Below are 70,664 nucleotides of genomic sequence, written 5' to 3'. Positions count from 1 at the left end.
CTATCAACGATGTTGTTCGCTTAAGGCTTTTCTTCTTTCTCATTAAAGGATAAAGTAAAGGCATGGTTGACTTCTCAACCACCTAATTTGATTACTACATGGGACGACTTAACTAATAAATTTTTGGCTAAATTCTTTCCTCCTGCAAAGATTGTGAAACTTAGGAATGACATCATGTCCTTTGCTCAAAATGACATGGAGCCTTTTTATGAAGCATGGGACAGATACATAGATATGCTAAGGAAGTGCCCACATCATGCGCTACCTACTTGCATGCAAGTTCAATCATTCTACAATGGTTTGAATAGTACAAGCAAACAATGATTGATGCTGCAGCTGGAGGAGCTTTAATGGGAAAAACAGAAACTGAGGCTCATAACTTGCTTGAAGAGATGGCGTCTAATAACTATCAATGGTCTAGTGAGAGATCAACACCAAAGAAAGCTGGGATTCATGAGATTGACTCCGTATCTGCGTTAACTGAGCAAATTTCTACTCTTTCTAAACAACTTGGTACTTTCCACATGATTGTACAAAGCATGTGGAAGTTGATCAAAATTTCATTAGAGAAAAGTTGGATGCAGAGATTGTTTCCTTTCCGTTCATCCGTTCTGAGTACCAGTTAGCCGATGTTCTTACGAAAGCTGTTTCTACAAGTATCTTTCTCAACTCGCTTGACAAGTTGGGCATGCGTGACGTCTTTGCTCCAACTTGAGGGGGAGTGTTAGCGAGAGATATCCTATTCTATTAGGATATTATTTTATTTATTTCCTTTTATATAGATATTATGTCATTAGGATTCCACTTGTTTTCCCAGTTTGACCCTACTAGGGTTTGTAACCTTGTATTATAAATATTTCCTTTCGGAGAATGAAATATATCTGAAAATATTCTACCCATATTGTTTGACTATATTACGGTACCTCAACACCATCGCCGCCGCACTATCATCCTTCAAACATCTATGGAGCCGATATGGCTTTTCTCTTTTGCTGGGTTACCCACGACCTAGAAATTCCAAGTTGATTTGGGGAAATACTATGATGGAATGGAGAGGATGATATGGCACCACGGATTAATCTCAAATAGTACGTAGTATTCAGTTCCATGGATATGCAAAACCAAGCAACAATATTTTTCCAGATTTAAAGGGAGGGAGGATGTGCCCCCGATTTGGGTCTAAAGACCTTAATTATTCCTTGATTGGAATCTCATAGTTAATGATCTTTTGAGTTTATAGCCATGGAGGATCAGATCTGAAATTTCAGACTCAGTTGTGCATTTTTTTATGTTTATTTCATTTGAATATCTCTTTCTTTAATCGATAGTGTTTTACAGGCCAAAAGAAACACAAATAACTGAACAGAGAAGAAGAAACAGAAACAATTTTATGAGTTGAAACCAACTTCTCAATGAATAGGTGAGAATGAAGGCTGGTGTCGCTGGTGGTTATGTTGAATTAAAATGGTGAGAATGAATTTTGTTTATTTAGAAGATGATAAAATTAAATAAACTTAAAAGAGATGATGTGGCACATGATCTCGTAGTCTAATCTCATATGCCACATCAATTGGTATCTAAAAGTTGGTATACAAGTTGGTGCTTATAATATTATTAATATTTAAAACTTAATAATTCCTACGTTTTTACCTTATACCGTCAATTTATACTCGATTGTTGCTGGCTTGACAGAGTCATACAATCATAATTTTTGTGATATTTGCTACATTCCACAAATATAAAATAAAATATAAAAGATACACACTAGATATTCCACGCCTAACTAGACTCTCTTAACCAACAAAAAAAAGAGAGCATAATTAAATTAAAATATGAAACTAGAAAGACAGACACAATTCTTATTTCTTGGATCTTAAAATACCCTAAGCACAACAAGGAGTCCAAACTTGCATTGTTCCTCCTAATCAATTCAACGTCTCCACCACCGCTGATTTATGTGAACATGTCTTCGATGAATACCAATTCTTTCCTCCAACTGAGGGAATATCTTGAGAAGGATGTTGTACACAGCTCTGTAATACCACTTACTCCATCTCTTGCAGAACACGAGTGACCCAATGGCAACTCCAAAGCCCAATGTAAATCCAATTTCGACACTGATAAGATCCCAATTAACCTCATGATTATGTCCAGAATTTGGAGGCCTTCCATTCACTGTTGGTGGTGGTGACAATCCTGCTTTGTTATCCACTGTCAAAGGAGGCCCCCATAGTCCTTTATTTCCTGTAAATGAGGCTTTTGGAAATGTTGAAAACTGAGTGCTGGTTGGGATCCTGCCGACTAGTTGATTATTTGAGAGATTCAAGAACGAAAGGAAAGTAAGTTTTCCCAACTGTGGTGGAATGTGCCCGCTCAACTTGTTCTGTGACAGGTCCAAGCACTCGAGTGCGCTCATGTTACCAAATGAGGATGGGATTTCGCCTGTGAAAGCATTTCTGGACAAGTTAAGGGCATGTAGTGATTTCAATTCTCCCATTTCCTTAGGTATTGGTCCACTGAAATTGTTGCATGAGAAGTCAATCAAGGTGAAGATAGATAGAATCTTTACCAGATTCATCTCTGAACCTTTGTTAGTAACTGTTATACTTATACCATACTCAAAGACCAAAGAAACCTCCTTAAATCCATTCCTGTTTGTTGCCAAGCTCATTCTGTCCGAATTATATATCCTTCTAAGCTCCTGGCCTTTGATTGTCAATTGGAAACCATCTTCGGTAACCATCATTTTCTGCCATGTTCTCCAAAGTATTCCTTGTATTTCACCGCGAAAGTTATTGTGAGCTAGGTCTATGATTTGAAGCCCTGGCCAGGTGCCATTGGTGTTGAGACATTCAATGCCTCCATAAAAGTTGTTGGACCGCAAAACAAGGACACGCAAGGTGGAAATGCTCTTCAACAAGCATGGGAAGCTATCTGTTATATTATTATTTCCCATGTTTAAAACCTTCAACTCAGTGCATTTAGCTAGAGATTTTGGAACCTGGCCACCTAACCGATTTCTACCGATCTCTAGAACTTCCAGTGAACTATCCTTAGAAACTTCAACATTAGAAATAGTTCCAGTCAGGTTGTTTCTCGCTAAGTTAAGTACACTGATATTGCGTATTGCAGTCAAGCATTGGGGAATCATGCCACTGAGAGAATTATTAGACATATCAAGAATCTGAATATTTGGGGCATTGCATATTGATGCTGGAATGAGCCCATGGAAGTTGTTGCTCGAAAAAGAGAAGAATAGTGTGTTTGTGAGGAAATCACCAATATTTGATGGTATAGAGCTGAAATTATTTTTCGAGTAATCCAGATACTTGGCAGATGGTAGGAAAGTGGGGATTTGTCCCTGAAGTTGATTTGAATGAAGGTCAACAGTTTCCACCGTAGAATTACATAAAGGAGTTTCTAAAGTAACCAAGGAGTTATAAGAAAGATTTAGGGAAACAAGTTTATTGGAAGTCCAAATCCAATGGGGTATCTTGCCCTGGATATGGTTTTCTGAAAGGTCCACACTTGATAATTTGGATTGATTTCTCAAGAAATATGGGCCATTGAACGGAAAGGCATTGAAATTGTTGGAAGAAAGACGAAGTGATTGAAAATTAAATATAGAAACCGGTATTTGTCCTTCCAAATTGTTGAAGCTTAAATCAAGGGAAACTAAGTTGGAAGAGACATTAGAAAATACAAGTTCACCAGAGAATTGATTGTGGGAAAGGTTTAGTGGTGAAAATAAGGGAAGAGAAAAGAGAGATGGCGGAATACTCCCCTCGAATAGGTTATTGTTCAACTCGAGATGTGCCAGATTAATAAGATTTTCCCAATGAATAGAATCTATTGGACCATAGAAATTGCAAAATGAAAGATCTATCGTGTACAACATTTTGAGGTTGCCAATGGAGTCAGGCAGTGATCCTGAAAAGTTTGTCCCAAATAAAATCAAGGACTGAAGAGATCCATTATTCTTGGGAAATTCGGGCAAGGAACCACCAAGTTTAAAATTACCCGAAAGGTCAATAGTTTGTAGAGTAGGTACCTGAAAGATCTCTTTGGGAAATGTTCCATTCAACTGACAATTACTGAGACTCAAGGAAGTCAACTTTGAAAAATTGGCAAAGAATCCTGGAATTGGATCGGAGATGGGGTTCCTACTCAAGTCCAAGTCCCTCAGGTTTGGAAAGTTGGCAAAGGATCCTGGAATTGGACCGGAGATGTTGTTCGACCTCAAGTCCAACACCCTTAGGTTTGAAAAGTTGGCAAAGGAACCTGGAATTAGATTAGAGATGTGGTTGAAACTCAAGTCCAACTCCCTCAGGTTTGGAAAGTTGGCAAAGGAACCTGGAATTGGACCGGAGATGCTGTTAAACATCAAGTAAAACTCCCTCAGGTTTGGAAAGTTGGCAAAGGATCCTGGAATTGGACCGGAGATGCTGTTCAAGCTCAGGTCCAACACCCTCAGGTTTGAAAAGTTGGCAAAGGAACCTGGAATTAGATCAGAGATTTGGTTCTGACTCAAGTCCAACTCCCTCAGGTTTGGAAAGTTGGCAAAGGATCCTGGAAATAAACCGGAGATGTGGTTCGAACTCAAGTCCAACTCCCTCAGGTTTGGAAAGTTGGCAAAGGGTCCTGGAATTAGACTAGAGATGTGGTTCAAGCTCAAGTCCAACACCCTCAAGTTTGAAAAGTTGGCACAGGAACCTGGAATTAGATAAGAGATGTGGTTCCTACTCAAGTACAACTCCCTCAGGTTTGGAAAGTTGGCAAAGGATCCTGGAATTGGACCGGAGATGTTGTTCGAGCTCAAGTCCAACACCCTCAGGTTTGAAAAGTTGGCAAAGGATCCTGGAATTGGACCGGAGATGCTGTTGCTGCTCAAGTGCAACACCCTCAAGTTTGACCAGTTGGCAAAGGAACCTGGAATATAAGAGATGTAGTTCCCACGCAAGTCCAACTCCCTCAGGTTTGGAAAGTTGGCAAAGGATCCTGGAATTGGATCGGAGATAGATTCAGAGCTAAGGTCAAGACCAACAACATGCCCATTGCTAGTGCAATTAACACCACCCCAAGAACAACAGTCGGTGCTTGAATTCCAAGATATGAGCGGGGTTCGCCATGAAGGTTGATCAAATTGAAGGCTTTTCTTCAAATGGAGTAACGATTGTTGCTGGTCTTTAATACATTGGCTATGAACTGCAGGGAGGAGGATAATGAAGCAGAGGAGGAACAAGTAATGCAGCAAAGTTTTCATTTTGGAAAAACCTTTTACTTTGAGAGACGCTAGCTGATGAGGGAAAGTTTTGATGAGAAAGAAAGGTTGTGCTGTCTTTAATATATACATATCATTATATGCATGGTAGAATAGAATTGGAAAAGGACACCACTTGATGAGATTAAATATTTGTCGTCGCTGATGGCTTGACTTTGAAGTCTTCTACCAATAACTAATCTTGTAGTAGTAACCAGGAAAGTGGGATAGAACAAAAATAATGATGTTCATGCAAAAAGGCCTCCACGAGTGGAAGAGTGAGGAATCATATCTTTTATGATTATACATATATATTTGATCTTAAAAAGCAACTTTTAAACCTCAATCTTATCATTATTGTTTAAATTAAATCTTTTGCAATTCAAGAGCACATTATACAGTTAGTCAAATTTTTTTTCAATTCCGTCTAAAATACAGCACTCAAACTGCTGAAACTACAAGAACCAAGGTGGAAAATTCCTTATAAAAGAAACCATTAGTTCCTAACTACCATACTATAGCTAGCACATTAATTTGAATTGTTAACTGATTCTTACTAAACTTATTATGTCTAGTAAAAAGAAAAATTAAAAATAACATATTAATTGTAGGTTTTGTTGCTCCCAAAAAAAAAGAGCGGGTTTAATGTACACTAGTGCAATATCAACTTGAATCATGCATGCAGTACTTTTGCTTACTTCCCAACCACTATATTTTAATCCAGAAATTCTCAATTCATTTTATTCCAAGTTAAACCCAATTAAACTTGAATTTTTAAATATTTAACAACCAAAAGAAGCAAACTCTACACTTTTTTTTTGCAATGGGATATTGATATGTCGGAATGAGAGACTATGAACATTGTGGAAATTGTGATGTGAATGTGATTTTGCTTTATGGATTGACTTGTTGACATTAAAGTATTGCCCTATCTTGTGTAGTGGGCCCGGCTACAGTCTACGCGGTTTCCTACCTATTTGGATTTTTGGATGAGTACTGACTTGGCCAAGATCAATTAGTCATAGCTCATGGACCAGTCGAAGAAAGCAGATGAATTATTGTTCTAGGATTCCCATTATATCATATGCACGTATATGTTCATGTTGATTTCTGGGTTGGAAGAGGAATTCTCCATAATTTTAGATTGGATGTTTGGTCCGACCTTAGACACGAAGATGATGAGGAAATTTCGAACCAAAGAGCTCCATAATCTTGGATTTAAGTTCACATAATGCTCCTTATATTATATATCTATTGAGAGTATTTGTCCCACATTGAAAAGTTAAAGGACCTAACTTGAGTTTATAAGGAATTAGGTTACCCCTTCCATTGCTAGTTATAAGGATGTTTGTCCCACCTTGCATATCGTTTAGTTTTACCTAGCGACCTACTTTCAATTATATGCTTCACCCTAACCAAAAAGGCAAAGTGGTCAATTATATGACATCGGACCTCTTTATTTATTTTTTTATTTTTCTAACTTCCTTCAATTAACTTTTTTTCAATTCGGTAAGGTATCTATAAGGGGCACAGCCTGATTACTATCAAAAGAAAAAAAATAAATTAAAAAACCAAGTTAAAGACTTGTTAATGGTAATCATATTCATTTCATATGACGCGTAATCTATAGATTGAGAATTTCATTTTTCAAAAAATTAACGTGATGATCTCCTTCGTGGTGTGGATAATCCTTTGAAATTTAGTTAGGAAATTTGCATATAGTGATTATATTATACACATATTTACAAATTATTCACATTTAATATATGTATCTTTTTACAATTTTTTTAGATAATACAAGTAAAAACACTATACTTTAAATTTTGAATAATTAATATTGAAATACTCTATATTCCTTCTGTTTTTTTTTTGGTTAGATAATATGTGTAAATAGTTTTTATATCCCGTATTGTACTAACTATGCTTTTAAATATGGAAGTAATTTCACCTATAGATTTATACTAAAATCTTTTATAGAGTTGCATATGTTGCCCAACTCGGTTGTAACCATGATTTTATTGCGGTGCTTTATGCATTGACTTGTTGATTTTGAAGTCTGTCTAGTGGGCCCGACTACAGTCTACATGTTGGTTTCCAACTTGGATTTTGTGGTGAGTATTGACTTGGTCCATTTCATAAAAAAATAAAAAAATAAAAAAAATAAGTTTTGACTTGGTCTCCAGTAGAAGGAATGATTTCTGTGGCCTGTGCTGTTGTATAGTCATGCTGATTTCTGGGTTGGAAGAGGAATCCTCTATAATCTTGGATTGAACGTGAAGAGATATGTTGATGAAATTTCAAACCAAAAAGCTCCATAATCTCGGATTCAAGTTCACATTATATAACAACCTTGCATGTCATTTAGCTTTACGCACCAACTTACTTTCAGTCTTTTATCATCTCTACTTACAATTAATATTGAAATACTATTGCTTCCTTTTTTGTCAGACAATAATATGTGTACGCATTGTTAGCGAGATATCCCTATTTTATTAGGATATTATTTTATTTATTTCCTTTTGTATAGACATTATGTAATTAGGATACCACTTCTTTTCCTAGTTTAACCCTACTATGGTTTACAACCTTATATTATAAATACCTCCTTTCGGAGAATGAAATATATTTGAAAATATTCTACCATATTGTTTGACTTGGTATCAGAGCCAGGTTTCTGGTGACCTGTGTGTGTTGTGCCCACCCGTGTTCTACTGTGTGCCATAATTTCTTTTAGGGTTCTTGTGCCTGTGCCTTTGCTGTGTTCCGCTGTGTACTCTGTCGTATTCGTTCCTTTACTGTATACGTGCTTGTGCCTTTGCTGTGTTCTGCTGTGTACTCTGTTGTGTTCGTGCCTCTACTGTCTTCGTGCCTGTCTTCGTGCATCTGCCGTATTTGTGTCTGTGCTGTGTTCTATTGTATACTCTGCGTGCTTTGTTGAGTTTCTGCTACAATCATGGGTGATAACTCCATTGTTGGTGCTTCTGCAAATTTGCGTGTTTCTGACTCTATTCCAGGTACTGGCTCCAATACTTTGATAATTGACACTGGTGCTTCTGATCATATGACTTATGATGCTAAATTTTTTGATGAGTTATCTAGTAACACCCGTGATCCATACATAACTAGTGCTAATGGCTTGCCCTCTCCAATTACTGGCGAGGGCACAATCTTTCTCACTCTAACTCTGTCCTTGTCTCGTGCGTTATTAGTTCCCAATATCCATTGTAATTTGTTATATGTTGGTCGATTACTTGATACACTTAATGCTTCTGCTACTTTCTATCCTACCCATTGCTCTTTTCAAGATATCAAGACTCACGAGGTGATTGGGCATGGTAAACGGATAGGGGGGTTATATTATTTGACATTGCCTTCTGCACCAGTTCGTGATCGTGTCGTTAATATTGTTCAAAGTTGCGGTGTCAAAGACAAACAGCAAATTTGGTTATGGCATCGTCGCTTGGGACACCCGTCATTTGACTACCTTAAGCATCTGTTTCCATCTTTATTTCGCTCCTGTGATGAGTCTAGCTTCAAATGTGAGACTTGTGTAATGGCTAAGAGCCACCGTACTGTTTTTCCCTTAAGTAATAATAAAACTGCTTTGCCTTTTGAATTAGTACATTCTGATGTGTGGGGTCCTGCTCGTGTGACTTCTAATGGTTTCCGTTGGTTTGTTACTTTTATTGATGACTGCACTCGCTTAACTTGGGTGTATTTGATGAAGAATAAACATGATGTTGCCTCTATTCTCCCTGCTTTTTGTGCCATGGTGTCTACTCAGTTTCATGCTCATGTTAAAATATTTCGGATGGATAATGGCAGTGAATATGTGAATCATACCTTGACCCAGTTCTTTCGTGATCACGGTATCAATCACCAAACTACCACTTCATTCACTCCTTAACAGAATGGCGTGTCTGAGAGGAAGAATCGTCAGTTATTTGAAGTTGCCCGCTCTCTTATGTTGGATATGTCTGTTCCCCATCATCTTTGGGGACATGGTGTCTTGGCCGCAGCTTACTTGATTAACTGTACTCCTAGTCGAGTTCTTGATTTCAAGACTCCGCTTGATGTGTTGTGTGCCCATACTCCTCCGGTTTCGGTCTCTAAGTTACCTCCTAAGGTGTTTGGGTGTGTTGCTTATGTTCATGTCTACTCTCATCAACGGAGTAAACTTGATCCTTGTGCTCTTCGTTGCGTCTTCATTGGCTATTCTACTACTCAGAAGGGTTATAAGTGCTATCACCCACCTACTCAGAAGGTACATGTTACTTTGGATGTCACCTTTCATGAAGAAGTTCCATATTATGTTTCTCCCTCCTCTTCAATTCAGGGGGAGAGGGAGAGTGAATTGAAGAGTTTCGGAGCAGACAATGTGAAAAAAGTTGGATTTGAAGAAGAATTTTTTGAGACACAGGAAGCGACCGGTCGCACGAAAGAAGTGACCGGTCACCAACGAATCTGCCTGGAAGGAATTTCCGAGACACAGGAAGCGACCGGTCGCAGGGAAGTAAGCGACCGGTCGCCTTCCTCGATGAGCGACGATAGTGACGATGCAAGTGAAGCGACCGATCGCCCTGAGTGTGACGACCGGTCGCCGAGTGAAAATCTGGAATTTTTTGAGTCTTCATTAGAGGGACGTAGCAGTGATACTATCAACTCTCATACAGATGAAATTGATACAAGACCCCCCTCTGCCCTGCCACTGCCCCAATCAACTCGTGATAATGAGGTACTTTCTAGTGATGTGTCTACTTATTCTTTACCTCCACGCACTACCCGTGGAAAACCTAAAGTACAATATTCTCCTGATATACATGCCAAGTCCAAATATCCCATTAACCATTATATGTCAACTCATCGTTTATCTAAGTCATATGCATCATATTTGTGTCAATTATCTAGTGTATGTGTGCCAACTAAGTTGCAGGATGCTCTATCTAATCAAAATTGGATAGATGCAATGCATATTGAGATGGAAGCCTTGAATAAGAATGCCACTTGGGAGTTTGTTCCTCTACCAAAAGGAAAAAAAGCAGTTGGATGCAGATGGGTGTTTACTTTGAAGCACAAGGCTGATGGGTCTATTGACCGTTACAAGGCAAGATTGGTAGCAAAAGGGTATACTCAGACCTATGGAGTGAATTACACGGAGACTTTTGCTCCAGTAGCAAAGCTCAACACTGTGCGCGTGCTCTTGTCCTTAGCTGCTAACCATGATTGGCCGCTGTTACAATTTGATGTCAAAAATGCATTTCTCCATGGTGATCTCAAGGAAGAAATATACATGGATCTTCCGCCGGGTATCCCTGTGACTTCTAAGGAGGGTGTGGTGTGCAAGCTACGGAAATCTTTGTATGGATTAAAGCAGTCTCCAAGAGCGTGGTTTGGAAGATTTTCTGCATCCATGAAAAAGTTTGGGTATGTGCAAAGTAACTCTGATCGTACTTTGTTTCTGACGCGTCATAAAGGTAAATTGACAGCTTTAATTATTTATGTTGATGATATGATTGTGACTGGAGATGATCATGTAGAAATACAGAGTCTTCAGAAGTATCTGGCTTCCGAGTTCAAGATGAAATCATTGGGTGATTTAAAGTACTTTCTTGGGATTGAAGTTGCCAGGTCTAAACATGGTATTTTTCTATCCCAAAGAAAGTATGTTTTGGATTTACTTGCAGAAACTTGAATGTTGGATTGTAAACCGATTGATACCCCTAGTGAGCAGAATCATAAGTTAGGGTTATATCCCGATCAAGTTCCGACTGATAAAGAATGTTATCAAAGGCTTGTGGGGAAGTTGATTTATTTATCTCATACCCGTCCGGACATTGCATATGCTGTAAGTATGGTGAGTCAGTTTATGCACTCTCCTAGTGTAGATCATATGGGGGCTGTGACTCGTATTCTGAGGTATCTGAAAGTAACTCCTGGCAAGGGGTTAATTTTCTCCAAGTATGGTCATACAGATGTGGAAGGATACACATATGCTGATTGGGCAGGTTCAGTTACAGATAGGAGTTCGACATCTGGGTATTTTATGTTTGTTGGTGGTAATCTTGTTACGTGGAGGAGCAAGAAACAAAAGGTGGTGTCTCGATCTAGTGCTAAGGCCGAGTATCGGGGAATGGCCCATGGTATATCTGAGTTACTATGGTTGAGAAAATTGTTGAGAGACCTTGGTTTTGGGCCTAATAAACCCATGGATTTATATTGTGACAATACGGCTGCGATTGCAATTGCTCATAACCCTGTACAACATGACCGTACAAAGCATGTGGAGGTTGATCGAAATTTCATTAAAGAAAAGTTGGATGCGGAGATTGTGTCTTTCCCCTTCATCTGTTCTGAGTATCAGTTAGCTGATGTTCTTACGAAAGCTGTTTCTACAAGTATCTTTCTCAACTCGCTTGACAAGTTGGGCATGCGTGACATCTTTGCTCCAACTTGAGGGGGAGTGTTAGCGAGATATCCCTATTCTATTAGGATATTATTTTATTTATTTCCTTTTGTATAGACATTATGTAATTAGGATACCACTTCTTTTCCTAGTTTAACCCTACTAGGGTTTACAACCTTGTATTATAAATACCTCCTTTCGGAGAATGAAATATATCTGAAAATATTCTACCATATTGTTTGACTTGGTATCAGAGCCAGGTTTAGGGTTTAGGGCAACTCAACAGGTAATTTCGGGCAACTCAAAGATTCTGCGTCCAAATGATGAAAATGTCTTTAATTGGATTTGGAAAAAGACACCACTTTGTCGTCGCTGATGGCTTGAAGTCTTTTACCAATAACTAATCTTGTAGTAGTAACCAGGAAAGTGGGATAGAACAAAAATAATAATGATGTTCCTGCAAAAAGGCCTCCACGAGATTCATGGTTGGCTTAAAGGTCTTTCTTTTCTTTTCTTTTTTGAATTGAACAAATCATACAAATCATACAAATGGAAGAGTGAGGAATCATATATTTCATGATTATACATATATATTTGATCTTAAAAAGCAACTTTTAAACATCAATCTTAGGATTATGTCAATTTTATCATTATTGTGTTTAAATTAAATATTTTGCAATTCAAGTCGGTCAAATTTTTTTTTCAATTCTGTCTAAAATACAAGACTCAAACTGCTGAAACTATAAGAACCAAGGTGGAAAACCATTAGTTCCTAACTACCCTACTAGAGCTAGCACATTAGTTTGAAATTTTTGTATTTTTCATTCCGTTGCCGCTTGCTAAAATTATGTTTTTTTTTTTTTGTTCTTTTGTTTTTGTGGAATGAGTGTATGCTAGAAATTGGATTTAGAAGGCTTGATTGGTTCTTATTGTTCAACGAGACTAATTATACTCGACCATATCTCAAGTTCTCAACTAATTCTTACTAAACTTATTATGTGTAATATTAAGCGTTTATCCATAATAAAAAGAAAAATTAAAAATAACATATTAATTGTAGGTTTTGTTGCTCCGAAAAAAAATGAGCGGGTTTAATACACTAGTGCAATATCAACTTGAATCATGCATGCAGTACTTTTGGCTTACTTCCCAACCACCATATTTTAATCCAGAAATTCTCAGTGCATTTTATTCCAAGTTAAACCCAATTAAACTCGAATTTTTAGATATTTAACAACCAAAAAAAGCAAGCTCTACACTTTTCTTTTGCAATGGGATATTGATATGTCGGATTGAGAGACCATGAACATTGTGGAAATTGTGATGTGAATGTGATGTTGATTTATGGATTAACTTGTGTTATTAAAGTTTGCTCTATCTTGTGTAGTGGGCTCGGTTACAATCTACACGGTTTCCTACCTACTTGGATTTTTGGATGAGTACTGACTCGGCCAAGATCAATTAGTCATAGCTCATGGCCCAGTCGAAGAAAGCAGATGACTTCTGTGGTCTAGGATTCCCATTATATCATATGCACGTATATGTTCATGTTGATTTCTAGGTTGGAAGAGGAATTCTCCATAATCTTGGATTGGATGTTTGGTCCGACCTCAGACACGAAGATGCTGAAGAAATTTCGAACCAAAGAGCTCCATAATCTTGGATTTAAGTTCGCACAACGCTTTTGATATTATATAATTGTTGAGAATATTTGTCCCTTATTGAAAAATTAAAAGACTAAGTCTGAATTTATAAGGAGTTGAGCTACTTTCCCATTGCTAATTGCTTTTGAGGTCCCTCAACTTTCTTCAATAACAACTTTGCATATCATTTAGTTTTACCTACCAACCTACTTTCAATTATATGCTTCACCCTATCAAAAAAGCAAAAGTGCAATCAATTATATGACATCGGACCGCTTTAAATTTTTTTTACTTTTTTTTTTCTAACTTCCTTCAATTAACTAATTACTATCAAAAGAAAAAAAAAAGTGAAAAACCAAGTTAAAGATTTATTAATGGTAATCATATTCATTCTCATTTGACGCATAATCTATAGATTGAGAATTTCATTTTCCAAAAAATTAACGTGATGATCTCCTTAGTGGTGTGGATAGTCCTTTGATATTTAGTTAGAAAATTTGCATATAGTGATTGTATTACACTCATATTTACAAGTTATTCAAATTTAATATATGTATTTTTTACAAAAATTTTAAATAATACAAGTAAACTTCATGTATTATACACATATCTTTGTACATATTATTAAGTAAAATACTACACTCTAAAATTTTGAATAATTAATATTGAAATACTCTATATTCCTTTTTTTTTTGTTAGATAATATGTGTAAACATTTTATTCGTATTTTTTATGTCCCGTATTTTATTAACTATGCTTTTTTAATATGGAAGTAATTTCACCTATAGATTATACTAAAATCCACGTCATTGAGAGCTAGTGCTAACAATCTGGATTCTAATGCTTGTCAAAATATTTTACAGAGTTACATCTGTTGCCCACTCGGTTGTTGTAACCATGATTTTATTGCGGTGCTTTATGTATAGACTTGTTGACTTTGAAGTCTTGCCCTGTCAAGTGGATCCGGCTACAATCTACACGTTGGTTTCCGACTTGGATTTTGTGTTGGGTATTGACTTGGTCCATTTCGCGAAAAAAGAAAAAGTATTGACTTGGTCTCCAGTGGAAGAAAGCAGATGATTTCTGCGGCCTGTGATCTTGTATATTCATGTTGATTTCTGGGTTGGAAGAGGAATCCTCTATAATCTTGGATTTGACGTGAAGATATATGCTGAGGAAATTTCAAACAAAGAGCTCCATAATATAACAACCTTGCATGTCTTTTATCATCCCTACTTTCAATTAATATTGAAACACTATTGCTTTTTTTTTTGACCGATAATATTTTTTGATTTCTTGGTTGGAAAGCAGATGATTTCGCGCAAATCAAGGATTCCGCGTCCGAATAATGAAAATGCACTTTAGACTAGGTCCAAATAATCTAAACAACTCCAAATTTGTGACGTTCGATGTCAAATAAGGACCAATGACACCTATTGTTCAAAAAGTCTCTATTTGGGTCTTGTCGACACGTCCAACCAACACTCCAAAAATCTGCCTCGGGCCCACGACCTTAGATTTCCAATCTGATTGCACCAACAGACTCTAAATAGTCCCGACATTACCCCGCATCAATTTGGGCTCAATTTAACGATCGGATCGGATCATTCTTGATCGCACGATCACGCACTATAAAACGGCGATCGCTCGCCTTAACTTCAAAGGGCAATAACTTCATATCGGGATATACTATCTCTTAAATTTGCAAGGCTCTGATAGTCGGTCCAACGACAAAATCTCGCAATTTTGAGCACACCACCGTGCTCAGGACGTCAAGGACATTAACCTAACCTCAAAATATGAAATTGCAACTTAAACCTTCAAAAATTCACTATTTGAGCAATTTCGAAATTTGCAAGAGAGGCGTCGAAATTTACCTTAGATTGTAGAGCTCGTTCTCACGATCACGTTGGCGAAAACGGTTCAACAATCTGAGTGTCTGCCGCGCAAATCTCACGGCCTGGAGTTCCGGGCCGAGGGGATATGCGTTAACACGCGGTTTCCTGCTTTTGGGTGCGGTGCGGTTGTGCGCGGGCGTGCTGGCACGGTCTACCCTGGGTCGATGTGTTGATGAGTGTTGGATGGATAAGTGGTGCGCCTGTTTGAACTCGTCTTCCTAATCAAACGATTGTAGCCGAGAGAGGAACTGGTCTCGGCTGTTAGGTTCACGGCCTGAACTACAAGGCCGTTGAGTGATGGTGTTGGTGGTGGGTTTTGGGCGGTGCTCCGGCGCGCTGCTCAGGGAGCGACGGTCGTGTGATATATGGGGTGAGTGAACGAACAATAATGATGGTGCTCCGGCGCCTTGAAAATCAAGGGTCGTATGATATATTGATGAATGGATTTTCCTTACAATCTAACACTACTCCTAGGAAAGCAAGTAAAGATATTGAAAATGCATTACAAGAAAAAATAAGTTGCTCCGTGGGAGGCTTTGTTTTGGTGTTGAACGTTTTGAATGTAGCTCGAGTCTTGTATTTATAGGAAGAGTCTCTGGAGGAGTAATCGAGGCTAAAAATCTGCATGGTGGAGCCTGATTGGAGCAAGTGGGCAGTCCAATCGACATTTGGGATCGTGAAGTATGGTGGTGTGACCTCAGAAATCCCGGTGAATCTCGGCCGCCGCTCTTGATCGTGAGTTCTGAGCTTCTTGCCGTGGAGACGCATTTATGGCATGGATAGCTAGTGAACCAATATCTCAGGCTATCAGAATTCTTGTGAGAATGTCCACGTCTAATCACTCTGATCCTCATCACCAAATCCTGACTTCAATCACTTCCCACCTTCCCTCATGCATTAAATGCTTATTTGTGGCCAGTGGGTTTGCTGCATTAAACAGGAACTACTTCATTAAATGAAGCATGGGTCCCTGCTATCACTTGATGATCTGACTTTAATATTTCTGGCCGCGATTTTGCTTGGCCTCGGCCTCGGCCTGCGCTTGAGACCGAGATGATCATGCCTTAGCATTTCTTCTTTTGTCTTTAGGAAGGCGAAGTACCCTGGCGAAACGCTGCGTTTCAGTTTTTACGAACAAGTGCCAGGGCCGAGAGAAGGGGCTCCTTCGGCCAGCTTATGGCCGTGATTTATCAGGCACAAACACTGAGCTCAAGAACGAAAGATATGAATTTCCAAATTTTTTAACAGAAACTTCCTTTTTCTTTGTTTGTTCTTCGTTGCAGAAATGAAAGATGAAGAAGATGAAGACGCGCGGAGCAGAAGAAAAGGAGAAAAGTAACCCACGTGTGAACAGTACAACACAGTAACATTTTTATTTTTATTTTATTTTTCCATTCAAGAATCATAATTTTCTCACTTCAATTCCTTATACGTCCATTAAAAAATCATTAAATTAAACGTAAGGGCATTTTAGTCCAAATTGAGTTTAAAAACTCTTAAATCCATTATTTCCACATCAAACCAACTTCATAAAATACCCACACATTTTAATTAACCTTATATGATTTTTTGGAAGAGTAATAACAACAAAATCTCAAATTTGAGGTTATTACATAATCAATCAAATCTCATCGTCGATTGTTCAAATAAAGTCTGTGGTTGATCACAATCAGTACTTAGTAAATTAAATCACTCTTCATGGGAACGATACTTTACTTAATTCTAAACAACTTGTGTGATTTGTACGCTTGCAAAATTACTCAACAAATTTTAGCGTCATTGGCAGGGAGTGTTTTAATTTTTATTAATATAAATATAGATTGATTCGGATTTTAACTTGAATTTTATTTTATTTTTTAATTTAATTTAATTTTTTTGGTTTTCAGGTACTTCGCCTTGTGCATGAGTTTTGGGAGACCTTTGCAGAGTCTTGAGCTTATACTACTAGATCCAGATATCGAATGAACGCTTCACAAGCTTAACAGATTCAACCAGGTGAAGAGGAAGGATGAAATATTGGAAAAGTCATCACCTATGGTTGAGGAACTGAAACCATTGAGGGACTATGTTGTCCCATCTGTGGTAGCATCACCATCGAGCATTCGTCGTCCGACCATTAATGCCAATAATTTTGAAATCATACCAGCCATAAGTTCAATGATTCATCAATCATCCATCTTTTGTGGTTTACCTCAAGAAGATCCTACCAGCCATATATCTACCTTCTTGGAGATATATGATACATTTAAGTGCAATGGAGCTATCAACGATGTTGTTCGCTTAAGGCTTTTTTTCTTTCTCATTAAAGGATAAAGTAAAGGCATGGTTGACTTCTCAACCACCTAATTTGATTACTACATGGGACGACTCAACTAAGAAATTTTTGGCTAAATTTTTTCCTCCTACAAAGACTATGAAACTTAGGAATGACATCATGTCCTTTGCTCAAAATGACATGGAGCCTTTTTATGAAGCATGAGACAGATACATAGATATGCTAAGGAAGTGCCCACATCATGCGCTACCTACTTGCATGCAAGTTCAATCATTCTACAATGATTTGAATAGTACAAGCAAAACAATGATTGATGCTGCAGCTGGAGGAGCTTTAATGGGAAAAACAGAAACTGAGGCTCATAACTTGCTTGAAGAGATGGCGTCTAATAACTACAATGGTCTAGTGAGAGATCAACACCAAAGAAAGCTGGGATTCATGAGATTGACGCCATATCTGGGTTAACTGAGCAAATTTCTACTCTTTCTAAACAACTTGGTACTTTAAATGTTAATGCTATTCGGTCTACTAATTTAAGCTGTGAATTTTGGGCAGGACATCATCATAGCAATTGTGGGAACACATAATTCGGCAACCAATAGATGGGCGATGCGTAGAAAAGGAATATTCCTTAGGTCAACAATCACCGTAATTAAATCTTATTTAATTAGGGCAATTATCTTTGATTTAAGATGAGAATATCTCCCTAAATCAAGGATGAGATTTCCATCAAATTTCCTTGATTAATTCCAAGCTCCTATGTATGGGTAAGAATAATCCTAACCAAAAAAGGATTATTCTTCAAACCCTTGAAGACAAGGAGCCTATAAATACATGGCTACACAAGACATTCAAGGTAACCCTTTCTTACCTGAAATACCCTTTTCTTGCCACCACTCTCTCTCCCCTATCTCCCACACGACTAAGTGACACCACACACGGCTCCGACCACCCAACTCTCCCCGTAAGAGAAAACTCCATCCACTTTAGCTATTATCGTATCTTTATCAAGATCCAATCGAACTAACTTAGCATCGGAGGGCCATTGGCCAACACCCCCCATGGTGTGGTCTATTTACTCCTATTTATTTTGCAGGGCTCGAGTAAGAGAGAGAAGGAAGATTGAAGTCGAGCAATCAACCAGCAAAATTCCGCAAATATTCCCCGTGCGGAATTTTGCTCAAACATGTTTGGTGCTTTCATTGAGAGATTCAAGATATACTTAATGTGATGCTCTCGAATCTTTGTCAAGGGAAATCTGTTTCCTTTCCATCATCGGTTTCATCCGAAACACTCAAATCATCATGGCAGGCTGCATCACCGGCGAAATTCTCTCTAACCACCCATGGCCTATCTCAGCCTATTTTGGCTCGGTGGAACTAATTCCAGCTTCATCTCCCATCATCCAAGGCCTAATCTTTGAGTATGATTTGTTGAGGGGTGAATGCCCAAGATGACTTTCACTGGTTTTTTCCTACTTGGACCAGTAGTCAAGAACAGGAAGATAAAATTGCAAAAAAACAAAAAAACCACGAAGAAGCAGCCTGCTCCGTCACTGGCGCCGATCACCAAGTCATCGCGTGTAGCATGGCCTATCCTACATTGACCAGAGGTCTTCGACCTCCAAACCCTAAACTAGTCTTTCCTTCTCACGAAAACAATGGCGTCCATGCGGGGAAGTCTCTTTCTCTCTCTATCATGTGATGCCCTATAAGATATTTCGGGGAATACCTGTCCCGTCCCTGTCATGAGGCTTTCACCTTAAATTTTCATTTAACTAAGTTACAGTCAATTGAATTATAAAATTCAACTCATTGACTCAAAATCATCTCGAATCAATTTGACAAAACTAAATAAATATTATATCATATTACAATCATGGGTTTTTAACTTAAATGGTCCTCAAACTTATACCCGAGTTGCATTTTGGTTCAAAAGGTCCCCAACTAAATTATTCATTCAAATGGTCTACATACTCTTTATTATTCGACGAATTGGTCCTACCATTACATTTTCTATTAAATTTAGTCATGTGAGCAGCACATGCTATATTGTGGGGGTAAATAAGACTTTTGACAACTAACAATAAAAAATACAGTTATTAATACAAAATTTTCTTATTTTTTAAATTAATTAAAAACTATAAAACAATAAAACAATAACAAAAAGTAACATAAAAACCTAGAGCCTCTCTCTCTCTCAATAAATGTTTGAAGAGATAAATAGAGGGAGAGAGGAAACATGGAGGGAGGGGAAGAAATGGTGGGTTGTGGGGAGATGGTTATTAGGCTGGGGGTTAGGAGGTGGGAGAGGGGGAGAGGTTTTTTATTATAGTTAATTTATTTAGTATTTTGTTTAATTGGACTGCTTTACTCCTATATTTGACGGCAACATTGACAGAATGTAACGATATGACCAATGTGCCGATTAATAAAGTGTTGGCAAACCATTTAAACGAATAATTTAGTTGAGGGACCAAAATGCAACTCGAGTATAAGTTTGAGCCGAGTTCGGGGATGGATATAACAATACCATCTAGCCCTTCCCTTAAATCCAACGGTCAAAATAATATTTTTCATTTATCAAAATCATATCTTAACCCAAAAATTCATCCCAAACTTCACAAAAATCCATTCATTTGTTAAATAATCATGCAAATAGAATTTCAATTTTTTAGGTTAAAATGTTTGAATAATTAAATCACAAAGGTACCAACAAAAACAGGCTCAAGAAAAATTAACCACAAAAATAGGGGTTAAACATTCTTAAACAATTTAATAAAGTTGTTGACCTAAATTTTGAGTTTGTAAGATTTGAGGAAAAAACTGCCTTACAATTTAATAAAGAGTCCATGTTATCAAGGTGCTATCTAGAACCTATAATGAGCTGCACTGCTGGTTCTGCTGACGGTTTCTCTCACACACTACCAAGGTGTGCCGTGGGGGTTCGAACCTGAGTTTACTAGTCTACACAATGCCATTTTCTATTGAGCTAGACCTCATTGGCAACCCAATTATATTTTTGGTCTCTGCAAAAGCCACGAAATTAGCCACTATTAATTCAGGCTCAAACAAAAAAATATCAGCAAAACATGAAATTATGTTTTGAATATATCTAGTCTACTATTATACATTAGAAATTATGCAGAAGAATTGGTTTGACATGTAATATCAGGGCAATAGTTTCATCGTATGTTTCATTTTCAACAGTAATTTTCAAATATTATTGAGTTTTAAAATTTATAAATCGTAAAGAAAAAAAGGGTAACATTGGAAACCACTCGATTCCAGAATAATCAGGATAGGGGGTACAATTCTATTTTCTATTTTAGCATTCCAGCCAAGCAAACGTGCAATAAAGTATAATAACCAGAGCTCATTCATTTACGCATTGTTTTATTTGAAACCAATGTTATTGAATGTTGCAATACTTCGATGATAACAGAACTTAGATGTATAACACAGAATTGTGAAGAATTTTGAAGTGATTGATAGAGCCAAAATTAAACCAAAAGGAAATCCAACTTAGTCATCATTTTGCTCAACAGAAAACTATTACACAATGCAGGCTAAATTATTTTTAGTTTATCTAACGGATCTGTCCATAATGAGAATTATGGAGCAAAATGAGCTTCAAACCCTTTGCACCTTCTCCAGTTGATGACTTCTTCAGAGGGCAGCTGCTGTACCTTTCTCTCAAAACTGCATCGGGTACGTATGACCAAGTGCGCCCACGGGGAGAGCTATCAGGCCACATAAACCTCTCAGATATTGGATTCACCAGACTCTCCCGGAATTCTTCAGCTGTCTCACAAAGCAAACCCTGAAACAAAGCCACAATCGTTTTTAAAGCCTGTATTAATGTGACAAGGGTGGAAGGAGTGACTGGTTATAGTAATTGTAGTGGTACCTCTGCCATGGCTTTGATCTTCAAGGTGACATCATTACTTAGAAGGACAAGTTGTCCATCATTCTTCATCTTTCTATGCAAAAGAGCACAATCAAGGATATGGTCTTCTGCTGTTGGTGATGCAAGGTCCATCAAACTCCATCTTGAAAAAGGCAATGAGCTTGTTGCCCCAGAAGGAAAGCCAAAGCTCTTATCACTAGATAGAGACTGTGGAGAAACGGGAGGGGTTGGAGCTATCAGTCTTCCATCTTCCAATGAGCTCTGGACATGGATCCACCAATTTGTTTTTACCATGCAATCTTCAATCCATTCCAGCACCAGACAAGCCTCTGTTTTCCTTCTGAAAAGGCTGCCACGTTGCTTCAAGCAATCCAGTTCCCGTATGACTGTTTACAATAGAAACATTCACAATTATTAGGATCAACTGTAATGAATGAACAATATGATCAGGCAACGCAAAGGATGTACGTAATTCAAATTTTGTTACCCATTCTTGGAATTATTAACCGAGTCCCCTTAAGACCTTGTAGAAGCTGCAATGACTTCCTCGATTCCTTGTCAAGAAGAGTAGTAGTGTCTGCAACCATAGTCCAGGCCCTCCTCTTTCCTTCTCCAACAGATTTATTCTGAAAAAAAGCTTTGAGTTAGATGTTTGTACTTGATAAGCTACTTAGACCCATGGAAATTAATTCATGAACAAATGTAACAAGGGTTGCCAACTTACAAGGAGTGGATTGGCGACCTTTCCTGTGGTTCTAGTACAACTGGAAGATGCACTGCCTCTTGTGGCTGTGTTTGGGACCGAGGTTTCTGATATGTTCTTGCCTCCAGAATTTTTAAGTAGTGATTGAAATGGCATCCTTTCTCTTCTTTCTTTTGTTTCCGTCAACTTTTTTTCCACCCTAGCTTGCTTTCCAGAAGTAGTTCCTACTGATTTTCTTTCTCGGAGTTCCTTCAATTTCTGGTTTTCTTTTTCTGGGGATACAATCAGATCTTGTTGACGGATACTGGAAATTAAACTTAGTTTCGACGAGGATGATCTACTTGACTTGGAATGCTTAAATTCTATCTCACCATTCTTTTTCAAGGACCTCAGTCGAAGAGTATTTGGGGTCAAATTTTCCTTGTCTGGTGTAAAGATTTCCTCCTCCAGTTCAATGTCATCACCATATCTTGCCTCCACTTTTTTCCCTCTACTCTTATCTGTTTGAAGCTGAACAACACTAGCACGTTTACCTCTTCTTGCCCAAATGCTTCCCCTCATGTCTGATTTATTCTCTGATCTCAGTGGAGGGCTTTCACAGAGGTCTGATTCAGGCTGTCCTACTGCAGTAAAGAGAGATTGTGGGGTCTGGCTCTCTCTGTCATCTATTAACTCTGACAGAATCCCATCTAGCTGATATGAGTTTATAGATTCTTTCATACGAGGTTCAGAATATAGGATTGTAGCATCCCTCTTTTCAGGCTCTTCTGGTGACACATTTTTGTTTTCAGTTTCTCCAATTCTATCATCCACTGGACATTCTACTTCATCAGAATGTTCAAAATTCAGGTTAACCAGCAAGTTTGATTCTGGTTCCAAGGTCAAGCTTTCTTCTTCAACTTGTTGACCTTTGCTCTCGGCAAAGACTTCCCCAAATGGCAAGGATAAATTCTCCATCACAAGAGGAGACGAAAGACACGATACATCAGTCTGTCCATCATTTTTTCTCAATGGACTTTGGCTGTCAATTTTCTCAGATACTTGAGCAGCAGGATAAGTTTCCTCTTCCTTTTCTTCTAAATGTTCAAAATTCAGGTTATCCAGCAAATTCGAAATTGGTTCCAGGCTTTCTTCTTCAATTTGTTCATCTTTGTCCTCTCCTAGGACTTCGCCGATCGGTAAGTATAAGTTCTCCATTACTAGAGGTCCATCATCTTTTCTCAATGGACTTTGGCTGTCAATTTTCTCAGGTACTTGAGCAGCAGGATAAGCTTCCTCTTCCTTTTCTTCTAAATGTTCAAAATTCAGGTTATCCAGCAAGTTTGAAATTGGTTCCAGGATTTCTTCTTCAACTTGTTCATTTTTGTCCTCTCCAAGGACTTCGCCTATCGGCAGGGATAGGTTCTCCATGACTAGAGGAGGTCCACCATTTTTTCTCAATCGACTTTGGCTGTCAATTTTCTCAGGTACTTGAGCAGCAGGATAAGCTTCCTCTTCCTTTTCTTGTAAATGTTCAGAATTCAGGTTAACCAGCAAGTTCAAAATTGGTTCCTGGCTTTCTTCTTCAACTTGTTCATCTTTGTTCTCTCCAAGGACTTCACCGATCGGGAAGGATAGGTTCTCCATCACTAGAGGTCCAGACGGACATGAAAAATCAATCTGTCCATGGTCTTTTCTCAATGGGCTTTGGTTCTCAGTTTCCTCAGGCACTTGAGCAGTAGGATAAGTTTCCCTTTCCGTTTCAATAAAAGAGGAACTCTCTAGGTTTTCCTTTGGATGAGAACTAGATTCTTCCATATTCAAAAATAGGTTCACCGATTCAGTTCCAAATGCCCAGAAGCTTGAGAATTCATTCACTCCATCACCACCTTCTTCAATTTGATCAAAAATTGAGTAAATGGCATTTTCAGGCATTGGAGGTGCTGATGGGATCTCCTTCTTCCCACTTAGTCCAAAATTTTCATCAGACAACAAAGATTCTATACCCACAGAATTTGAATCCGGAGATTCAATTTCTTTGTTTTCAACTGACAGAGAATTCTCACCCTGTACATAACCAAAAAGCAAAGCAAAAGAAAATTCTTATAAAGTTCATTTTCAAATGGAGAAGATTTCTGACCCAATTCAATTCAATTTGAATAAAGAGATGCAGAACAGAGAGAACCGAAAAAATTAAGAAACATCTATTGGGCGTTCCACAACTTCATGTCCAAAAGTACCAAAATGCATAATTTAATTCTACTCAATTCGCATAAGGAAATACAAACCAGAGCAAACAAAGAACAGAATCAAGAACAATTCAACAAACATCTTTTGGGCATTCAACAAATTCATGTCTAAATTAAACAAAATGCACAACAGATTACCTGGACTACTCCTTCTGCATTTTCATCTTCATCGTTATTTGTCAACGGAACAAAAGGCGTTTCGAAATCATAGGCTCGACTCAAAGATATCCAGTGAAGGCTGTAGACCCTGCTGGAACTACCAACCCTCAGTATGTCCCCTTCCCTCAGCTCCACCCTGACCCCTGGCTCAAGCCTCTTCTCCGAAACCCAAGTGCCATGCACTGCAACCAAAAACCCCAATTAACCCAATAAGTCCAAGAAGAGCAAGAAGCACACAAATTTGGGGGTTCTTTAAATTAAAGAAAAATTCACTGAAAGAAACATGAAATGAGAAATAAGAAGCTACCTGATGATAAATCGGTGAGAGAGAGCTGCTGGGAAGAAGGGTTAGAGAGGATTTGGAGGTGGAATCTGCTGATGCTGGGGTGAGTCAAGACGATGTTACAATCGGGGTGGCGACCGACGATCAAGATTTCTTCTTGGGTTTGTTGATGGACGGAGGAGATTGGTTTATTGGTGGGTGGGGGTGGGGGTTTGTTGACGATGAAGATGTTCTTGAGAATCGCTCCGTTTTTAAGGACTGTGAAGACTGGGATTTTGGGCTCGTCGTCTTCTTCGTCATTGAGTTTCTTCTTCTCATTCTCATTGGCCATGGTCACTGGCTGTCTTAGCAGAGAAAGAGAAATGATGCTCAGTTTTTGTTCAAGAATTTGGATTCTGAGTAGAGAAGATGATTTTATTTGAGAGAAAGAGGATTTGACCAAATTATTGTAATTGCTGGACCTGGAGAAAATGTTGTGAAGGTTGTGGTGGGGTTATATTTTGAAAAGGCGACCGTTGGGATTTTTTCAATTTTTATAACGGCTACTTCCGCTCAACTGACGGCGTTAATTTGTGCTCTCTCTTGGATCATTAAAACGAACAATTAAAGGATATTTATTTTATTTTATTTTATTCCTTTAAGAAAATAGAGGTCCATTCCTATTTATTTATTCTAAAACACATTTTTGTGTCAAAAAAAAAAAACCTGAAATCACATTTGATCACAACTTTACTGAATTAATGACAGTTTTGTTTTGTGAAAATTTTTAGTTAAATTTTCAATTAGCACAACCCTTCTCTCTTATTTGGTCTCATTGGTTGTTACATCAAAGTTCATTTCAAAGCTTTACAAAAAAAAAAGTTCATTTCAAAGCTTCAAAAAATGAGGCATTTATGCAGGTTTGGCGAGGCGTAAACCTTCACACCTTAAGGCATAAACTTTTTGAATTTTTTTTCTTATTTTTCATTTTATAGGTATATAAGTAATTATATAAGAAACCATGCATGATTTTCATAAATAAAAGTAGTAAATTGCCTATATTAATCACCCATTACTCTAATAAGCCTAGACTTTAAGAGGCTTTTTTTTTTTTTTTAAACAAACGATAGTCTAAATTACTTTAAATTAATATAATATACAGTGAGGAGGATTCAAACTTGCATACAAGGGGCTGCCACCACACCACTGCCACAACAAATTAGATATGCCAGCCGCACCACCGTTAGCAGCTTAGAGCTTATGATAGTTGCGAGAAGCTTCTAACAGATATTGATCATTGTTAGCAAACCTAAAATACAAGGCCATATCAAGTTGAGGATTTGTTATTGGTCAAGACTGACCCCAAAACAATATTTCACTCAAATAATAATGAAGTTCCTATTGCTTCCGTGAGCAACAATCAGACAGCTTTGCACATTTCTACCATTGGAGATACCAAAAGGCTTTAGGAACAGGAGAGAATTGCTATTATTTTATTGTATAGGATCCAATCCTCATGAGAAACTAAGAACCAAAACTGTAGGAGATCACAAGAGGGCAGTTATCGTACAAAAAGTAATGTTACAAAAAGAATAATGGTATAGGAATCTTGAGCACATTGCTGAGTTGGTCATTTACACCATTCATGACTCAAACGGGGGAAATTATCCCAACTCGCATCTAACTTGTACGGTACCAAAAGCAAAACCTAGACATAAAGATCTGAAATAAAAAGCCAAAAACAGCAAACCCCAAATTCATTTTGGCTGGCAATCCAGCATAGGAGGAGCTCAATCCTGCTTATTTTGAGAAAGTCTTGCACGATGTCTTAGCTCAGCTCTTTTCCACCTAACAATCAGGCGACACAAGGAGAAGAGTGTGTTTATCTGTGAAAAAAAATAGAGTTCATGTTAAAACAACCAATTGCAACGAAATGATCAGATAATCAAATAAGCAAATCCATATACTAACCAAAATTATGATTGCAATGATGAGAAGAGGCCCAGACCAGACTGATGAGAGAAAAACTCCATTTCGATCAAAATAATTCTGAGTGGAAAAGCTCTTCCAGTTCTCACCCAGTAAACTATTGAGCCTCTCTGCAAGATATACTCCAGCCACTGCATAAAATAGTTGCCCATATAAGTATCTGGATAAACAGCAAACATCCATAAATTATATTTTCCATTTTCTTTTTTTCCTGTGCAATAGATGTACATATTCCTACAACCAAAACGAGTTTAACAGTGATGTCAATTCCATAAGCCCATAAATTCTACAGGCCAAAACAATAAAGATAAACAAGTTAAAAAATTCAATAAACCCATATGAGAAGTACTGATGACTGGTTGGTGACTGATGAATTGGCAAAGTTACCAACTCAACTAGTCTACAAATTATTACAATTCTACATTACAAAGCTGCACAAAGGGAATGAGGAGCATGAAATCTTAGTCATACAATTTATACCCAATTTAACTAAAACATCAATCCACTGATAAAGAATGAACAACTGTCCCAAACTCTAAATAGAAGCAGATAGAGTAGTACAACTTTGGAGTGCAAGTCTTGAACTCTGAAATTAGATGTTTCAATGGCATTTCCTGAAGATTCAGAACTTATAACGAACATGATTCCTCCATATTAGAAAGAAATCACATAGCACATGCAATGCAAATATATTATATTAGCAGCTTCAATGAAAGAGCCTAATGTGATCAATAAGTCGCCCAAAATATTGGGTATTGTGCCCTCATTTCTTAAAATAAGTTGTGTCCAGTGCAGGCAAAGGAATTAGGGAACAACTCTTTGGTACCTCATCCTTAGTAGGGTATGAAACTTGGTCAAAGTTCCTATAGCATCTTGCCTAACAACTAGAAAGAGTCAAAGCTTGATTGAATTTGTTCCTCAGTTCTAAGATTCCCTCTTCAATCCAGAGATGGTAATAAAAGTCATCCATACAGCCCAATTAAAATTAAACTAACAGTCAGTGAAAATCTTTTATCATTGGAGTCAATCAATCATTTGATTTCAACTATCCAACTTCCAGTATAATGAGTTAGGTTACATCGACAGGACATAATTCCAAATTGTTTTACTGAAAATGCAAGCAAATAAAAGAGCTCTGCTACCATATCACAGTGAGAGAGAATATTTCCTCAGTATCCCCATTGAAGCATCCTTACTGGGCAACCTGTTTCCAGTGTCCAGTGAATGAACTGTGGGAAAAGATAATGGCCTTGTGCAACCATATAATTATCCACCGATTTATTTGCTCTGGATCAGTAGTGTAGTAGCCACCGAAACCTGATGGTTCATGCTAGAATAATAATTACTTCCATAAAACCATCTCGCAGTAAGACACGCTGCTTATATCTTTGAGGGGCCTTCTGAAATAAGCTTATATTCCCAACATGCTTCTAAAATAAGCTGTCAAATTGCTTCTGGAATCATCAACTATTCTATTCCTGAAAGTCTACGAAAGGACACCAGAAACATGCCGTGAATCTAACCAAATGAATGTAACTTAGCCATCACCCATTATAATGTGAATCATCAAAGGTCAATCCACAGCCCTAAGTTCCTTTCACATCCATTAGCACCATTTTCTATAGCTTCTTATCATAAAAGACTATTATTAAATCTAAAAATTGTTGTCAGCTGGGAAGAACAATCCTTCATGGATCGACACATTATACAGTCCAGAAAATAAAATCAAACACTACTTGTTGTACCAAAATATACAAATTATATGTAATACTAAATTTATTACTATATTGGAAGCTACAAAGAGAATCTAGTTGGAAAGCATATGAAAGCAATAATAAACGGAACTTACATGCCAAAAGGAACAAAAACATTTGGAAGTTAAGATTCTTCCTGGAAGTAATAGCCACTATCAGCAACACAAAATGGCTGCCGATTAAACCCACCAACCAAGGTTCCTGCACATAACCCATTAATTTAAATTAGAATTTCTTTTGCACTTTGTTTGATTTCTAGAGAACCAAAAAGAGAGAGAGAGAGAGAGAGAGAGAGCAAGAGAGAGGGCGTACCTTCCAGTTGATAGCGTGGAAAAAACCCAAGAAATTGTCCAAAGCAGGTTTAAGACCAGAACGTAACTCTGCGGAGAGTTTCTGGACGAGATCTGCCATTTGGTCCATGTGCTCCTCCACGGCTGACCGAAGCTGCTCCATTGTTTGTTGCTCTACGATAAAGAACAGCGCCAAATCTCGCTCTCTCACTGTCTCTTTCTCTCTCTTTCTTCTTTTTCTTCAAGAAAAATGATTGAAGGAACCGTCTCAGATCCAAAGCAAAGACTTTGCTCTTACTTTTGAGTCCAAGGTTGCACAGAGAAGAGGGAGACGAGACGAAGAGATGGAATACAGTTTCACCTCGTTAGAGTGTTCAATCAACTCGAACCAAAAAAATTAAAACGGGCCGGCCCATTTGTTTTCCAGTAACTCTAGCTTTTCCTGTCGACTCACAAAAAAAAAATGCAAATGGGCCGAGAAAGTCTCAGTCCTATTTCTATTTTGGTTTTTTTTTTTTTTTTTGGTCAAGGATTTCTATTTTGGTTAAAAGTCATTTTATGTCATGTAGTTTGTCAGATTTTCCCTTCTGGTTTATGTGGTCGCAAGTCTCACAATTAGATTCCTGTAGATTGATACCTGTCGCAATTTAAGGACAAGTTGAAATTTTCGTCCAATTCGGTGACAGATAAGTATGTGCCTTGTACTTGCAGGAATATTTTTACTTGCCGCAACGAGATAAGCCATTTCTTCAACCTAGGATTCAAAATTTTCTCCATTTACTTACCTTCACTCTAAACCCTCTGAAGATGGAATGAAATCTCAATCCAGTAATTGGTCATGAGGGCCACATGCTTTCTTCGTCACAAAATTGGACAAAAATTTAGATGTGTAGTTGAATTACGATTGGTATCAAAGTTCAGGGATCAAATCCCAAAAATTGAAACAACAAGAAGCAACGTGGAAAAACCAACCAACTACATGGGACCAATGTTAAGGCCAAATTTGAATTCAGGTTGGTCCATGTATATTTTATGCACAATGCATTATCGTGCTATAAAAGAAGCCTAGCCAAGGTACGCGGAGGCCCACTAAATATGGCTACGAGGTGCATGTGCAAGCTTTGGTATCCACTCCATACCAAGGGAGATCATAAATTAGCATGTAGAGAGGTCACAGTAATGGTTTGGCCATTTTCACATGTCCAAGCTCGCCCACCCTATTACTGCATCAAGCATTATCTAATACGACCCCAAATCATTGTGTTACGAGCACTGCTACATAGTCTGAGCATGAGGACTCAATAACGCACTAATGAGCAGTGCATCTACCATGACCAAGCCGCAACACCTGAAAGAATAGCCTCGTAAGATGAGGCATAACCAAAGCCAGCCCAGATATGAGACAATAGATTTGCCATAAGAAGTATAGATCAACATAGGTCCACCAAAAGCTGAAGAGCACTGAAGATTTGACGAGATCTGGGGGGAAGCTTTCTCTTTCTTAGCTGCTAGGGATTTTGGTTATAACTTTTAATGATATATTTAAATAATAAAATATGTGTTTGTTGGTTCTGCTGCTCATGTCAAACTCACTTTCTTCTCTCTAAAAAAACATGTGAAATTCACTTCTATTTGAAAAGACCGCCATTCGAATTTGCTTTGCTTTTGTTCACTATTAATAAGTAAGGATTGTTCAAATTTGCAAAGCATAGTATCGGTGTCAATCACAAGAAAGTTCAACTTTGGTCGTATAATTAATTAAATGTTTTTAAGACCTTTTGCTCCTCAAGGAACAATGAGTTTCGAAAGATCAAAGTAACTAATGAGTATATTCTTGACTAGCTTATTGACTTTTTCAATGGTTTGTTGCATGTTTCACACCATATAAATTTTAATATTTCTCATTAATTTCTTTTGGGTAGAACAGAAAATATATATATTTCCTTTTCTTTTTCTTTAGTTTTTTTAAATATTATAAATAAATAAAAAAAATTTAAAAAAAGGGAGGGGGAGGGCTCATAGAATTAGCTGGTGAGCTTTTTCTTTGAAATAGCCGTTTGAATGAGTCCCATGGAGTGTGACGTTGACATATGGCAAATTCTCCCATGCTCTCTATCAAATACAATCCCCAGGTATTTTCTTTGGTTTCCCAGGTATCCCCGCGCGACTGCGGAGACTAAATCCCTCGAGGTACGGTCAGGCGCAAAGCGGGGACCTCTCCCAATAGAGTCTGCTCTATTCGCAAGTGCCTAGGATCGAACCCAGGACCTCTTGTTTAACGAAAATCCCCAAGTATTTTCGTTCATTTGTTTGTTCCACATATTTTTAGTTTTGTTTTCTAAATTGACATGATCCGTTAAAAGAGGCTATGCGGTCTCATGAAAATCTGGAATTTTTTAGGAAGCCTGCATCGTCAGATGGTAGCAGTCTCCTGACCATTCTCCATGCTGGTTAATTTAAAAATTAATTCATTATTTAACAAATAAATAAATAAAAATATTTTTTTGTAGGTTTTTTTTTTTTTTTTTTAGTTAACATAGAGAATATTTACTCATCAGGATTCAGGATCTGTACGTAGTGTTTTGACAGACATCTTGAATACCTCACGACATCTTTCTCCATCCCCTCATCTCTATATAACAAAAACGAAAATAAGGTTTTAAATTGAAAACCAGAATTAGTAGAAGGAAGAAAACAACTAATAAGGGCCGTTTGATAATCATTTAAATTTTAGTTTTTATTTTTTATTTTTTGTGCTAGAGTATAAAGGAAAATGAGAGTGAGAACGGGAGTAAGGATGAGATTAAGAGAGAGGGATGAGAGGGAGAAGTACTAAAAGTGAAAACAATTTCAAATAAATTTCAGTTTTATTTTTTGTTTTCACTTTTGTTATTCCTCCTTCCCATCTTCCCCTCTCATCTTCCCTCTCAATCTCATCTCCACTCTTATTCACTTTCATTCTCACTCGTTTTCCTCTATACTCTAGCACAAAAATGAAAAATGAAAACTAAAAACTAAAAACTAAAATTGAAATGGTTATCAAACGGGTCCTAAGAAAATCTAAATGGTATACTTTTCAATAAAAGGTTAAATGTACATTGAAGAGAAGCCAAGTCCTAGAAAACAAGAGATGGTCAATTTCTTGTTATGGGATATAATCTGATGTGTATCAGTAAACAATATTTGCTTAATTCCAAAGTTATTGTCTGCAAAAGATTACAAAAATGATGATGACTGTGTTAGAAGAAGATATATAAGAGTATATATATATTTATGGTACACAGTTCCATGCAGAAACTGTAAGCAGATACCTGTCTTGCCACCCTAGAGATATTGTTCTTCCATCACCTCTTTCAAAAACCTTGAACCCAGCAGTACTCCCACCACTGCTCTCTCCTTCAAACTGAAGGGGACAATAATGTGTCCTGATTTTCAAAAGAAGTCTTGCTTGTATCTTGGACTTGGAGCTTAGATTAATTCCTTCAAAACCATGGCTCTCCATCCTAGTCTTCCATGTTTCCATCTTTTCGATTTTCGAACAATTTACATCGTCGTTGTCGTAATTGAGCATGGATTTGATCTCTTTTCCAAGATGGTTCTTCTCAATGCTCAATCTTTCAGCACTTTCCCGAGGTAGGCAATCATCTAAAGAATCAAACATAGCTGCAAAGTAATGCAAAGACTCCATGAATCTTGACAAGAAACTTCTAGGGCTTCTGCTTCCTTCTTGTTCAACCAAGATTACAATGGAAGGGTTAAGCAAATGTACAGATTTTAATGAGTCAGATATCTTCAAACTATTGCTCAAAGTGTTCAAATGAAAAACCAAATTCACTGCAATCGTTTCGTTTCTCTTCTTCCTCAAGTTTATGAGCTTTGAGCCTCTCAACAACCCTTGGAATTCAAAAATAAGATTGCGAAAACCCTTTGAGAAGCTCATCAGTCTGTTCTCCGTCTCGCGTAGTTCATCCAAGCTTTGTCCAAACCCTGTTATTCTGAGTGATATTCGATTGCCACTGGTTGCCTTTTCGGAGAGAGATTGTATAAGAGAAGGCCATTGAAATCCATACGAGACATCGAAATCAATAACATGTAACGCACGATTGTTCTTCTCTTCCTCCTTCTCAAATGCCTCAATGATTGCTTGGTTAGCTGTGAAATGAGCAAACTGGTAGTATGGAGAAACCCGGTAGAGAGATGTAAACGACACGAACTCTTCTGCGCTTGTTGGTTCCTTCATGATCATGTCGAAAAAGGGCGATTTTCGGGTGAGAAGCCTTGCAGCCAAGCCATCTGCAAAATAAGCAACTACTCGTTGAACGGAGTCGCCGCATAAGGAAACACTCTTGTACAACTCACTCAGATTCTCCAAGGCTGAGCTCACATTGTTTTCATTAACCGCAGTGGCTGTTATGAGCAGCATGTGGATCAAATGGAGGCCTTTTCCGTCTTCATCAAGCACATGAGCTCCTTTCTTCTTGTGGTCTTGCTTCAGCATTTGTTCCCTCATTTGAAGCAGCCTGAATATCTTCCCTTCACAACCTTCATATGAATTTAGAGGACTAACCAAAACATTTTTGTGATCTCTTCTCTCCCTCTTCTTCAATCTTTCACCCCCTGAAGTTGTAACAATTGCCAGGCTAAGATTCAAAAGCTCCTCCTCATCTATGCCTTCCATCTCTAGAGAGAGAGAGAGAGAGAGAGAGAGAGAGAGAGAGATGAATGAGTGAGTGAATTTAGTACTAGATTGAGAACATGAGGGAAAAGATGATGGAAGAGCATTTATGGAAGGAGGTGGGATGGAATATCTCATAGTGAAAATTCCTTTCTGTCATCACATGGGAATGGAACAAAAAACAAGAGAGATATTGGAGAATAAAAACTTTTTATTTTTAATTTGAACTATGAGATGGAGAGACAAGATGGGTATCTTTTTATTCTTGAGAATCAGTGTCTTTGATCAAGAAAACATATCGATCCTTTTTATTAAGATATTAAGCATGTTTTTGGAAATTTGTGAAAATTGTTTGATTTTTGGTACTTAATTTATACGCATCCTTTGGTATTTCGGAAGGCTAAGAAGATGCCGTACGCATTCGACAAAAAACAGCGGGGAAAAATTAGGGTATCAATCCTACCGTCCTTGAAGACTTGTCGCCATTGGCAATATTGTTTCTAGATACATGCCCTAACAAATGCTAGTTTCTAGTTTTTCCCCCACCAAATCAATACCATGTTGCAATATTCCCCTTTACTTCCATTTGTTTTTTCTTCCTGAAAATGACTGCCATTTTGATGCTACAGAGAAAAATGGTAGCTCCCACTTTGTCGAATAGATTTTGATCTTATTTGACTCCAATGGAATTAAACACATCAAGGGTGTCAAAAAAATGTCTACATGTATCTCTATAATGTTGTTGAAAAAGGTCTATGTCCATCGTTAATGTCAATTATAGTTATGGGAAATTATTCGCTTTTCCATGTTTGGCAAGTCTATTCTTGGGAAATTATTTGCTGGGGGAAAATGAAACCCTCCATTCACCTTGAGTTTCATTTTCCCTCTCATGTGTAAATCTGTCGTTCTTTGGCCTCTGATGTGTTGGCCATGCAGTTTTGGGGTTGATGTGGTGGATCTCCATCAAACCTTTGTGTTGAGTTGTGGAGCTATTTGATTTTGTGGATCTACTATCAATTGGTGTTTTGGGATTAGAGGTGTTTGAGAGACATTTGTGACCATGTGTCTTGGTGAAAGTTGAGCAACGAGCATGATTTATTTTTTCGTAGGTGTTTCACATCCAAAAATTCCAAACTAGTAGAAAGTTCTGATCTCTCACGTGATGTTCCTGCATCACTGGATGTAGTAGTTCTATAGATCCTCTTATGTCCTTTAGTTCCTGGTGAGGTGGGTCTTCAAGATATGGAACTGTTTTGCTTATTGTCTTGCAATGGTTGTGTTTATTGTTTGTATCTTATTTTGTTGTTTCCAAGAACCCTTCATCGGGCTATGTTCTTCATCTCTATGTATTTCCCCTCCCATTAATGAAATTGCATTGGCTATTAAAATACAAAAATAAAAAATTCAGCTAGAGTATAGTATTTAATGTATAGTTTTTTTTAATTCCATAAATTGTGAAAATATGTGTCTAATACGTGAAGTTTACAGGTATAATTCAAAATTTGTAAAAAAAATGTCTTTTTTTTTTTGGTTGAGAAAAAACGATAGTAATTATTAATGAAACATAGCATAGTACAAAGCCATAAAAGAGCCAAAATGGGTACAACATCTCTAGTGACCAAACACAACAACATGTTGATTTGATATGGAGAGAATTATACATAAACTAACAAATACAGAACCCCTTCATTCAGCATCTCGAAGGACTCGTACTCTGACTAACAATACATCTCCACCGCGCAACGGCAGATTTGTATTGCAGCCAAAAACTAGAATAGAAAACACATCAATCTCCTGAAGAGTTCTTGACAAATTAAAATAAAAAGTACAGGAAACTTTTAATGAGTAATAGACTTAAAATAAGAAATAGGAACACCACTCCACATCCTCTCTGGCAATTGAAGAAATCCATAACACCATACCGGCTAAACCCTTAGTGCCGCATCGGCTAAACCCCAGCCCACACAAACCGATAACTTTCATTATTGTAACTCCAAATATTGAACTGGAGCCAAAACCCTGTATATGTGGGCCAAAAGTAGCAACTAAATCATGACAACAATGGTGTTTCGCTGTGTCTGCTTCCACATCACATACGAACTAGCATAGCAAGCGTTACTACCTCTACCAACATCGACGTCGACACCGTTGCCTCCGCTTTCGCTAGGATAGATAGCACCACCGGTAACTCTTATTACAGTCAAGCAAAAAACACCCAAATGAAACAAACCTGCAACCAAACCTACAGCCAGAAACAACAAAAATAAAAAACAAAACCAAGATCCACGGGAAAGGAAAGGGAAGGAAAGAGGAGAAGGAAAAAAGGGGTATACAGAAAGAGTGAGGGATTGAGAGGGAAGAGAGAGGAGGAAGATAGGAACAAGATGGGGGGTTAGGGGAGGAGAGGCAAAGGCCCCAGTTTATGTTGTAAAAAATGTCTTCAACGTAAAGAATATGTACGTACGTGTATAATACGTATATTGTATGCTTAATATTAAAGACATATATTTTACATATCTGTGAAAAGTATATTAAAAAATACGTACGTACATATATATAATACTCCAACTCTCTAGTTTTTTAGTGTACGTAAATTCACTATTAAACTAAACGTAAGTTTAATTTACTTATTGTCACTTTCTACTTGATCACCCTCTTTCATTATACAGGCCCACTTAATAAGTTACATTGCATGTGTAATACTTCAAATATTATAATACAAATAGAGATATTTAGTCAAATACCCAATCTTAGCACTAAAACTATAAATAAACCATACACAATTTAATTTCTATAAATAAACCAAAAAAAAACCCAAAAAATGACAATTGGCCATATTGAATTTAATTTTGATTATTAAATTACTTTGATGCCGTATTGAGTTTTTTGAGCTTATTTATATGTTTTGAGGTTGGGTTTGTTTTAAGAAATCAATGGTAGTTTTGTAATTTAAAAGAAGTTAAAAGCCATTTTGTTATGTTGTAAATGGGCTTTGGGTGTGTTTATAAAGTCCATTTCATATAGGGTATTTTTATAATTTGGGCTTCTATATTGAGTTTAATAGTGAATCTCCCATAAAAATATGTGTTTGTTGGCTCTGTTAATGTCAAACTCACTTTTTCCTCTCTCAAAATTAACTTTTATGTGGGGAGACCGCTATCAAATTTGATACTATTAATAATAAGGATTGTTCAAATTTGCAAAGCATCTAGTATATATGGTGTAAATTACAAGAAAGTCATAATTAATTATATGTTTTGAAGACCTTTTGCTAATCAAGGAACAATGAGTTTCAAATTTACATTTTGAAATGTAGATATTGATCGAAGTAATTAATTGGCATATTCTTGACTACCAAATTGACTTTTTCAATGGTAGAACAGAAAATATATAGCTAGCAATGCATGCATATAAAAAATAAAAATAAAAAAGGTGGGTGGGGAGGGCTCAAAGCTCAATGGAATTAGCTGGTGAGCATTTTTCTTTGAAATAGCCGTTTGAATGAGTCCAAAGGGACCTTCAAATCCTCAAAAATGACATAAAACATGGAAGCATGAAAGCTCTCTTGGTTGTCTTGGTTATGGAAGACATGTACGGTAGTTAATAAAATGGAATTTATATTTGGTTTATTGGGCAATGCCAAAAAAAATAATAATTTATTTACAAGCAAGCAGATTCTCTGTCCCATGGAGTGTGAGGTTGACATATGGCAAATTCTCCGATGCTCTATCAAAATACAATCCCCAAGTATTTGCGTTCATTTGTTTGTTCCACATATTTTAAAATTCTTTTTGTTTTTACAATCGACATGATCCGTTGAAGGAGGCTAAGCAGTCTCATGAAAATCTGGAATTTTTTAGGAAGCCTGCATCGTCAGATGGCAGCAGTCCCCTGACCATTCTACATGAGATATGAGGAGATGAATTTGTATAGAGTTTTTGGTGTGGGAAGTAAATAATATGCCTAGGTATTTATTTTTAAAAGTCTGGAATTTTTGGTTTTTTTTTCCTTTTTTTTCCATTTTTTTTCAAATTTTTTTGGTTGCTGACGTCATTATGATGTCAGCATTGCATCATCCTACCTAGGCAGCAACTCGGGCTAAATTTGCCCGTGGGCTTGCTTGGGCTCATGGGACCCAGCTCTTGCCAGGGTTGGCCTGGCGCGCTGGAGGCGTTTTGGGCTAGTCTGGGGGGCCTTTAGCCCGATTTGGTAGTAAGGCTGGACTTGCTCTTAAAATACAATCGATAGTCTAAAACTACAAGGGGATACGAGTTTCTCATACACACAATACCACAGTACCATGGGGATTCGAAACTGAGAGCACTGGCCTGTGAGTTAGGGCCCTTTTCCACCATCCCTTGGGAATATTTTTTGTAGTTAACAACATAAAGACCATATTTGCTCATTACCAACTGTAAGTATTGTTTCGACAAACATCTTGCATACCTCACGACATGTGTCTCCATCTCCTCCATCTCTCTATATAAAATAAGGAAAATAAAGTTTTAAATTAAAAACCAGGAGTAGAAGAAAAAAAGCAATTGAGAAAATCCAAATGGTACTTTTTTTGTGTTAGGTTAAAACTAAATGGTACTTTTCAATAAAAGAAAACTACAATTGTTTGAAATGCACATTGCATGCAATTCACAGGTTCAAGAATCTGCACTGTTGTAAGACAAGGTATATGATGCAAATCAAAATAGAAATGTGTTACCCCAAATGGTGACACAATTTGATGAGATAATCAACAAAACCTACATTCTCTCTCCTCCATTAAAGAAATGAGTTCCATTTCAACAAACTATGAAGAAACTATCTCCATTTATCATTTAACTCAACGATCACTTATCCTATGTGAAAAGGGGAAAAATAAACAAAATAACACGATTCATTTCATTCCAATACCACAGTAGCACCCAATTCCTTAAGCTTGTCAACAATAGGCCCCGCCTCCTCTTTGGTCACACCTTTCTTCACCACAACAGGGGCCTTCTCCACCAATTCTTTAGCCTCCTTCAGTCCCAGGTCAGTGAAAGTCCTAACCTCCTTTATGATTTTGATCTTTGCCGCTGCGTCGAACTTCTCAATCTTTATATCAAATGCAGTCTTCTCAACAACTTTGGAGTCTGTGGAGGCAGGCCCAGATTCCAAAGATGCTGAGCCAATCCCCGAGACTGCAGGGCCGTACCGATTGAGGCCCATTTTCAGCCTGAAGAGGATGGAGTAGTCGTGCCTCTCGATCTTTGTAAGGTCGAGGAGCTCGTCTGCAATGCGCTCGAGCTTCTGGGTCCGAGTCTCATTTGCTGAAGTTGCGGTGCTAAGGGCACGAGAAAGACTGAAGGTGGCAAATCTTGATAGACCCCTGCAGGCAACTTTTGTGGTTATGTTGGACATTTTGTGAATATTTGGCATTACAAAGGTTTTGGAAAGTCTTAGATTCACAACCTAGCTGTAACCATAAGTTGTAAATTATACTCTAGAAATCAAGTAGTTTGGTTTCGGTATTGCCTCTAAGAAGAGGGGCTCAAGTATTGTCAATGTGCAGTAGAATATATAAATATCACTTCTAAGGGATCATTTACATTGTTTAGCAGAAAATTTTTGGTTCAGAAGATCGTCTTATCTATCATTATTTACCATAATAGAAGACATCCAGAACACAACGACTTGTAACAGATCATTTAAATTGTTCAGCAGGAATTCCTGCTGCTCAAGATTCTGTTAAGCAAACAATATTAAAACCTTGTACTGAATAGAAGATATCCCGAACACAGAAATCCTAAGAATCAAAACAAATCCAAAGTCTACAACCAAATTTCAATCCTAATAGCCAAAATACTTCTTTCTATAAGAACTATAAAAAACAAAAACAAAAAAGAATAAAGGAACATACTTCCATGTGGACGTAAAGTTTGATTTTGCACCTCCCAACTTACCCTGGTCCTTGTTGAGTTGCAGTTCTGGCAGGTAAGCCTATAACAAGCTGCCATGGATGCCAATAAAATTAGAAGGAAAAACAAAAGAGTAACAGATAAAGCAAAGCTATCACTTTTAAGAAAAAAGAACAAATTCAGGCCTAAAGATTGTTATTTTCACACAAATATAAAGAATTGCGCCAATGACCCAAGTGGATTGCCATACCACGGTTGCCATAACATACAGAAGATTAATTTATTGAAATAGGATTATGCACCCCATAGACGACCAAGTAAAAATTATGAGTTGATAGAATTAAATTGCAGAACCATAATGATGATGATTGTACCTTACTGTGAAGTTGTTCTTCTGAAATGCCAGGTACCCTCCTGACCTCACCTTGTTTGACCTCGGAAAACGTGTCCGTCAGGAAAGGTTTGGACCCTGGGACAATACTTACTCGAGAAAACCGAGCATGGCTGGAGAAGCGTTGTACAGAGCACGCCATCAGTGGAGAGCCAAACTTGCACCCTGTTGAATGCAAAATCATCACTAAAGGCAATAATGCAAATCAATGTATGACTGTCCTGTTTCATAACTAATTGTAGTAAAACTACTGCTTACCCTTTCATTTAGTTTTGGGTATTACCAAGATTCCATAACTTTATTCTTTCAGCAAATTTTTTTCACAGCATTAACTCAAGAGTCAAAACAAATAAGAACTAAAAATCCTAGGAGTTCAGTTGGTCGATAATTGCTACGGGTAGACACATGATGATGGATATAAGGAAGAAAAAATATGCCCTCTTGAAAGGTAAATGGTGCTTGACCAACTGACCATGCACAATGATTGTCCACTTAACTACCAACTAATTAACCCAATCTGTAAACTTCTTTCAAGTGCTTAAAAGTCCAACCATTTTAGTAGAATATTCACGTCACATTTAGAACTCCACTTAAATGTTAAATTAGCAAATACTTCGGGCAGTTTTTCAAAAAGACACTACACCACATATCCTCATCGATAGCACGTCAAAAACGCTACAATAGGATATAATAGCGTTTTCAAAAAAGCTCCAACAGCCGACGCTATAATAGCGCAAGAGTTTCCATATCGTTTTCGACATGCTATAAAAGACTCTTTTGTTTCTTAAACACTATTATATATATATAACAAATAGCACTTATAACATGCTATGTTTCCTTTCATAGCGTTTTTGAAATGCTGTCCATTTGAAAATGCTGTAAATTACTACAATAATCCTCCTATCCCCTAATCCATGCTATTTTTTGAACTTGGTCTTACAATGGTTTAATTGTGGGAAATGGTAACATATCCATATTATCCCATGAAACTAGAATCCGTCTACCCGAGCATTCATAGGATTTAAATAGCAGTCAAATAGAAACATATATGAAAGAATAAAAATTTACACAACCGTAACAAGAAAACTTAAGTAAACGTAACAATTTGTGTTTCCTAACATTTTTTATGCAGGGCAGCGGCTATAAGCTACTGTCCAGATTCCCAAACATAGCCAAAATACGGAGAATTGAAGGATAGAGCAATAGAATAGAAGTTGGAATGAAGATAATTGAGTTCTAGGGCAAAAATCCAAATAGAAACTCTATAGACTAAAAGTTTGAAATCATATTCATCAACAAAACTGAATACAAGAATCTCTTCATAGCCTATTTATACTAGAGTGCAGAAAACCCAATAGAAACTCTATAGACTAAAAGTCGGAAATTATATTCATCAACAAAACTGAATACTAGAGTCTCTTAATAGCCTATTTATACTAGAGTGCAGAAAACCTAATTGACATAGGAAATTAAAAACCAAAAGAGGAAATTAAACCAAATCCTAGTTAGAATAGGAAAACCAAAGAAGTAACTAATATTTAAAGGAACTAGAACCCTAGCCCAATTGACTAATGGGCCCAAGTACTCTTGAGGAGCCCTGTAGATGCTCCTGCTCACTTTTCCCCAGCAACCAAAGGAAAGCAAACAAGCCCTGCAATACAAAATAAACCTACTAACTACACAGCTGTGCAACCCCATAACATTAAATTTCACACAATGTTTATAACTGAAACATCACCTTGCAAGCCAAAATGGCAGAGAAAAGAAAATCTCAACCGATGGCCAAACAGCAAACATCTCTGGAAGAAATTAACATACATGTACAAGTCGAAACACAAGCAACCAACATTAGAAGCCCCAAATTCAGGAAACATAAACAATTGCTAAAAGTGCAAAACCTGTGAGTTAAGATGAAAATGTTTCCAACCGTAGCAAGATATCGTATTTAGTGATATATAAGAACCTGCATATAGAAAAATAAAAGACAACAACAATAAAGCTCAGCAACAGCAAAGCAGCAAAGCAACTATAATGTCAACTTAAGTTTCCCTTTAAAACTCAGCATCAACAAAGCAGAAAACTATTAAGCATACACCATTTTTTTTTTGCACAAAGATAAATTTCGCTTAACTATCAGCTGAGTACTTCACCTTTTCTCATGTAAAATTGTTTTTTAAAATCTTAGATCAAATATGTTACCCTTAATCTTATTAGATATATAATGCAGCTGTCACCACATTTACATACAACCAGCTTGAATCACAATCCCAGACTTACAACCAGCATTAGGCACAATAGAACAGACATCCTAACATAGAGGCTTCGTAGCCACCACCACAAATCCAATCGTTTAACAGAAATAAGAAAGTCTTTATCATTTTCTCAAAGCTCATAATTTTTGAAGAATAGCAAGCATGAACCATGGTTTTATATCATTCACAAACAATAGGGAGGGGTGCCTTTACAAGAAAGATACGAGTTTCTTCAAATGTTATGCTTAGAGACAACTATGGTTGGTGCGCACTTAATTTTTCCTTGTGACTGTGATATGGTAAGTGGCATTCAAGGGAAAACAGTATAATCCATTAAGTAATGAATTTGTGCTTCTCTACGAAATGAGCCAAAAGTCAATTAAAACTTCACCAAGCAACACTGAATACCCAACAGTCTCTGCCTCTGGAGTTTAAATCAGCCTAGCTACACCAGAGTGGAAAATTTTTAAAGTTACTACTAAATAAAATAAGAAAAGCTTAGAGTGGTATCAAACCTTGACCACCCCCCCAACTTGAATACTATTCTCATTTTCTAAGTTGTAAACACGAATAAGAGCAAAGCTTTTTACCTTGTCCTCTGTTCCAGCAAAACCCAGAAAAATTTCACAAAACATGCCCCATAAGTAAAAAATATTTACAAAAAAGATATACTACTTACAATTCAATACCGAACAAAAAATTTAACCCTAAATCAAATTAAGGACATAACAATTGTTTTGTTATACTGATTTGTTAGACTGAATAAATCCTAATCCTAAGAAAATGAGAGTTACTACCTGTCACAGAGCTTGAGATGCTGGGAGAGAGCACAATAGCGAGCCAGTGAGAAAGATAGTGCGAGCCAAATAAACAGATAGCGAGCTAGTGAGCGAGAAAGACAGCCACCATGAGAGAGGAAAAGAGTCAGAGCTAGACAGAACCAGAGAAAATTCGAGCGAGAAAGAGAGAGAAAGAGTGAGCCAGTGAGAGCGATAGAGAAAGAGAGTCCTTTTAGTCCAGTTTACTCCTCGCTGCAGGAAATGTATTTTTGTCAAATCAACCTAAACACAAAGCCATTCAATTTTGCAAGAGCCAAATATGGCTAATTACAGCAGAGCAAACCTAAGTCAGAATTCCGGCTCAAAATTTTAAGGCAAAAACAATCACTTTATAGTTTCAATTCTGTTAATTTTGCCATTGTAGTTTCATATTTGTAGCAATTTAAGGACAATCTTAATTTCTGTCAAATTATTCTTGACTGCTGTTATCTATTCAAGGGTCTTTTGGTCCAAACTTGCATCCCCTCCCCAACAAGCCAACAATACCACCCAACCCTAGCTGGCCACCATACCTTTGTAACTAACTGCCATCACAGCCTCCCAAGGCCACCCCAACCCCATGATATCATGGACTCATAAGGGTCGTTTAGTACGGCGGACAGTCATGTACTGGACTAAATCCTAGGACTGTTCTAGATTAACTCGAATTGGACTAAGTTGGATTAAGTACTAACCCAAGTTTGGTGCTGCGTCGAATTAAGAAGCTGGATTATAAAAATAGTAAAGACTTATGTTTGGTGTTGTATCGGACTAAAAATAATAATTATTTTAATATTTAAATTTAATTAAAAATTAAAAATAAATAAATATTTATACAAGCCAACTCTTGTGAATTGAAAAATAGCCCCACCCCTATCAGCCCTGCCAGCTCTCTTTCTCTCTCTCCTTTTAATTTTTTTTTTATAGTATCCCTTTTAAAAAAAATAATATTTTATTCTTATTTTCCTTGTTTTTCTCTCTTTTGTTTACTTCGCTCTTTTTTTATTTATTCTCCTCTTCTCCATCGTTTCTTTCTATTCTGTTTTTCTTCTTCTTTTTTTCTTTTTTTTTTCCCTCAATTGTGAAGAGAGATCCAGTAACCAACTGGCTTCATCGCCACCATTTTTCTATGGGCCTCCACCAACAAGGGCATCAAACCCTGTAATCCCAGATGAGCAATTTGGCAACATCAGCAAGATGGTTCCATTTTTTCCAGCACTGCCGCCTTCATTGTCTGCGCACAACGGAGGGTGTGTTCCGATGAAAATAAACTAAGCCGACTCAACACATATCAAGCGGTTTCTAGACACCTTCAAAACATCATCTTTTTTTCTTCTTCTTTTTTTCTTCCTTTCTTCTCTCTGTTTCTGGTTTCATTATTTTCTGCTTTTCTTTTTTTCTTTGGAACTGCTACGAATTGGACTCAGATGGCGAAGATACATTGTTCTGGGTTCTGCTAGTGGGTGGGGTGCGAAGAGAGATCATTCTGAGAAGAAATCCAAGTGGAGCGCTGTTGGATCTGTGGCGGTGGGGTTTTGATTCAAGCGATAAGGAAGTCGTGCGTGTTCAAAATAACGAGTGTGCTATTTTGCGAACCCAATTTCAGACTCACTATATTAAATGTGCGAGTCCGGGTTTCTTTAACTATTGGGCTATATAATCTCATTTAAACTAATCCCCTCCCTTACCAAACATAGGTTTTAAGGATTATTTAACACAGTCCAATCCAGTGAGGCATAGTGAGGCATGCCAAACACGCCCATAGATCTATCTATATTTAACAATTTGTGCAAGAAAAGTAGTGAATGTTAAAATAAATAAATAAATAAAGCAACAAGAACACAATCAACAATTGAACAAAAACATAAGGAACCAAAACATAATTGGGCTAAAATCAGAGGGGCAACCGGTCTCCACAGCCCTCACCAAAAGTCCCACTTCCAATCTCTCCTCAATTTGCCTTCTCTCTCCCAACTCGATCTCGTACGTATTGCTTCGAGATGTCAGTCGGTCTTGGGGCAACTATTGGAACATAGCTGTCGGCTTGCTAGCTTATGCCTTGTGCATTTGTTGGGGTTGGGGCAGCCTTGGGAGGCTATGTTGGCGTTCAATTACAGGGTGTGGTGGCTAGTTGGGGTTGGGTGGGTACTACTCGTGACTGTTGGCGGGTTGGGGGAGGGGATGCAAGTTTGGACCAAAATACCCCTAAATAGATAACAAAAGTTAAAATAATTTGATGGAAATTAGAATGGTCCTTAAATTGATACAATTATGAAACTACAATAGCAAAATGGACGGAATTGAAACTACAAGGTCAAAAGCGGTTGAAGTGCCAAACTACAAGGACCAAAAGTGACTTTTGGCCGAAATTGTAAGAAAGACTTGGAAATTTTTCATGAAACTTTCATGAAACTTTAAGTTGATTATATAGCAAGCTAACAAACACTACGAGTGTAGAAAATGTGTAACAATTAACGAAAGAAGATTAAACACAACATAATAATTTATTTATAATGATTTACTGCAATATTTTACACTTTATATATTGCATGGTAAGATAAATGAGTGACTTAGTACCACATAGAGTTCCTATAAAGTTCAAATTTGAGATTTTAGAAATTACAAATACACCCCTTGAAGTTTTAAATTATTTTCACAAAACTCTTTTTCATTGATTTTTCATCCAAAGATGATGATTTTATACAAAAAAAATTCACCAAATGAAAAAGTTGGCCTTTGAGATTAGATTGCATATACTTCATTGAGGTTAATTTTGTCATTTGCATAAGTTTTTTTTCCAATGAAATCATCAATTTTTAGACAAACAATCAACAAAAGGGGTTTTATGAAAACAAACTGAAACCTTAGGGGTGTTCATGTCATTTTTGAGACTCGAGGGAGTTTTGTGAAAACACAAGAAACCTCAGGGGGTGTTAGTGTAAATAACTCTTCAATATTTTCATTGTCTTCATCATCTCGTTATTATCTATATTATAGCAATATTTTGGCCAAATATTGTTGAAGTGTGAGAGAAATTATTGGCGTTGATATTTTTCGATATTATCGATATTTATACGATATGTGTATGGATACGTTTCAAAATTTCCTTGACCAGAAAAAATGATATTATCCTCGATATTTCGTCGATATTATCGATATTTTAGATTATGGATGGATGTAACACAATTATAAGTAAACTGCTCAAATACAAAAACCCTAAAACAACAGTGGTATCATATCATTTTAGAAATACAAATGTAAAATATAATCAGTCAAGTTTCATGGAATATTAGAAAATTTATACATAACAATACTTATCAACACATACTGTTTTTTGTCTTTCTTAAATCATATAAAGTTGTTACGTATGCGATGTCGCAATTCATTTGGAACAAAATAAAAAGCATCTTTTTAAATAAACATCTCCTTATGTTTCATTTGACATTTCCACGATTTTCTTTTAAATATTATTTTTTTTCTTGAAATTTTATTGATATTGATAACTTGTGAATATTTCTATAATTTTAAACCCTCATTATTTTATTGAACACCAATACTTAACACCTTCGTAGGTAACAAGTTAAGAACTGTAAGGATATGGTAATTGAGTCAAAGTAAACTTGTGGTAAGAGAATATGTAATCATCAAATACAATGATTATGCTAAAATTTTCTTTTATGCATTTTTTGTTGTTGTTGTTCTTCCTTCTTTTTAGTTGTTGTCGCAGCCTTTTCATTTTACATCTCTCACTCACTTCTAAAAGCTTGTCTATAACTTTCTGTTAATTTTTTTTAATCATTAGAAATAGAAACTTATCAAAATCGTCATCCATGATGTGGCTTATGTATGTGCCTAGAAATATTATTAAAATAATCCAACTCTGCCTTTAAATATCCAAACCTTGCACACCCAACACCTATAAAACTCGTAAACACAACCTCAGCAGAGCAGATCCATCTCCATCTAGCCACCCATGGCTGCTCAAATCAACAGCTGTGTGGCAATCGTCACCGGCGGCATCGGCCGCGCCATTGCAACCCACCTCCACTCCCTCGGCGCCAAGCTGGTCATCAATTACGTCTCCTCAAACTCAACGCAAGCAGACCAATTAGCTTTCGAGCTCAACAGTTGCGAAAATACCCAGTCCAAAGCCATTGCAGTTCGAGCCGACGTCTCAGATCCCGAGCAGGTAATGCATCTCTTCGACATAACAGAGCAAGAATTCGAGACCCAAGCCCACATCGTCGTGAACTGCGCCTGAATTTTGGACCCAAAGTATCCAACTTTGGCCGAGACGAGCGTGGAGGATTGGGACAAGACCTTCAGCGTGAACGCTAGAGGGGCATTTTTGGTTTCTAGAGAGGCGGCGAGGAGGTTGAGACGGGGCGGCGGCGGGAGAATCATTGCGATTTCGACGTCGCTCGTCGGGGGGCTGTGTTGTGAATTAGAACCAACTCACTCCCCTTTAGACCTTGTTGTTGATGGACTTTGGACAAGACTCAATGATGGATGAATCTTACACACACACACAGAAAATAATCAAGCACAAAAGACACAAGTGTTTATAGAGGTTCAGCAATTTGCCTACATCCTCTTTGGTGATCCCCTTGAGAAATTTCACTAGTGAAGATAGGTTACAACTTTGGTTTACAAATGGAAACCCCCTTAGAACACTACCCTCTCAATCTATTTCTCTCACACCCTTGCTCAACACCTTGATACACTTGAGAATTCTCTCCTCTTCTTGACTCACTAGTTCCCAGCTACTTTTCTTCCAACTCTCTCTAACTCTCTTACAATTTCAGACTTGCTCACACTTTCCTTTAATACATGAGCCTCTAGACTTGAGAGAAGACCCTTGCTTTGTCTCCTACGTTCTGCCCTTGAATACCTGACATAGACCACAGGTTAGGCCAGCCACAAGCTATGTATTGATGGTTACTTGTGTAGCCACCCTATATAGAACCATAGGGTGGCTACACCTTGAAAACAAGTCTTCCAATGTCCTTCAATGCTACCTCCAACCTCCCAACTGATTGCCAACGTTCTTCTGACTTAGGAGTGACCCCTAGAGTCCTTGCAAGTAGGTAGGAGGCGATAGCCCTTGAAAATGGAGTCCAAAACTCGAGGAATCAGAAACAGCACGTGCTGGGCGACCGGTCGCTGGTAGCTTGCGACCGGTCGCAAGAAGGTTTTGCTCCAGACTTCGACTTTGCTTCGAAACGACCGGTCGCAAATAGCAGGCGACCGATCGCGAATCGATATTGCTCCAGACTTCGACTCTGCTTCGAAACGACCGGTCGCAAATAGCAGGCGACCGGTCGCAAGTCCGAAATCTTGTATCCTTTATGCGAGCCAATTTTTCAACAATCTCCACCTTGGCGAGCCTAAAGCTTCTTGTGGACATCATTGCCTTCCAGGACATCTGTAATGTCTTTGAGAGTCGTCCCGATAACTCTCAAGAACTCCACCTCAATCTTTAGCATGTAACAGGATTTAGCAAGTTCAAACAATGCTTGAACTTTGCTGTTGTGACTGGCTTCGTTAGACAATCTGAAGCGTTCTCATTTGTATGAACCTTCCTTACCATGATGTCTCCATCGTTCACCCAATCTCTTATCCGGTGGTACCGAACATCAATGTGTTTTGATCTTCCGTGGAATGATTGATTCTTCACTAAGTGTATAGCACTTTGACTATCACTTTGTATCACCACCAAGTCTTGGGCAATCCCGAATTCCTTTGCCAATCTCTTCAGCCACACCGCTTCCTTTGAAGCTTCCGTTAGCGCCATATACTCCGCTTCTGTAGTAGACAAGGCACTAACCGATTGTAACACCGCTCTCCAACTAATCGGTCCTCCACCACAAATGAAGACATATCCTGTGGTGGATCTCCTCTTGTCTAAATCTCCTGCATAATCGGAATCCACATAACCCGACACACATGCTTTTCCTTGTTGTCTTTCAAACAATATCCCAATCCTCTTGGTGCCCTTCAAGTACCTGACAATCCACTTCGTTGCTGTCCAATGTTGTTTGCCCAGATTCGCCATGTATCTTGACACAACACTTACGGCTTGGGCTAAGTCGGGGCGTGTGCACACCATTGCATACATGAGACACCCTACCAAGCTTGCATATGGAACTTTGCTCATTTCTTTCTTCTCCTCATCCGTAGAAGGACAATCCTGCACACTTAATTTAAAATGCTCCGCCAAAGGAGTAGACACCGGCTTGCAATCCATCATATTGAACTTTTCTAGTACTTTGGAAATGTACTTACTTTGTGACAGCCATAGCTTGCCTCCATTTCTGTCTCTCCTTATCTCCATACCTAGGATCTTTTGTGCAGAACCAAGATCCTTCATGTCAAACTCCCTTCCAATCAATGTCTTCAATTCCTGGATTTTTGACATGTCTTTACATGCAATTAGCATGTCATCAACATAAAGAAGCAAAAGGATGAAATTACCATCCTTGAATGCATGAGTGTATACACAGCAATCTGATTCACATCTTCTATACCCAATCTTCATCATGAAAGAATCGAAGCACTTGTTCCACTGTCTTGGAGATTGCTTCAGCCCATACAAAGACTTCTTCAACCTACAAACCAGATTTTCCTTGCTTGCTTCAATGAACCCTTGAGGTTGGCTCATGTAGATGTCTTCCTCCAAGTCACCATGGAGAAAAGCAGTCTTCACATCCATTTGTTCCACCTCCATGTTCTCTTGAGCTACTAAGGAGAGTAGTAGCCGTATAGAAGTATGTTTCACCACCGGAGAGAAAATTTCATCATAATCAACTCCCTCCTTTTGCAAGTATCCTTTAGCCACCAATCGAGCTTTGAATATAGTGGCTCCCTTCCCATGCATATCTTCTTTCTTCCTAAACACCCATTTGCAGCCAGTAACCTTTCGACCTTTGGGTTTAGGAACTAATTCCCAAACTGAGTTTTGGTGTAGAGATTCCATCTCTTGCATCATAGCTTCCATCCAACTTTCTCGTTCCTTGTTCTCAACAGCCTCTTGGAACGTGGTTGGTTCTTCTTCACTAGCATTCAAAGCATAGTGAACTGCATCCTTGTCCCATCCAAACCTTTGAGGTGGTTTGATGGTTCTCTTGGGCCTGGACCGAGCTATAGATGATGGGTCCACCTGTTCTTGAGCCTCTTCTTCCTCTTGAGTTTGTTGTTGTTGTTGCCCAGCATCTTCCTCCTCAATGTCGGACTCCACCTCCTCCTGAACGTCTTCAGTTGGCTGTTCTTGTGAAGTATCCCTAAACACCTTCTTGAGTGGAACTTCAATGGTTGTTTCCCTCCCAACAACATCCTCCTTTGCCTCTGAATTCTTGACTTTGTTCATAGGCATGGTCTTCTCATCAAACACAACATCCCTGCTTAGTATCTTCTTGTGGTTCACCAGATCCCATAGCTTGAAACCCTTCACACCGCTCTCAAATCCGATGAAAATGCATTCAAGAGACTTTGGCTTCAATTTGGATCTTTCATCACTAGGAATAAGTGCATATGCACTGCATCCAAACACCTTAAGATTAGTATAATCAATTGACTTATTAGACCATACCTCCTCTGCACATTTGAACTCAAGATTTCTTGAAGGCGATCGATTAACCAAATAGGCAGCGTGGTTAATCGACTCTGCCCAAAATGATTCGGGCAATCCCGCATGAATCCTCATACATCTCTCACGCTCCATGAGAGTTCTATTCATCCTTTCCGCAGCTCCATTTTGTTGGGGCGTTTTCTTTACGGTGAAGTGCCTCTTGATGCCTTCATTTCTACAAAACTCAAGGAACTTGCTGTCTTTATATTCACCACCATTGTCACTCCTTAGAATCTTGATTTTTCTTCCGGTTTGGTTTTCCACTTCCGCCTTCCACTCTTTGAATTTGGTGAAGACCTCAGATTTCTCCTTCATGAAGTAGACCCAAACCTTCCTGGAAAAATCATCCAAGAAAGTCACAAAGTAACGAGCTCCACCTTTTGATTTAACCAGTGATGGCCCCCATACATCCGTGTGAATATAATCTAGCACACCCGTGCTTCCCTCCTCTTTGTTTCGTTGCTTGAAAGCTACCTTTGATTGCTTTCCCATGGTACATGATTTGCAGAACTCAAGCTTGCAACTTTGAACACCTTTCAACAACTTTCTGTTGTGTAGTTCCAGCATGCCCCTCTCACTCATGTGCCCTAGCCTCAAATGCCAAAGCTGAGTTTCATCCTCCGAGTCCTTGCTTGTGGATACAGCTGCTCCACCTGTAATTGTTGTACCACATAATCTATATAGACAATTAGGTTGAACCTCCCCCTTCATAACCACAAGTGAACCTTTTGAGATTATGAGTTTCCCTCCATTAGCTCTAAATGAATAACCATTCTTATCAAGAGTTCCAAGGGAAATGAGATTCTTACGCAATTTTGGAATGTATCTTACCATTCCAAGCGTCCTAACAGCCCCATCATGCATCTTCACCTTGATTGAACCTATGCCTTTGACTCCACAAATTGAGCCATCCCCTATCATAACTTCGCCACCTTCTTCTTTCTCATATGTATCAAACCACTCCTTGTTTGAACACATATGATATGAGCATCCGGAATCCAAAATCCAATCGGAAGAGGAACACCTTGAAGAATTAGCAAATGCATTAGTTTTAACATTGCTATTAACACATAAAAGCTCACCATCACTTTCTGTGACTTCCTCAGCTGTGTTTGCTGCATTCTTTCCTTTGTTCTTCTTCTCTTTCCATATGGGGCAATTCTTTTTCCAATGCTCCTTTGACCCACATTCGAAACAACCTTCTTTTGCCTTGGATTTGGACCTTCCTCTGTTGCCTTTCTTGCCTTCACGCTTCTTTGAACGGCCTCTCTCTCCGGTCTTTGCAACTAGACCTTCGCCTTGAGAGTTTTCTCCCGAACGTTGAGCCATCCTATGGTGTGTCATGATGTCTTGCACCATAGGCTCAAAATCCAGAGTAACCTTCCCGAACATAAGAGTGGTTCGGAAGTGCTTATAGGACGGAGGTAAGGATGTCAACAACATAAAAGCCTTATCCTCCGTACTATAATTAACTTCCATTCTCTACAAGTCAGCAACACATCTATTGAAACTACTTAAATGTTCCATTAGATTACCTCCCTCCTCCATTTTCAGATTTAGTTCTTTCTTTCTTGAGGAAGAGTTTGTTGGACAACGACTTCCCTGCAAACATCTCTTCGAGCTTCTCCCATGTTTGCTTCGCTGTATCCTTCATCACGTTGATGAGCACCTCATCGGAGAGGTAGTTTTCGATGGCTCCTCTAGCTAACTCGTCAAGAACACTCCATTCATCATCTGTCATGCTAGTTGGCTTCTTTTCCTTGCCAACTAACACAACATGGAGATTTTGTTGTGTAAGAGATGACTTCATCCTTCGTTGCCAAAGTGTGAAGTTCTTCTTCCCTGTGAAAGGCTTTAACTCCACCTTCATGCTTGTTGCTTGTGGTTGCTTCAGCTGCTGTGAGCTGCCACCACTCTCTACTTCCTTGTCACTTGCCATCTTCAACACACTAGCACTCCAAAAGAAGAACTAGCACAGCTGCCAACACAGCTCTGATACCACTTGTTGTGAATTAGAACCAACTCACTCCCCTTTAGACCTTGTTGTTGATGGACTTTGGACAAGACTCAATGATGGATGAATCTTACACACACACACAGAAAATAATCAAGCACAAAAGACACAAGTGTTTATAGAGGTTCAGCAATTTGCCTACATCCTCTTTGGTGATCCCCTTGAGAAATTTCACTAGTGAAGATAGGTTACAACTTTGGTTTACAAATGGAAACCCCCTTAGAACACTACCCTCTCAATCTATTTCTCTCACACCCTTGCTCAACACCTTGATACACTTGAGAATTCTCTCCTCTTCTTGACTCACTAGTTCCCAGCTACTTTTCTTCCAACTCTCTCTAACTCTCTTACAATTTCAGACTTGCTCACACTTTCCTTTAATACATGAGCCTCTAGACTTGAGAGAAGACCCTTGCTTTGTCTCCTACGTTCTGCCCTTGAATACCTGACATAGACCACAGGTTAGGCCAGCCACAAGCTATGTATTGATGGTTACTTGTGTAGCCACCCTATATAGAACCATAGGGTGGCTACACCTTGAAAACAAGTCTTCCAATGTCCTTCAATGCTACCTCCAACCTCCCAACTGATTGCCAACGTTCTTCTGACTTAGGAGTGACCCCTAGAGTCCTTGCAAGTAGGTAGGAGGCGATAGCCCTTGAAAATGGAGTCCAAAACTCGAGGAATCAGAAACAGCACGTGCTGGGCGACCGGTCGCTGGTAGCTTGCGACCGGTCGCAAGAAGGTTTTGCTCCAGACTTCGACTTTGCTTCGAAACGACCGGTCGCAAATAGCAGGCGACCGATCGCGAATCGATATTGCTCCAGACTTCGACTCTGCTTCGAAACGACCGGTCGCAAATAGCAGGCGACCGGTCGCGAATCGATATTGCTCCAGACTTCGACTCTGCTTCGAAACGACCGGTCGCAAATAGCAGGCGACCGGTCGCTAGTCCGAAACCTTGTATCCTTTATGCGAGCCAATTTTTCAACAGGCTGATGCCAGGATATGGAGCCTACGCGGCGTCGAAGGTGGCGGCGGAGACGATGACGAAGATTTTGGCGAAGGAGCTGAAGGGGAGCGGAATAACAGCGAATTGCGTGGCGCTGGGGCCGGTTGCGACGGAGTTGTTCTTCGCAGGGAAGAGTGAGGAGACGGTGAAGAAGATTGCAGAGGCTTGCCCTCTGAATCGGCTGGGGGAGCCCAAGGATGTGGCTCAGGTGGTGGGTTTCTTGGCAGGGGATGCTGCAGAGTGGGTCAACGGCCAAGTCATTAGAGTCAACGGTGGATTTGTCATCTGATTAATCAAAGTCATATTGTCTTTTCTTTTAGGCTTAACTGCTACAGTGCCCCTGAAATATTGGTCAATTCTCACTCTACCCCTAAAGTTAAAGTGACCCACTTTGCTCCTTTGACCAAGGTTTGATGTTCCACAGTGGCCCTTACCGTCAATTCCATCCAAAAATCCATTAAATTTGATGATGTGGCAGGGGTGTTTTAGTAATTTTCTGCACTTAGAATTTTTATTCACAAATTTGAGTGGAGCCCACCTCCAACATAGATTAAAAAATTAATAAAAAATTAAGTCTTTTTATCACAAATGGTCCCTGACGTTTGCAAAATTGTCACCTTTCGTCCCTAATGTTTGTTTGTGACACTAATGGTCCTTAAGGTTACCCTCTACACATCAAAATAGTACCTGCCGTTAGCTTCCGTCAAATTTTCTATTAAATTGCTGAAATGGCACGTGTGTGGAGCCCACACATCCAATTGTATAAAGCCATGTGGCTTTAAACAAAATAAAAATATATTTTAAATATTTTAAAACTTAAATCCATAAAAACAAAACAAAAAATACAAGCACCCTCTGCATTCTCACTCTGCCAACGCCCTTCCCCTCTTGCAAAAATGCATCTCTTTTTGTACAGAATGCTACCAACAGAAATAATTCAATTCCATGGAAAGTCACCAAACAAGAAAGGAAAGATATGTATCAAATGCATCCTAAACGAAGCCTTAATAGCCAAAACCACAATGAACCAACTTCACAAAACTCCAAGCACAAATCAAAGAATCAAGGCCAACAAACAGAAACACACAAAAAATCATAAAAATGGTGAATTTGAGAGAGAACGAGGAATTACCTTAGAGTAAGGCACGATGTGATCATAATCATGATAGAGGCAACCTGGGCAACTGACGAGCTTCCAGAACACGGTGTTTCCAAGAGAGTCTTGACGCCACCGGTCTGGGTCTTGACCTCTAATCTTCTCGGCCTTTTCCCAGCATTGCTGATTCACATTGTACGGAAAGATTCGTGGGTTGGTGTTAGAAGAAGTCGCGAGCTCTTGAAGCTCTTCCAAGTCCCGATTGAGAAGAGAGGAAGAGGAGGGAGAGAGAGACAAAAGGTGGGTCTGCAAGGTGAAAGGGCGCTGGCAGAGTGAGAATGCAGAGGGTGCAGGTATTTTTTGTTTTTTTTTGTTTTTATGGATTTAAGTTTTAAAATATTTAAAATATATTTTTATTTTATTTAAAGTCACGTGGCTTTATACCATTGGATGTGTGGGCTCCACACACGTGCCATGTCAACAATTTAACAGAAATTTTGACGGAAGCTAACGGCATGGACCATTTTGATGTGTAAAGGATAACCTTAAGGACCATTAGTGTCACAAAAAAACGTTAGGGAAGAAAGGTGATAATTTTGCAAACGTCAGAGACCATTTGTGATAAAAAGCCAAAAATTAATTACTTAAAAAAATTAAATTACAAACATAAAATTTAAAACTTAAAAAAATCTCTCTCTCTCTCTCTCTCTCTCTCTCTCTCTCTCTCTCTCTCTTAACTTTCTATATTGTTTTCAAGATTGTGGCTGTTCCTGTTTGATGGAAACGCCAGGAGCCCCTTTTGTTAAGCTGTCAAAAGGGAAAAACAAATCAAATAATAAAGAGCCAGGAACATGCCTCAGTTTCAGTTCCGGGTATAAAACGAAACAAAATTTTAATGGTTTCTTCAGCACTATATAATGAATGCAAAATCTCCACTGAGAAGAATTTCAAGCAAAGCAACACCATCGATATAGAACTCAGAAAGGCGACGACTCTAGTATATTAACAAACCATTCGCAGCAGAGTTCATGAATGTGAACAAAGCAACTGGGTATGGGGGCTGGGGATCTATGGAAGTGGGGTAGAAAAAAGCCGAGGGAGGGGGCGATGGGTCTTGATAGGGAAAGGGGGGAGCATAGAAGAAATTGGGGGAGGTGTAAGAAATCAGAGGGGGTGGGTTTTTGGGTTCTGCCCAAGAAGTGGGTTGCCGAGAGAGGGGGCCGATGGGCTTTCGGGTTCTGCGCAAGGAGGGGGTGTGTTGCAGGTTTGGTGCGATTGGGGGAAGGGATGGGTAGTTTTTTTTGGCAAAAATTAATGTGGAACATCAAACCTTGGTCAAAGGGGCAAAGTGGGTCACTTTAACTTTAAGGGGGTGATGTGAGAATTGACCAATGTTTTAGGAGGCACTGTAGCAGTTAAGCCATCCTATTATTCCAGCCCACTTTTGTGATTATAATAAGACAATCATAATGAATTAGAACTGTATGTCTCAAATAAATCATAATATAAAAGAGATTTGTACACTTTTGAAAGTGTTTTTTTGGGTGGACATAGAGTTGAGGAGATGCAAAATTGAACATCAAATACAAAGCAATAGAATAGAACTAAAATTATAAGAGAAGCACTTGATTTACTACAATATTTTACATTTTATACATTGCATAGTAAGATAAATGAGTGACTTAGTACCACATAGAGTTCCTATGAAGTTCAAATTTGAGTTACTTACACTAACACCTCCTGAGGTTTTTGGCTTTTTCACAAAACTCCTTGAGATTTTAGAAATTATAAGAACACCCCCTGAGGTTTTAAATTGTTTTCACAAAATTCTTTTTCATTGATTTTTCATCCAAAGATGATGATTTTATACTAAAAAATTCTCCAAATGAAAAAGTTGGCATTTGAGATTATATTGCATATATTTCATTGAGGTTAATTTGGTCATTTGCATATGTTTTTTTCAAAATGAAATCATCAATTTTTGGACAAACAATCAACGAAAGGGGTGTTATGAAAATAAACTGAAACCTCATGGGGTGTTCGTGTAATTTTTGAGACTTGAGGGGGTTTTGTGAAAACACAAGAAATCTCAGGGGGTGTTAGTGTAAATAACTCTTCAAATTTGTCATTGTCTTCATCATCTCGATATTTTGACATTATAACGATATTTGGTCAAATATTGCTGAAGTGTGAGAGAGATTATCGACGTCGATATTTTTCGATATTATTGTCTATATTATCGATATTTATACGATATGTGTATGGATATGTTTCAAAATGTCCTTAACCAGAAAAAAAACGATATTATCCTAGATATTTTGTCAATATTATCAATATTTTAGATTATGGGCGGATGTAAACCAATTATAAGTAAACCGATCAAATACAAAACCCTAAAATAACAGTGCTATCATATCATTATAGAAATACAAATGTAAAATATAATCAGTCAAGTTTCATGGAGTATTAGAAAATTTATACATAGCAATACTTATCGACACATACTGTTTTTTTTTCTTCTTAAATCATATAAACTTGTTACGTATGCAATGTCGCAATTCATTTGGAACAAAATAAAAGGCATCTTTTTAAATAAACATCTCCTTATGTTTCATTTGACATTTCCACGATTTTCTTTTAAATATTTTTTTTGTTCTCGAAATTTTACCAATATTGATAACTTGTGAATATTTCTATAATTTTGAACCCTCAGTATTTTATTGAACACCAATACTTAACACCTTAGTAGGTAACAAGTTAAAAACTGCAAGGATATGGTAATTGAGTCAAGGTAAACTTGTGGTAAGAGAATATGTAATCATCAAATACAATGATTTATGCTAAAATTTCTTTTTATGCATTTTTTGTTGTTGTTCTTCCTTCTTTGTGGTTGTTGTCGCAGCCTTGCTATTTAGACACACAACATTGACCACCTTAGCTGACCACCTTATGTGGCAACTGATGTGTCATGCCATGTCAATTAATGAATGTTGCCATGAGTCCACTTATTAGGAACGCTAAGGTTTTTTAATTTGTTTTTTAATTGACATGGCTACATTCATTAATTGAGTTGGCATGACACATCAATTGCCACATAAGGTGGTCAGCTAAAGTGGTCAATGGTGTGTGTCTAAATAACAGCACTCTTTCATTTTACATCTCTCACTCACTTCTAAAAGCTTGTCTATAATTTTCTTCTTCTTTTTTTGAAAAAAAATTAATGTTTTTTAATCATCAGAAATAGAAACTATCAAAATCGTCATCCATGATGTGGCTTATGTATGTGCCTAGAAATATTATTAAAATAATCCAACTCTGCCTTTAAATATCCAAACCTTGCACACCCAACACCTATAAAACTCCTACACACAACCTTAGCAGAGCAGATCCATCTCCATCTAGCCACCCATGGCTGCTCAAATCATCGGCACCGAAGCCCAAAACTCCTCTTCCTCTTCCCTTCCCCTCAACGGCCGTGTGGCAATCGTCACCGGCGGCTCGCGCGGCATCGGCCGCGCCATTGCAACCCACCTCCACTCCCTCGGCGCCAAGCTGGTCATCAATTACGCCTCCTCAAACTCAACGCAAGCAGACCAATTAGCTTCCGAGCTCAACAGTTGCGAAAATACTCAATCCAAAGCCATTGCAGTTCGAGCCGACGTCTCAGATCCCGAGCAGGTAAAGCATCTCTTCGACAGGGCAGAGCAAGAATTCGAGACCGAAGCCCACATCGTCGTGAACTGCGCCGGAATTTTGGACCCAAAGTATCCAACTTTGGCCGAGACGAGCGTGGAGGACTGGGACAAGACCTTCAGCGTGAACACCAGAGGGGCATTTTTGGTATCTAGGGAGGCGGCGAGGAGGCTGAGACGCGGCGGCGGGGGGAGAATCATTGCGATTTCGACGTCGCTCGTCGGGGGGCTGATGCCAGGATATGGAGCCTACGCGGCGTCGAAGGCGGCGGCGGAGACGATGACGAAGATTTTGGCGAAGGAGCTGAAGGGGAGCGGGATAACGGCGAATTGCGTGGCGCCGGGGCCAGTTGCGACGGAGTTGTTCTTCGCAGGGAAGAGTGAGGAGACGGTGAAGAAGATTGCAGAGGCTTGCCCTCTGAATAGGCTGGGGGAGCCCAAGGATGTGGCTCAGGTGGTGGGTTTCTTGGCAGGGGATGCTGCGGAGTGGGTCAACGGCCAAGTCATTAGAGTCAACGGTGGATATGTCATCTGATCAATCAAAGTCATATTAATTTTTCTTTTTAATTTTTCTTTATTGTCTTTCCTTTTATTCTTCCAGCCCACTTTTGTGATTATAATAAGACAATCATAATGAATTAGAAATGTATGTCCCAAATAAATCATAATATATAAGAGATTCGTACACATTTGAAAGTGTTTTTTTAGGTGGACATAGAGTTGAGGAGATGCAAAATTGAACATCAAATACAAAGCAATAGAATATAACTAAAATTATAAGAGAAGCACTTGATGGTGAGTTCTGCGGCTGATTCTCCTGTGACGTATAAAATGTGATGTTAATAGTCATCAAGAAAATATAGTTCAGCCAAAGTACCAATTTAACAGTATTTGATAAGTCTAGTCGTTTTGTTGATATTTAGTAATATGGGTATACTAGTGATTTGCCCTCTAAACTTGTACTTTACTTTTTTTTTTTTTTTTTTGGGTCTGAACCATGAGGTGGTCCTGGATGGGCCCCAACTATGGGTGGCACCTTTAAGCCTTAACCACAACCAGCGGCGGACCCAGAAATTTTTCAACGGAGGTGCAATTTTTAAACGCTAAGAGCTCCACACCAAAAAAAAAAAAACAAAAAAGACAACTAAACATCCTTATCATTTAAACAATACAAATGTTATTCATAATTAATTAAAAAAATAGATTATTATAAATAAACCCAATCCTAGACATGTATTTATAAAAAAACCCACACACTATTTAAACATAGAAACACACCCAAAATCAACCCCAAAATCAACAATTGTATATTTTTTGGGTGTGTTTATAAATGAGTTTTGAGTGTGTGTAATGATGGGTTTTGGGTGTGTTTATAAAGTATTTTGGGTGTTGGGTTTTTTTATAATTTCAGCCCCCATTTTGGGTGTTTTAGTGAAACCCCCTTAAAAAAATAACATTACACCTACAATTGTTGCCGACGAGGTTTCATATCATGAAAACGTCGCATTATATTTGCATTACTAATACAAGAAAAAACATATTTCTCAATGTAAACAACCAAGCTATCACTCAACCATTGATTCCCCATTTTGTTACGCAATGGTGTTTTCACAATATTCATAGCTGAAAAGCTCTCTCAACCGAAGCAGTTGCAACAGGTAAAACTAAAGCCAATGTAAGAAGTAAATACACATAGTTGTATATTCTACTCCTTCCTGTATTCACCAATTTTTCTGCTAGATCAGTAATTCCGTTCAATGATGAAAACTCTGTGCTGCTCTGCATATCAACAATATAAAGCCCAAGTTGATCTTCAAGCTTCATGAGGTCTCGGTCATTAAATTCTTGAGGGTAAAATTTAGCAAAACGAAGTATTTTTTGTTTCGTCGAAAGCTGCAAAATTATAAGCCGGACTCAAACATGCCATACAAAGAAGCAATTCAGTATTTACCTCAGTGAAGCGATTATTCAATTCCACTAGTTGCTTATCAATGATAGCAAGAAAGAGCTCCACACGATAATAATGGCGGTTTGTGATTTTCTGAGCTTTACATCTTGATCTCCCTTGTGGTACAAATAAATCATCCATGTTAGGAACGTCAATATCATTGTTGCCACAAAATATTGATACTTGGCCAAGCAAATCATCAAAGTCATCATCCCTCATGGATTGTAGCTTTTGCTTACACCTTTGGACCAACGTCATCGCATTCACAATATCTTGATCTTTCTTTTGTAATGCCTTTGACAAATCATTTGTGATTCCCAATATAAATCTCATCAAATATAGGTGAAACACAAAGTCAAAAGTTTGTATTTCTTTTAACAACCTATTTGCTTCACCTAAATTATCTTGGTTGACATCATCAACAATCCATTCAAGCACCTTTACCACGGGATGAAACATAGTATTAATACTAAGTAAAGTATCATAATGTGAGTTCCAACGTGTATCACAAGGACGTTTGAGAGTAGTCTCTTGATTTAACCCTTGCCCCGTTTCAAGATCATCAATTTCAAGAGCTTTCATAATATCTTTTTGTTGTTGCTCTCTAAGTGCATCATGACGCTTACACGATGCTCCAATAATATTAACCACACTATTAGCCGTTGTGAAGAAAGTAGCAATGTTTTCATTTCCCTTTGCCACGGCTAAAAGAGCTAGTTGTAGTTGATGTGCAAAACAATGGACATAATATGCTTGAGGATATTCTCTCAAAATCTGTGTTTTAAGACCATTGAGCTCACCTCTCATATTACTAGCGCCATCATACCCCTGTCCTCGTAGCCTAGACATGCTCAAATTTGTTGAAGAAATCAACTGCTCAATTGCCTCTTTCAATTTGCTACTAGTCGTATCAGAGACATATTGGACACCCACAAACCTTTCAATTATTTGCCCTTTTTTGTTCACATAACGCAACACCACTGCCATTTTCTCTCTTATTGAAACATCACGTGATTCATCTACCAATATAGAAAAGAATGCATCGTCCATATCACTAATAATTGCATCAATGGTTTCAGCGGCACAAGAATTGACAAGATCTTTTTGAATTTTAGGAGCAATATACTTGAGATTCCCTGGAGCGTTCTCAAACACAACAGCACAAACTTTCTCATCATGATCGGCAAGAAATTGCAAAAGCTCCACATAATTACCCTTATTGCTAGATGTTTCGCTTTCATCATGGCCACGGAAAGGAAGACCTTGTCTCAATAAATATCTAGTGCAATCAAGTGCAGCAGTTAATAGAATGCGATAATTAATACGAGCTTGGTCTGTCTGCTTGATCACAATGGTTTCAACGTGTTGCTTCTGATTCATTAAATCTGTACAATGTTGTGTAGCTTTATTGTGAAGACTTCCAACTTGTCCAACATGGTCCCTAAAATTCTCGGGTCCCTTCCTCCAATTTTTAAACACTTTCTCAGTGAAGACATCACTTCCAGCCTTTCCTTGTTTATCAAAGTCACATTTAAAAAGATAACAATGAAGACAAAATGCAGCATCTTTCTCTTTACTATACTCCAACCAAACAAATGAATCAAACCATTTCACAAGAAAATGTCGATTACAAGGACCCATAAGTGTTTGAGGCATGTTGTTTTGGCTTTTAGGTTGACAAGGACCCCTTTGCAGATAGGCTCTTCGGATTTGTTCTTGAAAATTGGGATTATAATAAGTCATTGGAGGTCTAAGTCCAGGGTCTGTAGGAAGAGTAGCCAATATTTCATCCAACTCAGTTACCTCTGATTGTTTTGGACTACCCGAATTATTCAAGGGAGGATGTGAAGTAGGCGGATTATTTGAAGGAGGATTGGAACTAGCCGGATTATTTGAAGGAGGGTTGGAACTAGCCGTATTATTTGAAGGAGGATTTGAACTCTTTCTCTGAAAGTACCGTTCCATAATTGTATAGAGAGAGCTAAATAAGAAAAAAAAATTATTGTGATGCACACACACTTTGATGAAATTGGGTGATGTTAAATTGGTCTTTTATAAAGAGAATTCCCAATTCTACTTAATTAAGGAATTCCCAAAACCCAATTGAATAAAGAGAACTCCCAATTAAGTCCCATTTAACTAAGGAAATAGAAGCCCATCTGAAAAAACCCACAAAAAGCCCACGCACAGCAATGACAGCATCAGTTTCCGGTTTTTTTTATTAAATTTAAAAACCCTGGTCCAAAACGACGTCGTTTTGGCCAGGTTTTAAAAAAAAAAAAAAACAAGCAGTGTGTTTTAAAACAGCCTGGTCCAAAACGACGTTGTTTTGGCCAGGCTTCGTTAAAAAAAAAAAAGGAGAGCGCGCACCAGCAGCTGCACAGCGCCTACTCTTTTGCGCATTTCGTCGAACACCTTCTGTGCGTCGCTGGTCTGCAGCAGAGGTGCAACTCCAGCACCTGTAATGGCGATTTCCAGCGACCGGAGGTGCGGGCGCGCCTCCTTGCGCCTGCACAGGTCCGCCACTAACCACAACCCAGACTAATCCCCACTCACACCGGGTCGGCCTGTAAGGGGTAAAGTGTTGGCCAAAGTGGTGACTCCGTACGAGAGCAGGGATCGAACCCCTGACCTCTCTTAAGGAATGAGAGTGCCGAACTTGTACCTTACTTTCAATTAACCTCATATCCTTTTTTCTTAGAAAATTAAGGATATAAACTTTTTTTTTTTGGCCAATTTCCCACATGTCGTCTAAATCCGCAATATTTCATCCAATTTGCCGTTAAATATGAGGGTAAAATAGTAATTTTGTACGTTAAAATAAATAAAAGATGAAAAATAAAATAAATAATAGAAAATTGAAATAATAGTCATAAAATAAAAAACTGAAAACTCTCTCTCTCTCTATACCTTCTTCTTTGAATTTCCAGAACCTCCTCATCTCCTTCTCTTCAAATCCAAATCCAAACTTTCTACTTCTTTGCATATCAATCTTCAACACCCTTTAAGCTCGAGCTGTTATTGAGGGTCTTTCTTTTGCTGCTGACCAAGGTTTTCTCACATTTGTGTTGAGTCTGATTCCAAACCCCTTATCAATTGCTGTTTGGGGAAAATTGCCAAGGGAGCCTGGGAACTCTATCAATCCTTGGGGTGTATCCAGGAGCTGAGGTCGAAGTTTACTAGTGTTTGCTGGGAGTGGATCCTAAGAGAAGCCAATGCTATGGCTGATGTAGTGACGACAATTGCAATATGAGGGATGGGTATGGAAGTTTGGGTCGATCGACCCCCATCCTCTCACACCTGTTGCCTCAGCGATGCATCTGAAGAATTTTTGCATTCTTGATATGGCTATGATCTAATTCTGTTTCTGTGGCTATGTTTTGGGTATGTTAGCTAGCAAAGACTCATTCAATTTGGGGACTTTTTGTTTTTTGTTTTTTTGTTGGGTTTTAGGGTACTGCGGCTGTGTTGTGATGGGGTTGATGTGCCGGAAGAGATAGAGCTAGGGGAAGGGGGTGATAGGGTTGTTGGTTCTGTGTGTTATTTTTTTTTTTTTTTTGGGGTCAATTTTCTTCTTTTTCTTCAATCTTTAGATGTGGGGGTGGGTTGCGTTCAGGGAAGGGGGTGGGTCACTGGCTGCTGTGATGGCATTGGAATGGTTGGCAACCACACCTAGCCCTACCATCATCTTCCCTAATCCCTCTCACAAATACAACAACCAAACCACCACAACCACCATCATCTTCCCAACCCCCTTCTTCCCCCAAACTTCCATGGGTGTCTTGATAAGTTTTGGGATGAGAGAGAGAAAGGGTCGGGCATGGGGTGGCTGGGGCTGGGGCTGGAGTAGGTTTTGGTGGAAATCAGAATGAGAATTTTCATGTGGGAGAAAGAGTTGCTGTCGGCACTGGATGGGTTGGGACTTTGGGTACCAGTTTGGTTGTTCTTCCATTTTTATTTTTATTTTGGGTTAATTACTGTAGACGTCCGTGAACTATGGCCCCAATTGCAATTGGGTCCGTGAACTAATTTTCGTGGCAATTACATCCTTTAATTAGACAATTAGTTGCAATTGGGTCCTACCGTCCAATTCTGTCAATTTATCTGTTAAAATGAGGGGTAAAAGCGTCTTTTTTGGGGTAAATAAATAATATACAGTTTGTAAAACTGAAAAGAAAAACTAAAAAATCTGGAAAATAATAATAATAATAAAATAAATAAATAAACTTAAAAATAAAAAATCCAAATGCAAATTCCTCTCTCTCAGAGCTCTTCCTCTCTGTCTCTCCCTCTCTCCTGCAACCCATTCCCCCTCCTCCTTAGTCCACCCCCTCAAAACCCAAATCCAAACCCAACCTGCAACTAGGTTTTGAGCATGAGCTGCCCTGTTTTGGGTCTAAATTTGAAGAGCTTGGCATTGGCTTGCGATCCCTCGCTTGTTCACGTCGCGATGACCATTGATTCAGAGTACTTGAGAGGCACCATGGCTGCAGTTCACTTTGTTCTCAAGCACGCTTCTTGCCCAAAAAACACCTTCTTCCACTTCATCGCCTCAGATTCAAGTTTAGTCAATTTACAGGACCTCACTCGTTGTCCAATCGACCTTCCCTTCACTGAGTTTCCGAGTTTATGTGTTCAGGGAAAGCCGCGTCAAGAATCTGATTTCATCTTCGATTCGACAAGCTCTCGACAACCCATTGAACTACGCGAGAAACTACTTAGCTGACTTGCTCGACCCCTGTGTGGAGAGAGTGATTTATCTCGACTCTGATGTCATAGTTGTGGATGATGTGCAGAAGCTATGGAAGATCTCTTTATCTGGGTCGAGAGTGATTGGTGCTCCAGAGTATTGCCATGCAAATTTCACCAAGTATTTTTCTGATGGGTTTTGGAAAGACCCTGAGCTCTCTAAAGTTTTTGAAGGGAAAAAGCCTTGTTATTTCAACACAGGTGTTATGTTGATGGATTTGGTGAGGTGGAGAGAGGGTGAGTACACGAAAAAGATTGAGAATTGGATGGAGATTCAGAAGGAGAGGAGGATTTATGAGCTGGGTTCTCTGCTGAGCCCAATACTACTGATACTACTGAAGTACTCTGTTGAGTCCAGAAAATCAATTACCCAACAAATATCAAACTTGAAATTTCAATACCCACATCAAATCTCAGCCCCAAATAGCTGAAACTTTATACTTTCAACCAAATCAAATACACCCAGCATGGCTACAATTTCAGATCTCAAATAACCATAATTTCAAGCCACAAAGAAAACCCAAAAACAAAATAAATCTAGAAAACACAAGGGTTCATAGCAATGAAATTCAAAATGCGTTGAAATCTCAGGTTTTTTTTCTTTTTCTTTCTCCTTCATTTCTCTTGAAGTCAGTTTTGGCTGAATCGAATTCCTGGTTGTTCTCTGAAGTTTCAAATCCATGGAAGCACAAACCACCCCGCAACTGAAAAAACCTCCAAAACCCAACAAGCCCATGACAGAGCTATGGTGGTTTATCGCCGCAGCCGCCTGTGTAAAGCTGCTTCTGATCCCAGCTACAAAAGCACAGACTTTGAGGTCCATCGCCACTGGCTTGCTATAACCCACTCTCTGCCTCTCTCTCAATGGTACTTTGACGAGACCAGCCCTTGGACCCTTGACTACCCTCCATTCTTTGGGGGCTGGGCGAGAGCGGAAGGTAGAGGTCATTTATGTCGAGGCTGGGTTTTGGCTGTCTCTCTGTGAACCTCTCTCTCTCCTCTCTTTTTCTCTGTCTTTGTCTGTCTCTGTCACTCTCTATCTCAGTCTATGAACTCGCAACAAGGAAGGGGTTTGGTCGGCAAAGCTATGAACTCGCGAAGAAGTAGGCATGGGTGCCTTGATGGTTTTTGGCGATGGCTAGGTGGTGGTCGGTAGACGATGGTTTGGAGACAGAGCGAAAGAGAGGGAGAGACAGCGAAAGAGAGAGGGAGAGACAGAGCGAAAGGACGCTTTTACCCCTCATTTTGACAGATAAATTGACAGAATTGGACGGCAGGACCTAATTGCACCCTATTGTCAAATTAAAGTACGAAATTGCCACAAAATTTAGTTCACGGACCCAATTGCAACTGGGGCCATAATTCACGGACGTCTACAGTATTTTTAAGAGTAAAAAGTTTGAATAAGGTGGATTTGTATTTCTAGATCCGGTGAGCTTGGGGTTTGACAGAGGATTCAGTGAGAGAGATAGAGATGAGCTGGGCCAAATATTTTTTTTCTTCTCTTTTTTTTATAAATTTTTTTCCAAAAAAGAAATTTATTTTTAATGATTTAACAAAAAATTGGATGAAATGTTGATGATTTAGACGACAGGGGGGAAATTGGCAAAAAAAAAATATAATTCATATCCTTAATTTTCTAAAAAATAAAGGATATGGGGCTAATTGAAACTTAGGTACAAGTTAGGGGGTATTTCACTAGTATTTGGTCAATATTTGCTATACCGAAAATGTATTGGTACCCGATATCAGCTAATTTCTCTCCTATTTATAATATAACTATTTAGGCACATTTATAATCTTAGTTTTTTTTTTTTGGGTCAAAATTTATAATCTTAGGGCCAGTTTGGCATTGCTGTGCTGTGAAAATAATCAGAGTCAAATTTGCTGTGATAGAAATCAACTGTTATAGAAAGTAGTTTGGCGTTTAGTAATCTTTTTGTTAAAAGTGATTTTGGTACAATAATCAATTTCTCAGTGTTTGGTAATGTTTGTGTAAAAGTGTTGAGTTGTGTATAATGACTAAAAAAGACATTATGTTGAAATGACTTTTCTATTCAAGTGTTTGGTAAAAAGAATAGCAATTTTACTTTCACTTATATAATTCTTGTCTTAAATATGTTTTTTTAACCATCACACCTTAAAAAATATTTTAATAATAAAATAAATAATGTGTGAAAAACTATTTTGACTGTAAAATTCTACACTATTATAATTTGTAAGAAAAAAATCCATAATTTTTAATTTTTAATAGAACAAATATTGGACTTTTTTTTTGGGTCTGAAAACTAATATTGGAGTTTGGGACTTTATGCAATCAATCTAGCATTGCCAAGCTAGTAGACGGCGAAAAGAATTGAAAGAATCACAACATGTGGAATAGAAAGTAGACAATAGGGCATTTTGTGGAAATTGTGAAAAGAAATAAGGCTATGTTGGGTAGTTTGCTAAAATTTATTAAAGTCTTGACCGATTCCAACCTGATTCTCAAGAAAGTGGAAACAAAAATCACCTCCACTCCTGCTTTTCCAAACTACTGTCGTTGACATCGAATTTCACAAATAATCACATTCTTCTCTTTTTACCAAACACCCTGGCACACTTGTCACTTTCAAAGAAAGTGATTTTCCCCTAAATAATCAATGCTAAACAGGTACTTAGTATGAAGCTTAGGTTACAAAAATTTAAATAAATATGAGGCACCCACCAGGCATCGAATGCAGAAAAACTTCCTTGGCACAGGTACATCAAGTCAGCAAATCACATCAATATCTCAACGCAATAAATGCCACCACCTGTCAAGCATTTTGACTTCTCCTTTCCTATTCCCCTCCATTCTCTCCCTTGAAATGCTCCTCCTCCTTTCTTTTCTTGGTCTGAACCTTCAATCCTCCCCATGCCCCATGATTGACCTCCCTTCAATCCTCACTTGCAATCCACATTTTCTTTTTTTGGTCTAAACCTTTAGTCTTCTGCTCCCTTTTAAATCTCAATTCGTTAACTCTCTCTTCCAAATTACAAGGCTCAAATAATTGAGAATGAGGAGAGCCACTAAAATGAAACAAAGCAAAAACTTGAATCATTACCCATCAAAACAAAAACAAAAACATAATCTAAAAAACCCATTAGATGAGGAAGAGAACTATGATTTTGGCAGAAAGGCTACGTAATTAAAAAGGGACATAGCTTCCCTCATTCCCCAGAAGAAGACATTCTTATTTTCTGCAAATCACAGTTTAACACATATGCAAAAATAATTTATCAAAAACACCGAAAGAAAAATCTTTACACACATGTCTGTTGATGTTGGCTCACCTAAAGATGTGAAAGGACTGAAGGAAACATACGATCAAAATAGTTGCATTAGTTTTGACTGGGCTCTGCTGCCGAGCAGAAATTACAAGCACTCAAGCAGCATAGGGGTACTTCTTGCCCAGACACAGGTGCTCGAGCGCTAGGTCGAGCGTCAGAACTCAGACTCAAGCGGACATAGGCGCTCGAGCGGCGCAAGTGGAGCTTGAGCGGGAGGCGCAAATCTAGCACGTATTCTTGGCGAATCTAGACATATTTTCTCATAGTTTTGGAGTCCTTTAAGTTTCATATTCCTTGTATAATTGTACTAAATCCCTATGACATATAAATAGGCAATTTAGCCATAGGTTATTGTAACGTGAGAAAGCTAAGGTATCAACTTGGGTTTGAGCCAAGGGTGAGAGAAGAGATCTCGGGTTTGTGAGAGATCAAAGGGGATTCTTCATTGTAACCAAAGTGGTTCTTTCATACTAGTGAATTTCTCAGGGATCACTAAGAGGACGTAGGCAAAACGCTGAACCTCTATAAATTCTTGTGTTCTTTGTGTGCGTGTTTACTTTTCAGTTGGTGTGCTCTTTATCTTTGTGTGGCTTGTGTGTGATAGTTGTGTAGTCCATTACGATAAGGTCTTGGAGTGTTTTCGCATAACAAGTGGTATTAGAGCATAGTTGCGGCATGTATTAGTTTATGCCTAAGTGATCTTACAACTTTAAGAGTGATAGTGTGTTGACGATGGCAGGTGACAAGGAGGGAGAAAGTTCCACGTGTGTCGAGTATGAAGGTGGAGTTGAAGCCGTTCACGGGCAAGAAGTACTTCACGCTTTGGCAAAGAAGGATGAAGCATGTCCTTAAGTAGCAAGGTCTTAGCAAAGTCTTGGCAGGCAAGGAAAAGATACTGGTAACCATGATGGATGTGGATTGGGAGGACCTAGAAGAGCTTGCTAGAGGATCAATTGAATAACATCTAACCAATGAGGTGTTATGTAATGAGATGGAAGACACCGTGAAGCAAACATGGGAGAAACTCAAAGAGATGTTTGCAGCCAAATCGTTGTCGAACAAGCTCTTCTTGAAGGAGGAGCTTCACTCTCTAAAGATGGAGGTGTGAGCAAGCATGATGCAGCAAGTGAGCGCCTTTAATATGTGTATTACTCACTTGCAGAGGATGGATAAGGTTTATAAATCGTAAGATAAGGCTATGATGTTATTGACATCCCTGCCATCGTCTTATAAACACTTCCGCATGACACTTATGTTCGGGAAGGAAACCTTGAAGTATGAAGAGGTCATGCAAGATATTCTGACGCATGACAAAATGGTTCAACTTTTTGGAGCTGCCTCTCAAGGTGAAGGTCTTGTACCAAAGTCCGGAGAGAGAGGTCGATCGAGCAAGCGCGAAGGAAAGAAGAGCAATAGGGGAAGATCAAAATACAAGGCGAAAGACAATTGTTTTGAATGTTGGTCAAAAGGTCATTGGAAGAAGAATTGTCCTCCATAGAGAGGGAAAAAAAAACAAAGGGAAGAAGCCGGAGTTGCAGAGGATAGCGATTGTGAGCTTTTATTTACTAATAGCATTGTTAATACTGATGCACTTGCTATCTCTTCCTGGGTTTCATCTTTTGATTGGATTTTGGATTTCGGGTGCTCATATCATATGTGTTCAAACAAATCTTGGTTTGACATGTACGAGGTGGACTACGACAATGAAGTTATGATGAGGGACGGCGTGGTTTGTAGAGTCGAAGGAATGGGTACAATTAAGATGGAGATGCATGAAGACATGGTTAGGACATTAGGTATGGTTAGGCACATACCAAAGTTGAAGAAGAATCTCATCTCCCTCGGCACTTTTGACAAGAATGGCTATATGTACAAGGCCAAGGGAGGGAAGCTCATAATCTCAAAGGTCTTATGGTTAGGAAGGGAAAGATTCAACCTTGCATGTATCGATTATGTGGTACAACGGTGTCTGGTGGAACAGCTATATCTACCAAGAAGACTCAAAGGGTGATACTTAACTTTGGCATTTGAGGCTAGGACATATGAGTGAGTATGCAATGCAAGAGTTGCACAAACAGAAGCTTCTAAAGGGAGTGCACATTTGTAAACTTGAGTTTTGCATGTATTGTACCATGGGGAAGCAGTCGAAGGTGACATGTAAGAAGCAAGACAAGGAGAATAAGAGCACGGGAGTGTTTAATTATATTCAATCGAATGTGTGGGGGCCCGCATTGGTCAAATCATTGGGTGAAGCTCGCTACTATGTCACAATATTGGATGATTTTCTAGGACTGTTTGGATCTATTTCATGAAGGAGAAATCTGAGGTCTTCATCGAGTTCAAAGAGTGGAAGGCGGAAGTAGAGAACCTTACGAAAAGGAAAATCAAGATCCTAAGAAGTGACAATAGAGGAG

General features: G+C 38.4%; 6 protein-coding genes, 2 non-coding genes and 4 pseudogenes across 13 annotated transcripts; 4 read left to right on the top strand and 8 right to left on the bottom strand.

Moving 5' to 3' along the window:
* Positions 1–156: 156 nt before the first annotated feature.
* Positions 157–263, bottom strand: LOC148291269 (small nucleolar RNA R71). The gene has a single exon (XR_015827238.1). It is a non-coding gene; the product is annotated as a small nucleolar RNA R71 (small nucleolar RNA).
* Positions 264–1,699: 1,436 nt separating this feature from the next.
* Positions 1,700–5,344, bottom strand: LOC110771837 (uncharacterized). The gene has a single exon (XM_021976185.2). The coding sequence runs from the start codon at positions 5,261–5,263 to the stop codon at positions 1,931–1,933; it is 3,333 nt and encodes a 1,110-aa protein (XP_021831877.2). The 5' UTR covers positions 5,264–5,344; the 3' UTR covers positions 1,700–1,930.
* A 12,276-nt stretch (positions 5,345–17,620) lies between these two features.
* LOC148291268 (small nucleolar RNA R71) lies at positions 17,621–17,727 on the bottom strand. The gene has a single exon (XR_015827243.1). It is a non-coding gene; the product is annotated as a small nucleolar RNA R71 (small nucleolar RNA).
* Positions 17,728–20,861: 3,134 nt separating this feature from the next.
* LOC110771828 (forkhead-associated (FHA) domain-containing protein) lies at positions 20,862–25,225 on the bottom strand. The gene is made up of 6 exons (XM_021976178.2): positions 24,786–25,225; positions 24,458–24,660; positions 22,113–24,137; positions 21,876–22,014; positions 21,389–21,774; positions 20,862–21,301 (listed from the first exon to the last, which is right to left on the bottom strand). Exons 1-6 carry the CDS (start codon positions 25,090–25,092, stop codon positions 21,068–21,070), a joined length of 3,294 nt encoding a protein of 1,097 aa, XP_021831870.2. The 5' UTR covers positions 25,093–25,225; the 3' UTR covers positions 20,862–21,067.
* A 979-nt stretch (positions 25,226–26,204) lies between these two features.
* Positions 26,205–29,129, bottom strand: LOC110771824 (Tmem18). Its single transcript, XM_021976175.2, has 4 exons — positions 28,796–29,129; positions 28,579–28,684; positions 26,712–26,860; positions 26,205–26,626 (listed from the first exon to the last, which is right to left on the bottom strand). Exons 1-4 carry the CDS (start codon positions 28,934–28,936, stop codon positions 26,531–26,533), a joined length of 492 nt encoding a protein of 163 aa, XP_021831867.1. The 5' UTR covers positions 28,937–29,129; the 3' UTR covers positions 26,205–26,530.
* A 2,443-nt stretch (positions 29,130–31,572) lies between these two features.
* On the bottom strand, positions 31,573–33,507 carry LOC110771835 (GRAS family protein RAM1-like). Its single transcript, XM_021976182.2, has one exon. It carries the CDS (start codon positions 33,449–33,451, stop codon positions 32,045–32,047), a length of 1,407 nt encoding a protein of 468 aa, XP_021831874.1. The 5' UTR covers positions 33,452–33,507; the 3' UTR covers positions 31,573–32,044.
* Positions 33,508–38,144: 4,637 nt separating this feature from the next.
* Positions 38,145–43,119, bottom strand: LOC110771839 (uncharacterized). Of its 6 annotated transcripts, none has more exons than XM_021976189.2 (6): positions 42,780–43,119; positions 41,629–41,693; positions 41,469–41,529; positions 39,714–41,381; positions 39,385–39,431; positions 38,145–38,810 (listed from the first exon to the last, which is right to left on the bottom strand). In XM_021976189.2, exons 4-6 carry the CDS (start codon positions 39,912–39,914, stop codon positions 38,342–38,344), a joined length of 717 nt encoding a protein of 238 aa, XP_021831881.1. In that variant the 5' UTR covers positions 39,915–41,381; positions 41,469–41,529; positions 41,629–41,693; positions 42,780–43,119; the 3' UTR covers positions 38,145–38,341. The 6 variants fall into 6 exon arrangements, with proteins under 6 accessions (XP_021831881.1, XP_021831882.1, XP_088102268.1 ...); XM_021976190.2 differs by having other exon boundaries at positions 41,658–41,693; XM_088246142.1 differs by having other exon boundaries at positions 41,469–41,693.
* A 3,654-nt stretch (positions 43,120–46,773) lies between these two features.
* On the top strand, positions 46,774–47,061 carry LOC148291267 (NADPH-dependent aldehyde reductase-like protein, chloroplastic pseudogene; annotated as a pseudogene).
* A 6,378-nt stretch (positions 47,062–53,439) lies between these two features.
* LOC110771826 (NADPH-dependent aldehyde reductase-like protein, chloroplastic) lies at positions 53,440–53,742 on the top strand. Its single transcript, XM_088245740.1, has one exon. It carries the CDS (start codon positions 53,440–53,442, stop codon positions 53,740–53,742), a length of 303 nt encoding a protein of 100 aa, XP_088101866.1.
* A 4,132-nt stretch (positions 53,743–57,874) lies between these two features.
* LOC110771825 (NADPH-dependent aldehyde reductase-like protein, chloroplastic pseudogene) lies at positions 57,875–58,928 on the top strand (annotated as a pseudogene).
* A 775-nt stretch (positions 58,929–59,703) lies between these two features.
* On the bottom strand, positions 59,704–62,154 carry LOC110771834 (uncharacterized; annotated as a pseudogene).
* Positions 62,155–64,624: 2,470 nt separating this feature from the next.
* Positions 64,625–65,369, top strand: LOC148291266 (putative galacturonosyltransferase-like 9 pseudogene; annotated as a pseudogene).
* The last annotated feature ends 5,295 nt before the right edge of the window (positions 65,370–70,664 follow it).

Source organism: Prunus avium, chromosome 8, assembly GCF_965620075.1.
Source record: "Prunus avium chromosome 8, drPruAviu1.hap1.1, whole genome shotgun sequence".
Taxonomy (NCBI): domain Eukaryota; kingdom Viridiplantae; phylum Streptophyta; class Magnoliopsida; order Rosales; family Rosaceae; genus Prunus; species Prunus avium.
Note: the sequence above shows the minus strand (reverse complement) of the source record. Positions and strands in the feature narration are given on the sequence as shown.

Bases quoted from the DNA above. Each gene is read 5' to 3' on its own strand.
- LOC110771837 (XM_021976185.2), bottom strand. From the start codon at position 5,263: ATGAAAACTTTGCTGCATTACTTGTTCCTCCTCTGCTTCATTATCCTC.
- LOC110771828 (XM_021976178.2), bottom strand. From the start codon at position 25,092: ATGGCCAATGAGAATGAGAAGAAGAAACTCAATGACGAAGAAGACGAC. The intron at 24,138-24,457 runs GTAATCTGTTGT...GGTTATGTACAG, and splicing joins ATGCAGAAGGAGTAGTCCAG to GGTGAGAATTCTCTGTCAGT. The intron at 22,015-22,112 runs GTAAGTTGGCAA...GCTTTTTTTCAG, and splicing joins AGGTCGCCAATCCACTCCTT to AATAAATCTGTTGGAGAAGG.
- LOC110771824 (XM_021976175.2), bottom strand. From the start codon at position 28,936: ATGGAGCAGCTTCGGTCAGCCGTGGAGGAGCACATGGACCAAATGGCA. The intron at 28,685-28,795 runs GTACGCCCTCTC...GGTTATGTGCAG, and splicing joins TCCACGCTATCAACTGGAAG to GAACCTTGGTTGGTGGGTTT. The intron at 26,627-26,711 runs GTTAGTATATGG...TTTTTTTCACAG, and splicing joins TCATTGCAATCATAATTTTG to ATAAACACACTCTTCTCCTT.
- LOC110771835 (XM_021976182.2), bottom strand. From the start codon at position 33,451: ATGGAAGGCATAGATGAGGAGGAGCTTTTGAATCTTAGCCTGGCAATT.
- LOC110771839 (XM_088246142.1), bottom strand. From the start codon at position 39,914: ATGATTTTGCATTCAACAGGGTGCAAGTTTGGCTCTCCACTGATGGCG. The intron at 39,432-39,713 runs GTACAATCATCA...CATCCATGGCAG, and splicing joins AAGAACAACTTCACAGTAAG to CTTGTTATAGGCTTACCTGC. The intron at 38,811-39,384 runs GTAAGTTGGGAG...AGTTGCCTGCAG, and splicing joins GCAACTCAACAAGGACCAGG to GGGTCTATCAAGATTTGCCA.
- LOC110771826 (XM_088245740.1), top strand. From the start codon at position 53,440: ATGCCAGGATATGGAGCCTACGCGGCGTCGAAGGTGGCGGCGGAGACG.